Source organism: Pieris napi, chromosome 20, assembly GCF_905475465.1.
Source record: "Pieris napi chromosome 20, ilPieNapi1.2, whole genome shotgun sequence".
Lineage (NCBI taxonomy): Eukaryota > Metazoa > Arthropoda > Insecta > Lepidoptera > Pieridae > Pieris > Pieris napi.
Genome location: NC_062253.1, coordinates 3,724,474 through 3,796,562, shown reverse-complemented (window position 1 = coordinate 3,796,562; position 72,089 = coordinate 3,724,474). Strand labels below are relative to the sequence as shown.

The 72,089-nt window shown below is 33.2% G+C and overlaps 1 protein-coding gene across 2 annotated transcripts; it reads right to left on the bottom strand.

Moving 5' to 3' along the window:
• Positions 1-39,594: 39,594 nt before the first annotated feature.
• On the bottom strand, positions 39,595-69,698 carry LOC125059974 (protein limb expression 1 homolog). 2 transcript variants are annotated; one of them, XM_047664704.1, is made up of 5 exons: positions 69,546-69,697; positions 69,149-69,182; positions 42,730-42,923; positions 40,856-41,049; positions 39,595-40,009 (listed from the first exon to the last, which is right to left on the bottom strand). In XM_047664704.1, exons 1-5 carry the CDS (start codon positions 69,555-69,557, stop codon positions 39,631-39,633), a joined length of 813 nt encoding a protein of 270 aa, XP_047520660.1. In that variant the 5' UTR covers positions 69,558-69,697; the 3' UTR covers positions 39,595-39,630. The 2 variants fall into 2 exon arrangements, with proteins under 2 accessions (XP_047520660.1, XP_047520658.1); XM_047664702.1 differs by lacking the exon at positions 69,149-69,182 and having other exon boundaries at positions 69,546-69,698.
• Positions 69,699-72,089: the final 2,391 nt, after the last annotated feature.

Here is a 72,089-nt window from a genome sequence, read left to right as displayed (position 1 = left end):
CTTTCAAATAGTCTTGTTAACGAGCTGAATTTGCTAGACCAGTAATTAGGTGAGGTTTAAGAATCTACCACCGAATCTTGTCAATTCATTTCTATTTTAAGGACTTATTTTGTTGTTTGTATATTCGCGAAATAAGATATTTGATAGGCCCAGAGGCAATGCCAAAGGTTTTAAAGGTTCCGAGTTTAAATTACTTAAACAAAGTTTATCATTGGAGAAACACATCCCTCCTGCCTCTCCCTGGGTTCCTTCAGAAACGAAATATGCCCTAAGTAAATATTGTGTTTTGTCACGTTTCACCTGTAAAGTAACATGAGAATGATAAGAACGGAATTTAATGAAACCTATGATTAATCTGGCAAAATGGAGGGCAACAGACCTCAAGAACGATCCCCTACTCGTACAGGTATCGTCTTTGGCGCAGAGGCTTGCTGAAGGCAGGGGATAGTGAAGAGAATTGTGAGGCGCCACTAACATGACCGTCAGAAATGAAGAATGCGACTGAAGAAAAGATAATTAATCAAAGGTACTTAGCGATGATCCTATGATTCAAGAATTTCCATTGCTTAATTTTCTTTTGATTGTAATAATATATTGGATGTGTTTGACATTGAAAAGCGTTGTCGGTTCTTCTCAATAACCTTATTTTCGAACTTGTGCATTTTAAACAGTTTATTTATTTCGATTGGAATCACAAAACGGTTAGTTTTAACGGAATATGTATGTAATTAACCTCTGTAACCTCTCTTGTATATCTAGAAACTAGACACTTTTGAAGCTAGTCCTTCTTTTTCCAAGTCTTATTCCAACTCACGATATAGGTATATATATAAAAGAAAAGGGAGATTTCTCTGAGGATTACACTTCGCGCCCAGTTTTCACTATGACTCCTGTATCAATTCTATAACGTTTTCGACCTACAAAAGTTCAAGAACCTTTAAGTTTTACCCTAAGTGGCGTTCGCAAACTATCATGCAATGATTTCGATTGTTGTTAGTCTACAAACGGCCTTACAGTGGCCTGACCACACAACTGAACGGAAACACATGTCGGGAACCTATGACATGCGTTGACATTAGGAAACTCTATCAATCGTACGTTCATTTTAGGCTAATATAATGTAAATGATATTCGCATATTGTTAAATTAATCAATATTTTGAGCAATATTACTGTTTTTACTGACCTCTGGGTCATTATACCTTGAGACAGAGTTTTGATATAGAGACATTTAGTTCAATTCGTCCATCATATTTTGGCTATAAGTATAGGCTTAAAATCGGTCCAGGCTTTTGTTTGTTCCTTACACAAAAAATACAATTTTTTTATTAAAATAAAACCAGTGGCACTACAACCATTAAGTTTGGGGCTTCAGATTTTTGTATCTGTTTTGTAGTCATTTGTTTTTTATAGTACCTTCTGCGCCTGACATACAATATTGACTATTGGGTTTAAAGCAGGCCGGTCTCCTCACAATGTTTTCCTTCACTGTAAGAGCGAGTGAAGCGACAAGTCCATTAGTGCACAGACGGGAATCGAACCTACGACCTCAGGGATATAAGGCTACACGACCAACATTGCGTTTTATACGTAATATCAGTTTAAATTTATATATATATATATATGTATACTTAACGCCGTTTTTTAAAATGTCAAAATCCCGAATTAAATATAATATTTTGATTTGAGATTTAGGATCGTACAAAGTTATTTTTTATTATTAGTAGAAATAGCCTCCTCTACTCTTACTTGTATTATGAGATACCTTTTGAGTTATGAGCGAGATTCCAAATATTTAATTGGATTTGTAATGTCTGTGGTATTTTTGCTTGTCTAGACACGAAACCTGATCTAACTAATTAATAACACGCACTTTTAGTCATAACGGTACAACTTGATAATCATAAACTTGATTTATATAAAACTCTATTGCGTTTTGTGATCTAAGAAAAGTTATAAGAAATTAAAATAAATATTTTATTTACCGATAATGTTTGCGACGACGGTGTTTGGCTACAATGAAGAACTTTATAACATCCTTGACGATACCAACCAGTGGCGTAACTATACCATCTGGGGGCCAGGGCAAATTCTTTTAATGGGGCCCTATCAGTAAAAATCGTCACGTTGTACTCAGTTTAATTTTAATATCTAAACTTCGAGATTTTCAGCGTACTCAATTACACGTTGTATATGTCCTACTAATGGCCATAGGCCTCCTCTCTTAGGCGAGAGGTAATGGTCTGTAGTCCCCACGCTAGCCCGATGCGTATTGGAGACTTCACATTCATCCATAGAACATAATATCTCTTGGGCAGGGGCCCTCTTGGGTCGGGGGCCCTTGGCATTTTGCCAGCCCTGCCACCCTTTAGTTACGCCACTGACACCAACATCGTCCAATTCATAAACTGCAACAGACTCAAGGCTAAAGTCAAAATAAAGAAAACGCGTGGTTCCTGCTTACTAGACAACTGAAAACTAGCTTCACCCGCCAATACTTAGTGTATTAGCTTCATCCTATTAAAAACAGTCCCGGATTGTAAACTAGCTTACTAGCTCAGAAATCAAGCTAGTTTTGTCTACACGAAGCCAGAAGTACTAGCTTGCTAGCTTTCTGACACTAGCTTGCTATCCTATCTAGAAAAACTAGCCTCGTGTAACTCGGGCATAATTGACGTTTTATAATAAGAAGTGAGTATTTACGCCAACATTTTATTGTTTAATTAGTCAAGATAATATGGATACAAGCACGGCAAGTACTTAAATCTTTACAAAAGTATTATATTTTTAATAAGCCCTTTATTGTTAGAACTGATCCAATTTCAAAAAATAAATAACAATGCTTTTTACCGTTAGAAATCGGAATCATTGCAAATAAAAGTGGAGTGTAAATGAAAATGCCATTTCCGGTGGCTGATTCTAAAAGGTAGAGACGGTAAACCAGTTACCAGAGAAACTTACGACTAAAAGTACCTACTTGTATTGGTCTAGATTTTATTATGTTTTCGCAACACTTATATTGTAAAGATTATAAATGTAATGGTACTGTTATTAATTACATTTTTTACTAATGATTTGTAAAGCTAATCATCAAAATTATTTATCCTATGTCGCTTTTATAGCAAATAAAAATTAATTATATTAATTAATTAACTTATTTACGAATATACGAGTACATTTATATATTTTTCGTGTTTAATAATCTCAAAAAGTAGTAACCGATTTTACATATTTACAGAAACATAAAACGCATAGTTATTACAAAAATAAGAATATCTATAGCTCAAAATCACCTGCATCATGAGCATACCCCACATACACACCTTCACTTACTTACCCTCACTTTTACACTATCACAGAACACAGCCAAATTAGGTATCACTTAGTTAAATGTATTGAATAATTTTTATCGTTTCGTTTCCTTTTGTAAATGTTTGAACCTCTGGCTATTTATGTTTAGTGTAATTGTTTGTTATTATATATAATTTTTGTTAGCTGTAGGATTATAAAATAAATAAGACCAGCGTTACATTTCGCTCTTACGTACCGAACGATGTCTATCTATGAAGCAAATAGATCAATAAAACTGAGTCAGGTAATGATAGCTACTGTCCTATACGTATTTAGATTAAGAACAGCCGACAATTTATTGACTACAGTGTGTCATTAACATGTGTTGTCATGACAACGGTTATTTGTGATTGATTACAAAAGTTAAAATTTTGAGTTTGACCCTTTAGTTTCACTTGACTTCGACCCTTATTTACATTTAGAACTAAATTAGCCATTTTAGTTTTTGAGTAGGGCTTCGCTTGCAAAACTATTGGGCGTTTATCGCTTAATTTTTCAAATTGATTCAATAAATTGGCGTGCTTTATTACAATAAATAAAGTCTTAATATACTATATAGACATAAACACTTCTTAACCAAATCCTATCTTGCTCAATCGTGACTTTATTATTCATGTATTTTCGTATTATTTTGTATTACATTGTAATTTATGAAAGCAATTAGCTTTTAGTTTTCAGTTTTCTTTTCTTGTAAAAATTTTCAGTGTTACTTGTACTTTTATTTTTGTTGATTTCGTTATGCACTTCTGGCACTTCAAGCTTAGTATTCCTTCTTTTCAGTTTTTTCCTTCCTGGAAGAGATCGCTTTTTAGCGATAAGGTCGCTCGTTGCATCTCTAATAATTTATGTTATTTGTTTTTATTATGTAACGAAGTGTAAATAAATAAATCACTTACTTTACTTCTAATTATCATTCATTGTTGATTTCTTTGTATTATTTTTTGTATTACTGTTATTAGTTGGTGCCAACAAATGGATAAATGTTTATATGTAAAAAAAGATTCTATAAACTTTTTAGTTCAATGTCAATCTGTGATCAAATTTGCTACCTACCGAACGTTATGGTTGTTGAAAGCAGTCCTTACGATAGACCCAAAAAGTAATATAGGAAAAGACCGACCTATTCGCCAAAGTGTAGGCTTCTCTATCTTCCTAAATCTCTTCTGTACAAGCATTACCTGTCCACATTGTATCCCTAACTTTCATACTATCTGATCTAACTGTAATTATTAATACGCGATCCGAGTCCTTTTTTTATTAACCCTTTCACTGTCTATATATGTTTTAATTGCTTGCTTCATTGTTTATGTCTAACTAATTGTATATTCTACAGCATTTACCATGGAGAGTGTCCAGAGGAGTTGTTCAGATGAATACCTGCAGTTGAGTTTCATCATCGGATGTCGAGGCAGAGTACGAAATTCCACCCGTATCACCTCGACGTCCGTCGACAACTGAGCGTTTTTTAAAGCAGTTTTTCCGCGCACCACCACTATGGAACCAGCTGCCCACCGATATATTTCGGAACCTATTCGACTTAGGGTCCTTCCAGATAAGAGTGTAGTAATTTTTAAAAGTCCGGCAACGCACTCGCGAGCCCTCTGGCATTGAGTGTCCATGGGCGTCGGTATCACTTAACATCAGATGAGCGTCCTGCACATTTATCCCCTGTTCTATAAAAAAAATATATGTTATGTAGTTTTGCACTTCCTGCGCTAATTTACTTTATTTTTCTTCAACACATTTTAAAAGCGATAAGGCTGGCTGTTTAGTTCATATTTAATTATTTTGATTGTACTGTAAGTCTTACGTCGAAGTGTAAATAAATAAATAAAGTCAAAGTCAAAGTCAAATCATTTATTTCAATTAGACCATCTAAAATGGCACTTTTGAACGTCAAAAAAAAAAAAAAGATTAAATATATGATCAGATATGGGATTTCGCAACACTAATCAGTTCGGATGCGTTAGATATATCAGAATTTGAATGCCTATGATTTAGGAATTGATTAATCAGTTGTGTAAGGCTAATTAATATTACTAACAGCTATATTACTGTAGTTAATATGTATATGTTTTGCATTGCTGGTGATTTGATATTCAGAGATTGTGCGTTTCCTGGCTGGTAATGGATTTTCCTTTCCGTTCATTTTCGTCATTATTCAGTTAATTCAATATAGCAGTGTCCCTTTTTCCAATCCACATATTTCAAGGTTTTGTTCTAAGGGATATTTAAACGTTATCTAATTATCGTTCAGAAGTGTCCTAGATAAAACTGATTCAAATGAAAAGAAGATGATGATGCTGAGAATGATATAACAAGGGAATGAGATGATTCCAAAATTGATTTTATAACTAATTACATACGTTATATCAGGGCGTTTTTACCTTCTCCTAGTAGACTAAAAAACTTATTAATTGTTAGATTTACTTACTTGACCTATGTCCCCCAGGTGGAGCAGGGTTACCCCAGTGAAGGAAACCAGTCTGATCGTTGCTGGGCAGGTCTCTTAATTTCACTCCGTTGAATTAGTTTGATTATACGACAATAATTGTCACTGTTTTTCTTCTTTGATCATTTTTTTTCTGTTTTTGTAATGTATGTTTTATGTTTATTAAAGAAGTAATACTAATGTGCGTTTGTATATGTAGTGTGCCTTATAAATAAATGTAAGTTTCCATGTAACGAATCATTTTTTTCTGTTTTTGTAATGTATGTTTGTTGTTCATTAAAGACGTATTACTTCTGAGTGTTTGTATGTGTAGTGAGCCTTATGTTAAATTTAACTTTTAAATTAGGACTTAACAGCCATTGACTTCCCGATTTTATCGTTAATTTAGAAGTATCAAATACTACGCTAATATCAGTATCCAAATATTCGACAAAATAATTGTTTCGCGGCTTTTGTTTAATTAAAACCATTCTATTTCTCAATGCTTCCATTAAACCGCAAACAATTTCTAATTATTCAGCTGAAGCGAGCAATTATTTTGTAGTCCTCTCGACTTTTCTTTAGTTTTTAAAAATGTACTTTGAAGGATAGTAACCTTTTTTAATAGGTAAGTTATTGAAGTGAAACTTCTTTATCGGGGTTGGAAAAAAATTTAGTGTAACATTTTTTCGTTACGCGTCACATTTTTCCGTTACGCGCCATCTTTTGAAGTGAAACTTCTTTATCGACGTATGGGAGAAATTTTGTAGCAGGTTACGCGCCATGTTGCTTTTTGAAGTCAAACTTCTTTATCGGCGTTGGAAAAAAAATTACACACATTTGTCACATTTTTCGGTTACGCGCCATCTTTTTCTTGTCCCTACCACGGTTGATCCGAAGAGATTCGAAGCCATTAGTAACAAAAATATATAATAACGATAACAATGATAGTAATACTAATAATTCTATTACAATTAATGAAATTCTGTAATAATCTTAGTACTACATAGTACTACAGTAATAAGTTAAAATGAAATAATTGTATTTGTATTCATGTCTATGATAATAAAAGCCTTTTGTTAAACTTTATCTAATTTAACTTTATTTAACCAATTTCTGTAAAGTTGCATATATAGTAGATCATTTTTCGAAAAATAAGGTCATAAAGAAGTTTCACTTCTTACGTGTGTACACCTAGTACACGCACACATTTTTATTATTTTAATAGACATTTATATTAAAATTAATTTACGTAACTAAAAAATATTATTATTGTTTACATATAAAATAAATATTATATAACACTGATAAATAGAAAAGAAAACAATTTAAAAAGTTTGGTCCCTGTGGCAGTGTATCTTGAATCTTTAGGAAAGCAGCTCTGGGGTCACCGGAAAAAATATTTTAATAAATCGTACACGAGATACCTAGAATTGTATATAACTGGAAGCATCACGATTCTAAAGAGCCCATTTTGCAACAATCCTAGTACAGATAATATAATACCGTACGTGAATGGAAACACCACAAAAGCTCTCTATATTTACCTGTTTTATAAAACTGCAGCGAGTTACTCTCAATGTTTACACGTCTCATTATAGCCTGTCAAAAGTCTTACTAGTAGCGGGTATAGTAAGAACAAGCAAAAGCCTTTGGAGGTTAGTTATTATTTAGGCAAAAAATCGTATTACTTTGTTTATTCTTAAGATTTTTTACATTTTATTGGCTGAAGTCAATCGTTTACCAAAAACCATACGCTACTTGCGTATAGTTTTTGGTAAATTTCTACTGACTTTGACTGTAACCATAATAATTTTGAATACCAATATGCCAAAACTATTTTCCAAATATTTCACGAGGATTATAAGTAACAACATATACTTAGGGTCTGTTTCACAATGTACGGATAAGTTCTAACATAAGTTCCACATTAGCTATTTATTACTTATTGGTAGGATAAACACTATTTTTGCGTTTCACGACTGTCAGATAGCGCTATTCGTCACATAAAGTCCATCACAAGTTAGTCCGATGAAGTGTCAAATAGCACAATTTATCTTCCAAATAATTTATGTGTTGCATAGCTATTTGGTACTTTCTCCATACATTGAGAAACATACCCTAAATATGTCATTCTACATAAATATATAATGTTTAAAAAACTTTATTTCTCATTACAAAAAAGAATGTAGTTAATTTTCATGAGAAACTTAATATGTATATACGAACGAGATACACGCCATCAGATATCCCAATTTTAGTCTACTAGTTTCATTCTGATATGTATCTTTAATGCCCTTTTGAATTGGTTAAACACGCTAATATTACGAATTTTAGACGGTAATTGATTATAATATAATTGCACACCCTCATACTTAATAGACTTCTTTAAATAATTTGTACGCGGCTTCGGCAAGATACGCAAACTCGTATATAATAATTTAATGCAGATGTGATTGCAATCTGAGTCAAAGAACAATTTAATACAATTTGGCTTTAGAATTTACTCCCATTGAATCAGGAAAATCACCACAGTTTCTTTCATAACCTAAACGCAATCCTTTACTCTGCTGCCCACTAATGAACGCCTGACTCCATTACATAGCCAAGAAAAACATCTCCATAAACGACAACTCTTAAAACAAGCGCCGACATAAAGTTGAACTTTAATGGCTCTATCGCAATATAATCTCATCCGTTTAATATTGCTTAAATCGCTGAAGTTTTTTATGCAAACGAGTTTCTGTGAGGAAATTAGCTATTTCTAGTGTAATGAAATATATGTTGTAAAGTTTTATGGGTTCGGAGCGAGAGGCATCGACCTCTATGTCGAGTTTACGAGTGCATTTGCAGTGACACCCCCGCCCCTCCAACCCCCGCTTGGAGTCATGCGTGCACGCATCAAGCTTTCTGGAAATCGCAAAGCCAAACAGAGGCGTGTGTCAATATCACTTAGCACAAGTTAATGATTTAAGTACCTAGTTCTCATATAGAAACGTGTATTTTGTATGGAACATTAGTTTCCTCTGATGTAGTAAAATAACATTAATTTTCAATCATAAGTTATTTACTATTTATTTTATATTGCGTCGTATTCAAACGTATCTTAATAATAATAAAAGCCTTTTACTTCAAATACTTTACATTTAAATACATTTAAATGTATATCGTCTCATTCATTCCTAAATATCTGTCTTTTTTGGCAAAGGTCTCCTTTAAATCCCGCCATTTCTGTCTACACTGTGCCACTCTCTGCCATTTACCAGCTGCTGTTTCCCTAATCTGGTCTATCCACCTTCTATTGTCTTCATCTGCGTTTATTGTACCTTGGGCACCAGTTTAATACTTTAAAACTTTACTTACTTTTAAAGGAATGTTTATTACTGACTGTTAAATTGGAGGTTTTAGAGAGTGGCCAGTTGGCCTAAACAATTGTTTATGTATTTATCCTATATTTGATACTAGCCGTTTCGCGCCCGCTTCGCTGTGCGAATTAAAATAGGAAATAAATAAAAAATTATTATTATTTTTTCATATTTTTATTATTCTTCTTTTTAACTTCCAGCTAAGAAAATTGAAATATTTCGAAAATCGAGTTTTTAACAGATGTTGACGTTTGGAGGTTCTAGGAAGCCTCTTTTGTTTTTATTAGCGGGAATTAAAAAAATAAATAGCCATAAACCATCTAGGAAAAATTTCGCATCGAATAGTGGTAGTTTCATGTCGATACGATCAGTGGTTTAAGCGTGAAAGAGCCTCAAACGAACACCATTTTCATTTTATATATATAGATTATATTATCATTATCTAAACCTTGTATTAATACAACTATTAACGACTTAAAAAAACCTAATTATCCTAGCCAGTTGGTCACAAAACAAGAAATAATTTAATCTACATCATAAAACAGTTCACGTACACCCTTATACAGTGCATTAAGTACATCGTGCAGCCAATTATGATTGATACAGCCAGTTTTGGGTCGGAAAAAATTGGGCTTTCGCCGCCAAAATCGATTGTTGCATCCGAGACGCACTGTGCACGGATGTACGGCAAAAAGTCCTGATTTACGACGTATACTTACGCTTGTGTAGACCTGTTTCATCGAATATGTATGGGGTAATGCTTTTTTGATGCGTTTACATGAAATTGCTTGACGTATTTGGAGACGATCGCCACTTAATATTTCTTGATGAATATAGCGATAAAAATTGCTTTGGTTTGGTTAAAGAAAAGAAAACAGGTATTTGTTATATATGATGATTGATTGGAATAAGAAGTACGACTTTCTTAGTAGGTAACAATTTATTTATTTATTTCGTAATACAGCTAACAAATATTGTATATAATAACAAACAATTACACTAAAAATATTGCCAGAGATGGTATACAATATACATAATATTTACCTACAAAAGGGTTCAAAAATGTACAAAAGGGAACGAACAATAAAAATTATTCAATACATTTAACTAAGAGTAAGTAAGAGTAAACTAAACTAAGAGTAAGAGTAACACATTGTACACTTATGACTTGTCAGTAAAGAAATACATATTAATGCTTATAATTTTACATTTAAGTGTTAATAGTGCCAGTTCTCAAATCAAGAGCGTAGAACGGAAGAGTAGAACTGGCAATAAACTCTCCGCCACTCTCTTTAATCGCCATATTTTTTTACACAGCTGCAACCATTACACCATGTTCCGGAAACTTGACTTAACAACTAACTTGAACTATGACTCCCGTCAAGATCCATCATTTATGTTCATACTGAGAGACGTAATATGACATAATTTAAAGTAAAATTTAGGTTTAGTCAATGCCAAGTTCATCCCATGGTTTAAACGTTTAGCCCTGACTTCGACCTTTATACAATAGCGACTCTGTTCTCCCCAATCATATTTTATTTATTTTTATTTCATAGCTTTTGTATTTACAAAACCAAATACAAAGAAATGTCATGAACGGCCTACCCTAGTCAAATATAATATTTATAGACTGCGTACGTAAGTGTGTGACTATTTATTAATAAATTACTTTGTATATCATTTTTGTAAATGGCGGAGTGGAGAAGTTTGCGCTGGTACTTATATTTATTTTATTTAACATAATTACATGTAAAGGAAAGGCAATTACTTACATGTAACGGAAAGGCAACAAGGTAATGTTTGTACAGAAGAAATTTAAAGGAAGATAGAGAAGGAGCTAAGCGTATAGGGACTGGAAGTGAATTCCATAGCTTAACTGCAGAGACCTTAAAGGACTCGGCAAGAAAGGAGGAGTTATGACACGGGATTTCAAGGATATAGTTTTTGTATATATATATTCGTTCTTATAGTACATAAAAACAAATTTCTGCGCGCCTTATGACTTTGGCAAGCTTATATACAGTCTAAACGGAGCCATTATTTCACTAAGTCAAGTCATGAACGAAAAAGCCCCATTCATAGACTCACAACGCAATTGCTTTAATTGTGTCATAAGTGATACGTGAGTAATTCTTGGAAAGTAGGCTTTCATTCCAGAGATGTGTAAAAAGTATTTCTCGTTACTAGTTACACGTGTTCATTATATAAATTCCGAAGAAGAAATTAGCCAGGTGTATTATGAAGGTATTTTTTCTCAGCCCTCAGCTTGTTGTCTTAATTGAATGAGGATATAAAGTGATTTATTACAACTATTTTATGTTATAAAAAATGTCCGTGCGTACAAAGTACACCTGTCAGAAGTCAAACAAATTTTTAAGTCTTGTTCATATTTATACAAATCTAAAACTTTAGATTTCCGAGGCTTAGAGGGCGGGAAAAATGATGATATGTTAGGAATTTAATGAATTTAATTGTCATTAAAATATTAGGTGTCGAAAATTTATACAAATTATACATTTTTTTTAAATTTATTTCTTCGATAATAAAAAAACATGTGGAATTTTAATTTACAATTCGTCATTTGAGATTTCAATAAATTATTTTGCATAAGATCTTCGGATTCTTTACGACATTTTAATTTAAAAAATATAATTTCTATAAGGTAATTCGCTCTTTTCACTCTCTCTCAATTGCTCTCTCCCTTTTCTTCGACAAAAACGCTGCACATCTTCATGACGTTTTCGTAAAAAATTTCCCTCATGCGCCTAAGAAGTTTCACTTCAATATAAATACCCTAAATTTGAGTACAGTAGCCTATAAGGATTACATTAAGTTTATATTATTATATTTAATATTAGTACACGACATCCGACGGAGTGAAGGTCTCCGCTAAATTCTTCCATTTGTCTCTCATACATTGGAAATCTATCCCCGCTGTCTTGTATATCATATTTCTAGGTTTCTGGTGGGCGTCCTCTCTTTTTGCTTTCCACTGGACCATAAGTAAGGGTATTTTTGACCCGACCGACCACATACGAAATAATGACCCGACATAGAAAAATATACTTTTTTAATACAGTTGCTCAAAAAGTGGCGTATTGCAGGGACGTATAGCGTTCGGGATGTGGGCTATTACACACTCGTGCTTTTTCTTTACCTTTTCCGAACTAGTGCGTTTTCTTTCCCAACTGTCAAGATAATGTCTATTAAAAAGAAAAAAACAACCACGAAGTTTTTACTAAAAAAAATGATAGAAGTTTTTATAATTCATGCAAATATTTCAAAAAAGAAGCTACTCATTTGTTTTAATATCAGATATAATGATTTGATTCAATTAATTTTAGGTTAGGTTTCATTTCATTTCATCTCATTAAATTTCATATCAATAAAAAAATTCTACTGAAGATTTGGCTGTATGGGCATAGTTCCCTTTGCCTACCCAGAATGGGTGAAGAAAAAAAAAATCTCTGCTCATATTATTTTACAGTTGGCGCCATTTTCCAAAAATGTTCTTTGCTAGTTTAGTTGTTTGTTATATTATATATTAAATATACATGAACAATCATACGAAATTAATAATAGTTTGTCTCAAACAGTAAATATGCAACCTAAAACTTCCCCAGTTAGTAAAAAAACTGTAATTTCAATGAATATGTGAATTATACCTTTTATAAGAAATAACTGATTAGTTAGTTGAGGTTATTGTGTTTTAATATTTTATTAAATTGCTTAATTTTTTCGCAACTGTATTAAAAATAGTCGTTCAGTACACGTGCGGAACCATCATTGCAACTTGTTCCGACTGTCAACCCTCACCTTCGGCTGCGCCTCGGCTCGGGTAGACATTTGTCGGAACTCTTTGCAATGACAAGCTTTCCGCACTCGTAATGAAATATACTATTTCGTCACAGATTAAAAACAATTGGAAAAAGTAGGTTTAGTATTTGTTACCGAAGGGTCATTGTAATGCTCTATGACACGCAAAATATGAAAGCTTTCTTTGGTATAAGCTTCAGTCAGATAAGGTCATTAAGTAAAATTTAAAATTACCGGAATTTACGGAAATTACCCCTTTTTTATTTTGCTTGAGTTCTTATTCTATATTACATTTTTATTCCCATTACATTTACATCTCGTTCGTTCGAAGAATAATTATTAATTCCGAGAAATAATTATTCTAGGCGTGGAAAGCCGATACAATAGTTTCCTTAAAATAATCAGATTAAGAAGTCTGTGGTTTTAAACAATACTATAGACTTTTAGATGTTGACCGTAACAAGACGTAAAGCACATATCACCTTGTTTATTTCAAAAACGCATTTCTGTTTATTTTTCATTAATTACGGGAAATGTTTTGCCATATACTCTATAGGGCCAAGCGCGGCTACCCACAGTGTATACAAACGGAGGAGTCTGACCACCTACATCGGTCAACACACTCGGTAGCCACAGATAAGGGGAGTGTTTGAGGAGGGCGAGCAAACAGCGCGTGACGACCAGACAACCTCACAACGTTGGGGTCAAGGTAAAATTTTAATAGGTAGCGTATAATTAAAGACAGGATACATAGCTGTTTATTAATCATAATTTCAATACAACCCCTTGAACTTAATTAAAATGTTATTAAGTAATGAATAAAAAAAATAATATTTATTCAAATAATCAAACCAAACCTAAATTAACTTATACATAGTGATCTATATATAAATTAAACAAAAAGCTTTTTTATACACAATGATGACAAAATGGACACTTGATGTTAAGTGAAATGCGGCCTATCGGAGGGCCCAGGAGGCCTATTTAGTCGCCGCTTTAATGAACACATGTTATACTCTTTAGGAGTCTATTATACTCGCGGTATAAATAACTCACAAAATATAAAAAGTGCAGACAGCCTAGCAATATTTAAATTAAGACTAAAAGACTAAAAAACCATCTCTTGAGTGATCCCAGTTATCTACGTAAGTGAAAAATCCAAGTTCTACTTCGCTAAGTCATCCTTGAAGCTCTTCAATGACCCACGACGTGATAAATTGTATCTTTAGTATATAAGTTCTCATGTAAGTGACTATTGTCTGTTATGAGAGTAAATGTCTTTAAACCTAAAGATTGAAGTGGGCATGGAACTTCTTCGCTGTGGTCACAAGAAACGATTATCCAAATCGTGTCCACACTTGGCATCAACAACGGAGTAAAACTCCAGCAAGCTTCTATACAAGAATTAATTATAAAATATTAATAGGAACTTCATATATATTATATTTAAATACTCGTAGTAGTAAGACGCAAAATGTTTTTTCCGTCACGTTGTCGGCCTATAAAGGAGGAGTATGCTCGTTTGTTAAACAATTTTTATCTTTGTGTAATTTGTGTGCTTGAATAAATAAATTTCATATATCCGTTGGTTTTCCTCTAATTGCTTTATTTTGATCAAATTAACAAATGAACGTCGTATACCTGGTTGATTGGAGATGTCAAAGTGTTTTTTGAAACACAGCTTGAAAACGATGCATTAGGCAACTTCTAACCTGTTTCGTTTTGTTTGTATAGGACACCGAAATGTAATTCACGTTCGTTAGTTAAAAACAGTTTTACTTAATACTAGTTGACCCGGTAAACGTTGTTTTGACATATAAATTATAAAGACATAATATCGCTGATTTTAAAGGCATTAAAATCTCTACTTCTAGAACTTAATCATATATCTCTCATCGTTAAATAAGTAAACGTACATTCAGATGGATTAATTATGAAAACCGCACAATCATCCATATAAAAATAGGAATGCATTCTTTTTAATGTAAGAGAAGGCAAATGGGCAGGAGGCTACGTGATGTTAAGTGGTACCGTCGCCCATGGACGCTCACATTGCCAGAAGGCTCGCGAGTGCGTTGCGGCCTTTTGATAATTGGTACGCTCTTTTCTTAAAGGACCCTAAGTTGAATTGATTCGAAAGTATTTCAATGGGCAGCTCCACATAGTGGTGATGCGCGGCAAAAACTGCCTTAAGAAACGCTCAGTTGTGGAACGACGGACGTCGAGGTGATACGGATCAGGGATGGCAAATGTAATATTAAATATCATAATGTCATAATAATATGAAGGGTTAAGTTATAAGCGTACACAGCTGAGTTCTTCCGACCATCTTTTCACTGACGTTGCAAATCCGACTACCATGAAAAAGTCTTTTTATTTTCTGCTTAATATATCTCCTACTTTTAAATAACGCGTCTTTCTATTGGTAGAATAATTTTCAAAATACTTGAAGTAGGTCCAGAGATTATCCCATCAAACTTTACGTCTTTATAATCTATATATATAAAAATGAGACCCTTTTTCCGATGTCACGACATAACATGAAAACGGCTTGACCGATTTGTCTGATTTTTTTTTTATAATATTCCTTGAAGTACGAGGATGGTTCTTACGGAGAAAAATTTAAAAAAAAATTGAGTGAAAAAGTCTAAAAACAACACTTTTCTATATTCCCATACAAAATATTCGTAATAAACGTTCAAGTGTTAGTGGAGGGGTTCCAGGAAGGTAAATTTTTATTTTTTGACATAATGTATTTGTTGTCTTATCAATTTTCTTTTTTTTATCTTACTAGCTAGACCGGTGTCCCGAATAGCAGAATAAGTATTTTAAACAAATAAATAATCGATTGTTAGGCGGTACGATGTTCGCCAGGCCAGCTAGTATTAGTATAACTGTGTCACGATTAGTTAGTTAGTTAGACAACTTAATGCGTTTTATGGCATAATATCAGTTTACTAAAACAGATCGAATGCATGAGATATGTTTGTGCACGGAAACATGAGAGATATGTCGCTACGGCGACGGTAACAATAAGCAGTGCGCTGTGCTGGATACTTGTTTAAATGCTTGGTCTAATGTATAAGCGAAATACGATATAGTTAGGCTTAACTAAAATACAATCATTTATAATTATTGAATCAGTACTCGGTAGTAGTCAGTACTCAGTCAGTCGGTGTATGTAGAAATTTAATTAGTAAAGTCTAATGATACTATTACATACTCTAAAAACAAAAGAAAAAAGTCGAGTACACACAATTGTTTATATCTAACATACATGAACTAATTTTTGTTTTATTGTTAAAAGACGCTGGCGGTACAAAATTTTAGGTCTGGGCCTCAGATTTCTGTGTTATTAATTTGTCAATCTAATAGGCAAGCCGGTTTTCGCACGATATTTTCCTTCACCGTTGGAACGAATGTTAAATGCGCATATACACAGAATGTCTACAGATGCACATCCGGGGCTCAAACCTACGATCTCAGGAATGACATTCGCACGCTGAAGCCACTAGGACTACAATGCTCTCTATTTAAAATCATATTGTTAAAAATGTTGGTAATGTATTATAGTAAGTAGCACCAATAATTCTAATTCTTTAAGCTCTTTCTAAGAAACACTGTTCTGACAAAAACGCTTAAAATGCATTTGCTTATATCTTACCCCAAGCCTCAACATCCATTATGCTGCCTCTTCATACAGAGTGTTGGAAAAATTGAATATTCCGTGTGATAATATTGTAACAAGTGTAAGTTGTCAGTCTGTCGGGAGCTCGTACAACTAATGACGCATTTGTGCCATGCAATAATGTACTTACGCAAATCTAGGTTTCAATAATGAAATGTTGTAGTTTTTTCTAATAATTGAAAACTACTATCACAAATAAATTCATAATATATGTTAGCAATGAATACAAGTTAAACTATTTTTTAAGTTATGCTGTGAAATGAATAGTTCTCACACATACATGCACATTCACAAACTTGGTGGTGTACGCTAATGGCGTGCTGCGTGAAACAACGACTTTTCAAGGTAGACACAGCCCTGCGATTCTGTAACTCACTTTTCGAAGTCACACAGCGGTTTTCGCATCGGCGGTCGTTCTCAAATCAGTCGTGAAGCAGTCATTTTATGATTTGGCATTCTGAAAAGGTGGAAGCTTGTAGTTTATTGTTTATCAGAATGCCAAATCATAAAATGACTGCTTCGAAAAGTGAGTTACAGAATCGCAAGGCAGAAGGCGATTCTTTTGAATATATCGCGTAATAAGTTACAATAAACTAAATAACTAAATAAAATTTCATAGTAGATTCAGAATTACTTATACAAAACGAGAAATCACGATTGTTACGAAATTTATCAGCGTTAGGAATTTTTAAATGAGATCTTACATTTTTGTAAAAACTTGATCCTACTAAATGGAAGGTAATAATTTCACATTAATATTCTGTCTAAACAGTGAAAGAGGAAAGCCTGTAATGACATAAAAATTCCAAGAAAGGTAATTGAATTTAAAACCGCTATCAGGAAATTGGTCTCTGAAATTGTGTCATACTTTGCTGGAATTATCATTTTGTGGTGTTGGCTCGAAATATTGTATTTGATAAAATGTACTTTTATTGCTTTTTTGTAGCCTTTTTTGCGATTAACCTTTTTATTCTACTGATAAGTATAATTACTTGTATCTTTAAGAAAGAAATAAATCGTTCTTGTACGTTAAATATACGTTAAATTTTAAATAAGTTAAATTATGCACTTATTTGTTCCTTTTTATATATTTATTAAGTTATATATGACAGAGACTTATCACTACTGGCCTTATTATATCATTAAAATTTCAATTCAACTTAGGGTTCTTGAACAAAAGAGCATACCATTTCTTTAAAGGTCGGCAACTCACTCGCAAGCGCTCTGGCATTGATATTATCCATGGGCGATCAGATGAGCCTCCTGTCCATTTTCCCCCTGTTCTATAAAATGAAAGTACATGCATACATCTGAACACCAAATCCTTAAAGGACTTTAGCGCCGCTCAATAATCATATTTTTTAAATTCTAAAAACATATGATATGTTCGATACGCTTCGAGATAGCGGGTTCGTCTGGAATAACATTCCAACATCCATGAACATTTTGTATCGGAATACATTTTTATTTTTCGTCAATTTTCTAATGTTTTTAATAGTATTGCTATTCGGGTCGGAGACAAATACAACAAATCCATAATAAATCAGTCCACTCGTTTTGGAGTTATATGTATTCGGACAAACGTGACTTTATGTAATGTATAGCTTTTAGAGTAAAATAGTAGATAATTTCTCTTTGATATTGTTACGTTTATCAACTGTTCTGAATGATTTGTAAGATACTCTTGATTTTTTAGATACTATGTCTATATTGCTAATTAAGTTGTTAACTTACTCATTGTAAATAACACACAAAGCATTCCTCTCTATTTAAATATCGCCTTCCCTTGCTCGCAGAATTTTAAAACCTTAGTTAGTTTTTAAGTAAATTTGCAAATGTCCCCGTGCTCATCAAAGAGACTCCGATTCCCTGAGGGAATTTGCTAAAACATTCACGACCTTTTCGGTATTTTTAATGTACTGAAATTGATGACTAGGCATCGTTTTAGGAAGGAAATCTTTCTTGCGTATTTTACGTTTTTTGCGTAGATATAAACGGATGTACAGTTTAAGTCTATGAATATTTAATTTTATATATTTACTAGTGGACCCAACAGACGTTGTCCTGCATGATATTTCAAGCGATAATTAACAAAGCATGAAAGTACAGACTGCAGTGCCATCTGCCGGGCTGTTTTGTGAATCTAAACCATCCACGGCTCCACCCAAACGTATACAAAAAAAAATCATTCAAATCGGTCAAGCCGTTTAAGAGGAGTTCAGTGACATACACACTCACAGAAGAATTATATATATAAAGATAATTATTTATTATTTATTTTATTTTTATTTCTTTATTATATATTTATATTAATTATTATATTTTATTATTTATATATATTCTGCTATTGCAGAGGCTTCATTTTTGATTTTGGCTTTAAGATTAGCTAGCTATAGTTATGCTAAGGATTGCAACAATATAAACTAAAAATCACGAAGAATTGGATTGTCATTTAAAAAGCAATATATTGTATATTATAAGCCGTACTCAGGGACGTTATTAAAGAGTTATCCATCCAACAATTCAAGTAAATCCAGAACGAAACTATATATTGTATATTAAAAAAGTAACCCTATAAAAACCTTTCTTATTTGCTTTAATCAAATTTCAACAGAGTATTAATTTAGAAAGTAATTGGATACTCTGCAACTCCTAAGCAGACTGCATTGAAAGTCCATTTAAATTATCTGTATAAGGTAAATGGTATATCAATAAAAGTTTGTTAGTTTTTCATTAACCCAGGAACTTTCAAGGATAAGCACTGGATGAGATAAGACACTTTCGGTTAACCATAAATGTTGCGAGTTATTTTATTAGAAATTAAAAATAATGAATTACATTTATAATAGTTCTTTTTATTCGTTTTTGCCGCGCGCCACCACTATGTCGAACCAGCTGCTCACGTCACAATTCGACTAAGGGTCCTTTTAGAAAAGAGCGTACCAATTAAAAGGCCGGCAACGCACTCGCGAGCCTTCTGGCAATGTGGGTGTCCATGGACGGTGTCACTTATCTTCAGGAGCCTACTGCCCGTTTGCCTCCTATAAAAACTAATTATTCATTTACTAACAAACTACTGGATAAACAACAAAATTAAAGAGAAACCATGTTTTCTAATTTTAAGCTGGAGGCATTGGGTATGTACAAACGAAATCTCGTTTCAGAAGTTGACATCTGGCATTTGTCCGGCTCCAAAATAATATAATTACATTCTAAATGAGCAGCTTTAGTGTGAAACTAAAAACTTTTTAAATCGTTTTTTACTGAAATAACTAGATATTTAGTTAATACTTTAGTTCGTTAACATACCCTTATTTTCGTAGCTTAATGAAGTAATAAGAAACTAAACGAACACAAAGATACTATTTAAGTATCTTGATTCTGATCTCATCAATGTAGTGTTCAGAGGAGTTGTGATTGTTGTTGTTTCTGAATTTCATCATCCACAACTGAGCGTTAGTTTTTGCCGCGCACCACCACCACCGCGCGTTACACTGTTGCATTTTCGAACCAATTCGACTTAGGCACCTTCAAGAAAAGTGGACCATTTATTAAAAGGCCGTCAACGCACTCGCGAGCCTCCTAATGTGAGTGTCCATGGCCAGCGGTATTACTAAACATTAGATGCCTCCTGCCCGTGTTCCCTCTGTTCTATAAAAAAACAATATTTGGAAGATAGGGCCGTTCAAGTATTACGTAAGCACTAAGGGTGGGGGGAGGGGGGGGTCTTTGATTTTCTTATTTGGTGATTACGTCAACAGTAATTATTTACATTTCTACATATATTACCCACACATTGTCTCTGCTTGAAAACGAAATGAATTTTCGAGGATTCCTATAAAAAATTAATACGTTTATGTACTATTATTTTTGAGAGCTTTGCTTACTTTTCCTGACAAGAGGAAGGGGTAAATTGCAGTAAATCTGCATACGTAATACTTGAACTCCCCTATTACACAAATTGAAAGCATTTTGGATTTCTTAATATTTTATAAATTTAAAAAGGCAAAATGTGAACACGATGATATTAAAAAAAATACTTTAAAACTAGCTTATGCTTTAAACCAACCAACCTTTATGCCAAGGAAAGTGATATTAAAATAGTAGTTTTATCCTTTGTATCAATATTATTCACTTTTAATTAGTTAACACACAAATTAAACATCACAACATGATGTCCACATCGTATCCCTAACTTTAATAATAGGTACCTACCAACTGTCGTGAGACTGATCTTAATTTAGGAAATTAAAAATGATTCATGTGCACTTTTTATTATTATGTTTTTTTTTCATGTATACTTTATTAGTTTAGTTTGTTTTTTGTTCCTGATAAGTTTCTTTTTCTAAACAACTAAATGTAATACATGTATTTTTGCACTTCTTGCCTTTCTTATGTAATTTAATACTTTTTTTTTCTCACAGTGGTTGCCTGGAAGAGATCGCTCGAAAGCGATAAGGCCGCCAGTTGCTATCCTTTTTATTTAATTATGTCAATTGTACTATATTAATGTATATGCAACGAAGTGTTAATAAATAAATAAATAAAGTAATTAGCAATAAATAAATATGTAAAAATTCAGAGATTATCTTACAAATCATTCAAAACAGTTTATAAACGTAACAATGTCAAAAAGGCCTGCTAACTTTCGAAAGCACACATAACATTAATTAAAAAATAAAGTAAGCTATATATAACAAGAAGTATTTCTGTGTTCCTAATTAGGGCAGCATTCATTCGTAAACATAAACTTAAAAAGTTCATTAAATGCATTTTTCCCTAGAAATGAAACAAAAATAATTATACCATAAAGTATAAAACAGTAATTAGAACTTTTCAAAAAGAATTATTGTCTACAAAAAGTTAAACAATTAAATATAATGACGAAGCGTAGGCCTCAACATCAGACCATTAATTAAAACACATGAAAATTTTCTTAATTAAAAAGTTTTTCTGAATGTATTTTGCTTGTTTCTTTGTTTATTTCTGTTCTATTGACACAAGACATGCTCTTTTTAATTAGGCTCTAACCACTTTCATAACTTAATTGGTAGACGTATTATCTCGAGTTGATTCTAGGTAAAATGATTGGCAAAGAAGACCTAACGTTAAAAAAATATCAATAGGACCGACTTACATATCTGTGCCCCATTGGGGTTATCAAGTAGGTCATTAAACATGTTTTATTTCTGAAAAGCTTCTAGGATACAAAGCGACAAATCCTACTAATATTATAATCGCGAAAGTTTGTAAGTATGGATGGATGTTTGTTACTCTTTAACGTAAAAGCTAATGAATGGATTGTAATGAAACTTTACAATAATATAGCTTATACATCAGAATAACACATAGGCTGTAATTTATAAATATATTGTGTGAATTGCCCAAAATATGAGGTAGGAAAAAATCTACCACCGGCCAGCTATTCCGGCGTGTGCTGCCAAAACTGCTAGAGTATGCATATGTAATGTATGATGTAAATATTATTTATCTTAAATAGTCAATATTTTTATAAGATACTTGAAATACTAATCCTGCGCAGACAATTTCGTAGTATCCTATAATGGTGCTACTAATTATGAATTCGATGACAATTTACTTTGACTCTCGATGTATTTCCATACTGTTTTATGTGGTATATATAAACGTTTGTACGCTTTCTCTCTGTACACCATTTGAAGCATACTCTTATTATCGTTAGAAGCGTCTTGAACCTCCAACGACAGACTACAAGATCTGCTAGATCCTATCCTTGCACAGTCAACATGTATTCCAAGCACATTTTTTATTTCATGTTACCTTATAAATAACGCATCGTTTCATTCTGATTGGTTAACAGCATCGCTAGCCCAAGACGCGTTGGGCGACATGCGTCATGTCATTGCGTCCGTTTGACCAATCATAATCGAGCGTTTTGTCTTGCGTCTTTCGTTTTACATTTTTACCTTTCACTTAATTTTATACTGAATTATATATGAGACTGTACTAACATATGGAGCTCAAACTTGGGCCCACTAAAGCGTAGCATACAAAGCTACAGATCTGCCACAGGTCGCTGTATGGGAAAGGAATAGATAAAATAAAGAATACAGCATTAAGAAGAACAATTAAATTAGCAGATGGTATAATAAAAATGAATAAATTGCGTGGTGATGACAACAGAAACAGAACAGTAGAACAAGAATGCACTTAACTGGTGCCCAAAGTACAATAAATGCAAAAGAGGAACACAATTTAGATTGTGGATAGACCAAATTAAGGAAACAGCTGGTGGTACATGGCAGAGAGTGGGACATTGCAGACAGAAATGGCGGAATACCTTAATGAATGAAATGACAGAAATATAAATGTGTTTATGTGTAATAGTATCTAAAATAAAAGGGTATTATTATTATAATTATTATCATAATAAGACATGAGACCTGTGTTAACTAATCGATACTTATTTTCCTTTACTAAGATTATTTTTTCTTATAATAAACATACTAAATTATTTTGACTCGCCTGTTCGTTTGCAGTGTGTAGCAAAAAAGTGTATTGCATTATTTAATTAATGAAACAAAAAATCTTCAGGCGTCCAGTTTCTACTTAAATAATTTTTATCCAATTAGTTTTATGATAAGCAAATTGGCTCACTTTATTATATTTTTAATCAAAATGCAAACACTTTGATTATAAATGCCTTGATGCCGTTCCAAGCTTAATATAAGCAAAGTAAGATACATGATGGTGGCACTCAGCCAGGACATTACACTGTATCTATCTGTAACAAAGGCATATAATTTGTATTATAGAAAACTATGCTTTCCGCTGACACAGATTTAAAAAAAAACAATGGGGATACAACCTTTTTAGTTTTCAGCTTTCTGTATCTGTTTCATGATATTTTTTTACTCTACTAGGCAAGTAGGTTATCAGCTTTCTGTGCCTGCCTTCTAAGGCAAGCCGGTTTGATGATGTTTTCCTTCACCGTTCGAGCGATGTTAAATGCGCACATAGAAAGAAAGTCTATTGGTGCACAGCCGGGGATCGAACCGATAACCTCAGTGATGAGAGTCGCACACTGAAGCCACTAGGCCAACACCGTTGACCCAGAATAATCAAATGTTTAATTTTAATCCCTACACAAAGCAACTGACAATAACTATGGCTCCCCAATGTCAAAACCGTAATCTACTTACGAAAGTCATACTTAGCTCCTTACTTTACCTTTAAGCTGTTATCGAAAACCTTCGGCAAGGTTTTATATATAAAAACAATTTAACAATCGATTGTTTCATTAAAAATGATATAACTAATTTCATGTATTGCTTAAATGTACAATAGTCATTAATATGTGATTTTTGAAGTTATACTTCTTTAGGCGCGTTATGAAAAGTTGATGAGAGTGAAATTTTACGATGCGTGCGCACCGTGACACAAAATTAACAGAATGAAGTTGCCCACGGAAGATACGGCATTGGACATAATTTAAAAACAACATTCGAATAATAATAGAATTTATGTTACACTTAATGTAAGAGAATAATAATGAATATTTATTTATTTAATTTTTCAAATGTAAACTGAACTTGATTGACTATAATGACTCCTTTTCCAGTCCTTGATTATTTAATTGTAATTTATTATTTGCATGCAATCAAAAACTATTTTTAATAATGCCAAAGAAGTATAACTTCTTACGCGCGTACATAAGTACCTACACGCACCTTTTTTTTTTAAATTGACAAATATTTAAGCCGTTGGTGACAATAAATTGCGCTTTTGATATTACACGGTTAATGTTTAGGCACATAGAATTTGGTACATTAAAAGTCTTATAACCGAAATGAAAATGTTGTCCTATAATTAGATCAATTACGTATTATATATGTTTAAATAAATTTAAGACCATAGGTCGTGTTCACACAGATGTCCTTTTTATACATAATGTTTAATAGTAGTGTTAGACTAATGGTTACTCTTGTGATTATCAATCTTGAGGTCGTGGGTTTAACCCCAGCTGTACAACAATGGATTATTGTGTAGGCAATTAACATTTGCCTGTATTTAAGGGAAACGTGAGAAAACCGGTGAAATTCATAGTTAAAACTTATAACGAAACTACGAAATCAATTTTTAAATAAAACAGATGTTGTTGTCAATAAAATCGGTATCTTCGATATAATTATAACAAAGTAATGCTTGTATGAATAAATTATATAAAAGTATTTTACATATATGTATAATTACTGTCCTTGGTATATAAAATTACGACTAATATTAGGACACTTCATAAATGTGTCTGAATAGGGTTGATACTTGGCTGAAAATATTTAAAATGATACTAATTTGTATGGTAACAAAAAATAGTTATGATTATGTATCATCATAATATCATCAAAAAGCTTTAAATATTGAAGTACACTATCTATCTCCAAGATGGCGGATTCCATAAAATAATTTAGAAGATAGTTTAGGAGGTCAGAAGACCGGACTCCGAATCGAAGGTAACATTAAAAAACGATACTTACCTCGATATAATTTTAACTACAAAAATTACCAACGAATTTGGCGCACTTTAACCCTGGGACTGTTCGCCTGGATTATTTTAAGGCTGAAAACATATTAATTATTCTATGCAATCTTTATACGATGATAGAAATTACGTATGGGACGCGGGTATAAGATTTATCGAGTGGACGAATACTATTGGGTCTGTAGTAAAGGTACATTTCGTAGAAATGAGGTAGTTTTAAAGCGTTGAACGATGCGTATATACACGAAAACGCGATAATTTCGATTTTGTTATGTAGAAGGTTTACACTTTAAAAACTTTCTATGTATACAACTACGATACTGGCGTATAACAAAAAAAAAAACACAACTATCTTAACAGTTAAACACTAATACAGTATAATAACATACAATATATAAAGTCTGATTCCGTCTTGTCTATTTCTTGTTTAAAAGATCGTCGAAATTAAATAAAACGTACGAACCCTACTGATTAAAACCTATAATAAACACTCAATGTGAACTCGTCCTCACATGCTACCTGCCGGCGGACGCGGCACTTGCAAAAAGTCTGCGCCCGCGTCGCTCCCACGCCGAACGCGGTCACCGACCCCGCTGCATTAATGTTCAATTGACGAATATTGAAGACGTGATAACGTCTACCGAACAAATCGCTAACAAGTTTTTTACGAGCTTATCTTCGCGATCTATTTGGCTTCTATTGACTTTTGACCGTGAGTTTTAGTTCAACACTTGTTCACTGATAGTGAATCATTGTAGTAACTATGTATGTATGAATGTAGAGTGGACTCAGTTTTCACACTTAGACGCCCATTGGGTCCGTTGTGTGTGTGTAAAGACCAGCCTAGTTCTTTCCAGAAGCTCAGAAGTTTCCTGGGCATTTCGCAGGCTTCACGAAGCGACCTAACTGCTCCGAGAATTTCAGTTCTCTGGGAAAACACACATTCCAGGACTGCGTGGGTGGCTAATTCCTTTGCGCTAAAACATCCTCTGCACAAGGAATTCTCTGTCAGTCTCTGTCTGGAGACGGGCTCGTAATTGAATTTACTAATTATGCACACATTTACTTAAAGGCTGATTTGTGGACACACCTTTTTTATTATCTTATTTTTTTATTAGAATCCAAAGGTTAAATAACTTATTTTTATCTAAATACCTAAAAAAATAAATAAAAAATACGTTTATTATGGAACATAAGATACAGGTATCACTTATTCCACGTCATTAAATTTGAATTTGTAGGCATCCCTACTCATCGGCAAAGAAGACAGAGGGTGTAGGCCGAGAGAAAAAGCCGGCTACTCTACCGTAATCTTTTAAAATAGCAAATCCTGTCCCAGGCCCTTTTATCACCTAGATAATCGTTAACTTTATAGTAAGCCTTTTTACACAGATTTTCTTTGATACATTTCCTAAATTTATTATAAGGCAGAGATAAAAGAGCCTCTGGGATTTTATTAAAGAAGAGTATCCCTTTTCCCAAAAAATAATTACATACTAACTTTAGATAGTCTAGTACGGGGAAATTGCAGCCTGCGTTTGTTCCGAGTAATTAACATTATGCGTATGTTCTATTCTAGTAAACTTATCACTATTTTTGTATACATACATAATATTTTCATAAATATATTGCTAGGGAAAGGTAACTACTCTCGTAACTATTGATATACGTCATATACATACATATTAAATAAGAAAACAAATGACGATGAAAATATTGGTATCTTATACAAAGGTTTAATAACCCGAAGGTCCTGGATTAAACAATAATTCCGTCGGGTTGGCAAGCCCCAAAGGCTTACCTAGAAGATTAATGAAAGACATGAATAAATCACACTAAATACCATCTTTTATGAAGTATTAATATGTCAGAAATTGTTACTATAAAAATATTACTAAAACTAAATTGAAGCCAAATTTATGTGCATAAAATATTTTGAACAACGTCACTTTAGGTTAACGTTTGATTGACAAATACAATTTACGGGTCGCGCCCCACAATTCCGAAATTTTTACGTGTTCGTTGGGTGATTTTTATTTGATATTTGAAAGTAAGTATTATATATACACTATGAACATTATAACATCCGAATAGACACTTCAAACCATTTAATTATAAATTATAAGTCTCATTTATTTGAGGCTGTTGTATTATACAAATGTTTTAATAGGTGTTTAATCTGTAGGTTCCAATTATCAACTATGTAATGTATCGCCCATACTTTATAAGCTTCATGTTAACTTCCAAAGTTGTTAACGTGATAAGATGTTTAACTAGTCTTGGGCTTTTTTTTGCTACCTTTATAGACTTCTTCACTGTAATGTGGGAAAGGCGTAAATCAGATGAAGCAAAGCCGTGCTCTCCTGCGATACGGGTTCCATCATTGAGCAGTTAATAAGTTAATACTTGCCAATACAATATACGTATAGGATACGTATGACTCCCGCACTATTTCCCTTATGTTACTCACAATTCGTTTCATCAGAGAACGTTTCAGCCGCTGCTTCCCAGTGCCTCTGCCACTCGTCTTGTGGTAGCTAAACAAGGTTTATCACTGAAATCCCAGGGGTGTAGAATTCCTATGTGTCTATGCACAAACATATATTTATATATATACAGTCAAAACTGTTTACTACGACATCGTTTAGAACAACATACCGGTTTTATTGACCAAAATCAAAGGTCCCGGCTGAATTCTATTGTACATATTAGGAAGTTAATAACAATGTCGTCGGCTGTTACGACTATCGTTTTGTACGACCAAATATGAGTAGTCCCTTCGATGTCGTTATAACAGATTTTGACTATATACACACTTGATATACTAAAGGATAGGATAAACTCGTATTCTAGTCGCAATATATTAGCCGCTGTGGCCGAGTTAGAAAAATATTATTCATGCATTATATTTTAAAAACCAACATAAATCAGAATCCATTATAAAAGAATGTTAAGAGCCTGATCAAAATCACGCTTCGCATAAACCTTTGAATAATTACCTCAGTAAATATGCAAATGGTTGCTGTTATGGACCAAAATGGACTTTTTAAATAGAGCCTTCTATATTCAGTTAAATTCATTTAAATAATACTTATGACGCAAGCTTATATATATTAAAGGATCCCAATACAGTACTACAATATCATATTAATGTTTATTAGTTTTATATATCATTACAAGCATTTAGTTTTGGTTATTATTAGTTTATAATTTTTAGTTTTAATTTTGTAATTGTTTGTTTAGTTTGCTTTGACAGATGGCTAATGATCTAATATAATTGATGTGTATGTGTGTTAAATTTGTTAAGTCATATTTTTTGTATTTTTTAGGCATACACATTGTATAAAAAAATATACAGTACATATTTACAATTTTCTTAACCTACATCGTAATAATAATAATAATAAAAGAAAATGAAACAAATTTAAAAAGTTTGGTTTTCCCTGTGGCAGTGTACCTTCAGCAGTTCCTCGCTGTATTGCGATACTTATTCGTTGAGCGAGGAAAGCACCAACCCTGGGGTCACCGTTATCATATTTGTAATTATTTTATACTGTGTTGTAAAAAATAATTACAAATATCAAATCAGCTAAATAAATCGCTATTCAGTACAAATAAAAAAAATAAACTATTGGCACAACAACCTTTTTTGGTCTGGGCCTCATATTTCTGTACGTGTTTCATGATCAATTGTCAATCTATTAGGCAAGTAGGTGATAAACCTCCTGTGCCTGACACACACCGTCCACTTTTTGGCAAGCCGGTTTAATGTTAAATGGTGATTAGCCTGGGATCGAACTTACGACCTCAGGGAGTCACACGCTGAAGCCACTTGGCCAACACTGCTCTGCTATGTGGACATAACGTTAATACTAATAAATCGCTATTCCGTATATATCTTAAACAAATACCTTCCGTTGACTCCCTTATGTCAACGAATAATGACTGACGTGAGCTATTCAATACTCGACTCTGAATACCACCTTTTACGTGTTGAATGCATGCTAATTAATGCAACTTGTAGGTGCGCGAACAATTTTAAAAATCTAGTGAAATCCCACTTTACATACAAATGCGACGTTCTAGGTTAAAACTGTGCGGCAAATTTGCAGTACATTTACAAGGTAGGACTAATGACTCTGGTAATGACGGCTTCGTCCTTTGCCGTGGACGTAAGTCACCGTTGAGCTTTTCGTAACCAAAATGAACAATAATCAATGGGTATTATGGGTACTTCCTGGCAATTTTGAATTTGGAACTGTTCTATATTAGAATGGTTAAATTTTGAATCTGGTTGGCACGGGTAACTGCAAAGCCTTTTCTCGTGTCCTCCTAGATCATAGACAATAAACATTGTGTAGACAAGTTTTACCTTTCATAGTTATCTTTATGAGACTGTAGCTGGCTAACCGTAAAGTACTCCAAACGTTGAATTATATTAATAATAAATTCGCGACAGAAATAAGGTTTATTTAAATGTACCTGAATCAAAGACAAGTTCACTCTCCCAATTCTCGCTGGCGTATTCGTGAGCCCAATTATGGCGACATCACGGCCCGGTCACTCCTTACATGACGCAAAAAACTGCATCAACCAGACGACGAAAATTGCATCTCAAATTGTTTTTCAAATGCAATTTTGCCGTGTGGTGAGTTATAAATGTTTAGCTTTTTTATTATAATAGGTATGAATATATACAAGATATTAGACTTTAAGACTCATCTATTTGTCAAAATTTGTTATAGTCTAGTCGACAAGTTGAAAATGGAACAAAATAGAGATACTACTCTTAAAATTATGTGCGATAGCTCATTGGATCCGGAATGACGTCTAGAAAAATGTGCTAAAAGCGTGTATTAGCACATAAAAAATTGCAAAAGTTATAGACCATTAAAGATGAAAAAATAATGGCATTTAGTTTTTTGCCAATATTTAATAAACTATTAATATTTAAGAAATTTCAAATAAAGATTCTGAAAGAGGAGGAAATTTCTAATAAAAAACTCCTGACTCCCAGAACTCTATCTCCATTATTTATAATGTTAATTTAACGCTGAAAATAGGTCTGCGGTTGACATTTTTAGGATTCGCGCGTGGCGTCAAAAGCGACTACGGCACATTAATTAATTTATTTAAGGTATTGAATATTTTTTTTTAAATTTGAAAAAAATATGGTGTGTTCTGAACACTATAATCAATTTATTCCCGTTGAAAATTTTACTTAAAGTTAATTTTTCAACAAGTTAAATAATTGTTAACTAACGAAATTTTCTCGAACGACCGTCTTAATTGTAAGTGAAAAAAAATGTTTAAATAATGGTCGTAAAAATATTTCGCTTCGTAGAGCCTTTCTTACATACATACTTAACAAGATCGTGCCATAAAAGTTAAAAAAATATTTATACTTTGTTTATAACAATTTTTTTACTTAAACAAAAACTTAAAAATCCATGTAATGATGTTAAAAAAAAATTTTTTTTTCTAAATCATCATATAATCGTTTTTTTATTAATACAAGATATTTATTGATTTGCAAAAAAAAAAATTCCCGCCATTTGTTGATAAATTTTTTTTAAACAAATTGATTAAATCAATATTTAAAAAAAAAAATTTAACACAACTTTATTACATTAAAAATTTTATGATTTTTAAAAAAAATTTTTCCTTAATAACAATTTTTAATTGTTTATAATTGTTTTTTTTAATTTTCTATTGTTTAAATAATTAGTTAAGAAATTTTTTTTTTCCTAAAAATCATAATTGACAGTCTTCTATAAAGTAACAGAAATTTTTTTTTTTTAATCAACAATTCTATTGTTTATTAACTTACCAATTTGTTATAAACAAATATTCAACTTTTGTTTATTTTTTTTCTACAATTTCTAAAAGTTAATAAACAACAGAATTGTTGATTAAAAAAAAATTTTTTCTGTTACTTTATAGAAGACTGTCAATTATGATTTTTAGGAAAAAAAAATTTCTTAACTAATTATTTAAACTAATTATTTTTTTAACTTTTATGGCACGATCTTGTTAAGTATGTATGTAAGAAAGGCTCTACGAAGCGAAATATTTTTACGACCATTATTTAAACATTTTTTTTCACTTACAATTAAGACGGTCGTTCGAGAAAATTTCGTTAGTTAACAATTATTTAACTTGTTGAAAAATTAACTTTAAGTAAAATTTTCAACGGGAATAAATTGATTATAGTGTTCAGAACACACCATATTTTTTTCAAATTTAAAAAAAAATATTCAATACCTTAAATAAATTAATTAATGTGCCGTAGTCGCTTTTGACGCCACGCGCGAATCCTAAAAATGTCAACCGCAGACCTATTTTCAGCGTTAAATTAACATTATAAATAATGGAGATAGAGTTCTGGGAGTCAGGAGTTTTTTATTAGAAATTTCCTCCTCTTTCAGAATCTTTATTTGAAATTTCTTAAATATTAATAGTTTATTAAATATTGGCAAAAAACTAAATGCCATTATTTTTTCATCTTTAATGGTCTATAACTTTTGCAATTTTTTATGTGCTAATACACGCTTTTAGCACATTTTTCTAGACGTCATTCCGGATCCAATGAGCTATCGCACATAATTTTAAGAGTAGTATCTCTATTTTGTTCCATTTTCAACTTGTCGACTAGACTATTAGACCCACAACACATACTGACCCAACTCCACATACAGACTCACCTGTCTACTATATGTCGACAACGAATTATATCATATTTCGGCCTTACAATGCGCAGAGGCGATGAGAACGGATTCTCAAAGTTCGTGGTTGGTAACACAAAAGGCAACTAATCACGTGGCCGGTCACCAACCATGTGGTGTAGACCGATCAAGTGAAAGACTCATCAAAACTATACACTGTTATAAGAAAGGCGCTGGACAGAAACCGGTGGAAACAGATTGTTCACTCATAAGATAAGAGCTACCGACTGAAGAGAGAGAGAAAGACACACAGTCATCAGACAGTACAATTTTATATATAATAATATATATTAATATATATTAATAATATATATTAATATTATTATATATTAAATTTGACGACTCATTGGTCTAGTGGTTAGTACCCCTGACTGCGAATCCATGGGTCCCGGGTTCGATCCCCGGCTGAGACGAACATCGATGTGATGAGCATTTGGTGTTGTGCTTAGGTCTTGGGTGTTTAAATATGAATTTATATGTCTATCTATCTATAATATGTATGTATATCAGTTGCCTAGTACCCATAACACAAGCTTCACCAGCTTAGCATGGGACTAGGTCAATTGTCTTAAAAAAAAAATACAATTTAATTGCATAATAATATATTTTATCATTCGTTTATTTTTATTTAAATACGAAAGTGAAACTTTTTTACTTTTACAACTCATTGTTTTTTTTACCATAGACAATATTAAAAACTGTGGCAAATTAAACCACAGAATACAGTGAAATAAAGAAGAAGAATAAAGATGAACTAAAACGATACAGGTTTTATTTCCACCCATGTCATACGAAAGTGTCAGTGAGATTGCGTAATTTCCCCAAGGAGATACAATATTAGAATTTTCAGTTACTTGAGAAATCTATTCAAATATAGACATTGTTAACACACTTTTCTTACTAACTAAAATATCCTAATTGTAATAACTACAAAAAACAATTTTAAGTCAAGAAATTTCATCAGTTTTGAGGCTAATCTACGAGCTAGAAAAATGACATAAAATTAATATCGATTACATGTGCAACCCAAAACCCCAAACCCAAAAACCCTTCTATTTGTGAAACCCCTGTTTTACTGAATTCTGACCACTTATATCCCACTCCAATTCCACACTTTTTAAAGGTCATTATAATGTATTTCCATGTTATGTGAAATACATTATAATGTAGACAAGCTATGAGCTTGTCGTGGAATTAATCAAAAATTAAAACCTATTTCAGCTATATAAAGTATCGCTTTAGTATTCTATATTTTTTTTAATTTCACTTAAAATTTGATAAATTGATATGATCCATCCAATCGTTATATCTGAAATTAATTGAAAGTGTCACAGATTGTGAGGCGAATTTTTTTACTATAAATGATTTATTAGACAAGTGCGAGTCTCATTCATTAATTTAAAAAAAACTTTTAGGTCTGCGCTTTCTGTATCCGTTTCGTGAAAGATAGAAAGTCCATTGGTGCAGCTGGGATCGACCCTAAGACCTCAGGTATGAGAGTCGCACGCTGAAGCCACTAGACCTACACTGCTCTAACGTAGAACAATAATTAGTAGTAATTAAACAAGGGCATAAAACTTGTTTGATTAACACATTTTAAGAAATTACAGTAATTCGTATTTGATGAACATTTTTTTTAATTAATTTAATTCGTAACTATTAATCGATAACACAATCTCAGTTTCCGACAAATCATAACGTAAAAAAACATACATTTTATTTAACAAAAATATATTACTATTTTGTTTGGATGTTTTTGGGTCTAATGTTTTGTAAATATCGTCTAAGATGAATTATTATTTAATGTTAACCATTCACAATCTCAATCAAACAGTAATAATTATTTTGTAACGAGACATTTCACCATCCAATCCTTCATCAGCTTATTTATTTGGGAGTAGCGTGAAAATAAGTAAATAAGAATCAAGAAAGATCTATTCTACGTTGTGTTAGGTCGATAACAGATTGAATTGTTGGTTAGGTGTGTGATCAGGTGCAGTAAACATGTTAATATTGACACGAGCCCAACCACATTACTTCCGGGCGGCTTTTAACTACGCACACCTTGGAGTTATGGAATACATAATGACTTCCACTAAACACCTAGTCGACGCTCCGTAAAATCTACATTGAGATTTCAACACTGGTAGTACAAACTTTGCGCCCCTTCATTACAATATTATTAAAGAAAAATAAATTTAAAATAAATGATCATTAATTTAAATGTTACTTAAGATATTTAAACTTTAATTATTATTATAGTCCGTATCGTGCCTTCACAAAGACTTATAGAAAAGTCCACGTTATCTTTTCCATTTTCCTTTACTCAATCCCAATCCAATTAATACTACTAGAGATTGATATTTCAACCCATTTCTCATAATATACTTTTCAATAATCGATCGCTTTTGTAAAATATTTTTGAATTCGACAGTTCGAATTTTCACATTTATCAATCTAAATTTGCCAATTTTCTAAAATTGATCTACTTGATCTATAATCTATTATAGAAAAAATGGGATATACTCGTATTTGTGAAGGAATTTCTCGGTGGACTTAATTTGATCTACAACTATCACTATTAGCAAGATTTATTTGCAGTATTTGAAAAATCTTAAGGCTTTGTGTTAAGTAAATAACATAGTTGCTTCCTTCGAAGGTCAAGAAAAAGGCCTTGGACGACGCTTATAAAATAAGCCAGTTACTTGGTATTTTATTATTAGAATAAATTTTACCTGAAAATAAATGGAAAATTGCTTCGAATACGACGTTTACGTTCTTGGCTCAAGTACAGAAGTGAAGTAGAATTATGGTTAGAAGTGTAAGTGCTGGGTTCGTTCCACAATAGCCCTTATCGCCGTAGTTATCTACACTGAACTCAACCTGGTACAGTCGCGTCATTCAGTTTTTTGGCAGAATTTTATAGATTTTTAATATTAAAATCGCGGAACTGCAAATTAATAAATCTTCAATCTCCACAAATAATGTTTGTAAAAGAGCTTTTGACCAACATTTAACAAAAACCTGAAAGTTTTGCCGTAATGCAACAATACAATGTTTTATAAACTAAATATTTACAATTTGGTCAAATTCCCCAAGGTTGTTGGCAACACTGCCATACATTTCAACAGTGATATTGGAACTATAGATATTAATAACTATGTCCACTGTTGAGGTGTCAAATGCTTACCAAAAAGGTTTTATAGAAAGGTTAAAGGGGCTTTATAGGGTTTGTTAATGACAGATGGATGTTTCTACCTGCGTCCACTCGTAACTCTTTCTTTGTAATTAGATTAACTAAGTATGTATTTAGTTTAAGTTCTATAAACAATTTGAACAATTTATAGATTGAAAAATGCTTTTCATAGAACAGGGACAAACGCCCACATGGTGATGGACACGGTTATCGACCTTTTAAGAATTGGTATGCTCTTTTCTTGAAGGACCCTCAGTCGAATTGGTTCAGCAATACTTCAGTGGGCAACTGGTTCCACATAGTGGTGGTGCACGGCAAAACTGCCTTAAAAACGCTCAGTTGTGGAACGACGGATGTAGATGTGATACGGGTGGAATTTCGTATCCTGCCCCGACGTCCGATGATGAAACTCAGCTGCAGGTCAGCTAATGTATAAATTAGATAATAGATAGTAAAAGATCGAGGACTGTATAAGAACTATGAAAGTTGATGAAAGAGTAAACAAGCAAACAGATGAACTTAATAAAATAATATTTGCGATAAATTGTGATACGGCTATGCAACGGGTAATGCACCATAGTGTTAAGTACTAAACAGTGGTAAGTGGAAACAATAGAACATAAGAACAGGGTGTCTTCTCCCTAGAGACTATATGTAGTGTTATTGGACACTTATATTAAATGACTATAAGTAAATTAAGTTACATTTAAATTACTTGTTAGTCTTTAGTAGTGATGTAAAAAGTATTAATTATTAAATGTTCATTTCTACAGACTCAACTGTTCGCTATTTTAGTATTAACAAAGTCCTACGCGATTGTACCAACTCCCAGCAACAATGTAAGGATGTGATGAACATTTTAATGTGCCTTAAAAGCTGTAAATCCCAACAACAGACATAATTAACACCCGGGTTTAATGCGGAGGACAAATTTTTAAATCACCTCAAGTTATGGTCCAATATAAGTATTCCTTTATAATAAGTACATCGTAAATCCTACAGCTTGTATTGGACAATTGATTGCGATACTTTTATGGCGATAAAAATTTGCAGAATTATACTGAGACATTGAAGAATGGATTAAATTCAATTAATAGGTTGGTGTCGATACAAAAATATTTGTATAATGAATACTTTACGAATACAATATCATATATTATAATGAATGCTTCTTAGTAGTCTGATTTAAATAACAGTTATTTTATTTTATAAGAGCAGTGTTGGCCTAGTGGCTTCAGCGTGCGACTCTCGTACGTGAGGTCGTTGGTTCGATCCCTGGTTGTGCACCAATGAACTTTCTTTCTATGTGCGCATTTAACATTTAATCGGTGAAGGAAAATATCGTGAGGAAACCGACATGTCTTAGACCCAAATAGTCGACGGCGTGTGTCAGACACTGGAGGCTGATCACATACTAGCCTATTAGATTTAAAAATTATCATGAAACAGATTCAGAATTTTGAGGGCAAGACATAAAGTGGTTGTAGCGCTACTGTTTTATTATTTTATTTATAAAATCGCTCAAAAGAGTATTTCCATAACTGCCCTGCGATTCTGTAACTCACTTCACGAACTCACACAGCGGTTTTCGCATCGGCGGTCTCTCTCAAATCAGTCGTGAAGCAGTCATTTTATGATTTGGCATTCTGATAAACAATAAAGTACAAGCTCCCACCTTTTCAGAATGCCAAATCATAAAGTGACTGCTTCCGCAAGTGAAAACCGCTGTGTGAGTTCGTGAAGTGAGTTACAGAATCGCAGGGCAGTTTATGCGATATACCAGAAATATTATTATAAAAAGATCATTTAATAATTTATCTATGCAAAAAACTAAATAGACAGTGACAGCGGCTTAATGTCAAGCGCTGAGATTTAGGTAATTTAGTATCCATTGTCTTTGAAAAAAAATTTAATTAACACAGTTTTACTTCGACAAATATTTTTAGTACATTACCACAAACATTTCAATGTAACTATACGTTTTAGTGCAGTGTTGGCCTAGTGGTTTCAACGTGCGTCTCTCAGTCCTGAGGTCGTAGGTTGGATCCCCGGCTATGCACCAATGGACTTTATGTCTACGTGCACATTTAACATTCGCTCGAACGGTTATGAAAAACATCGTTAGGATATAGGAACCGGCTTGTCTGAGACCCGAAGTCGACGGCGTCTGTCAGGCACAAGAGGGTGATCTACTTGCCTATTAGATTGAAAATGATCATGAAACAGATACAGAAATCAGAGGCCCAGCATTAAAAAGGTTGTAGCGCCTCAGAATTCTTTGACTATACGTATAAACTATAAATGTAAAACAGGACAATTTATTTTAAATACTTTATATAATGGTTAAATTTTAATATAGTGTATAGTTAACCTTTGTTCAAACCTCATCCCAAGTTGTGTACAATAATGTTGGTAATTTATCATGATTAATCGATTAATTTCCATGTTCTATAACGAAGGAGATTACTTTAACATGACAGTTATGTCCAGAGTAGTTAGTCCTAATTGATTGCCAATGTTTTGCAGAAGTTCAACCTTTCATACAATAAAGGTCACAAAAGAGAGTTTTCGTCTAGAGCTTTCGTTTACCTCTAGCCAATACAATAATTATGGTTAATAACTAATATTATTTTATTTATTTATTAAATTTTAAAAAATCTTACAGCCATACATGTTCAAAATAAAACACTTAGACAATACAAAAAGCCAAAACACATTATATAGATACACAATATATACGAAACAGAAAACAAATAAGTACATTAATACACAAAAATATATAAAGAAAACTGGAATTTAACATTTAAAACAACAAATAATACTTAATATTTCTTCAAATACTTTCTCATCTTCTTTGGTGAGGTGGAAAATATCAATATCCTCATAATTGGTGTCATAGTTAAATAAAACCCAAACATTGGCGAATTATGCAGGTAATTCGAGTTCGTACGAGGTACGTGGAACAATTTTGTGTGTCTTGTAGCATAAGGAGGAGGAATTTTAAGAGATATTAACGACAGTAAATAGGGGCTATCTATCCGCCCATTAAGAATAGCGTGAAAAAAAAGCAAATCTTGCAGACTTCGCCGACATTCTAATGAGTCTAAATTAAAATAAAACACTTAGACAATACAAAAAGCCAAAACACATTACATAGATACACAATATATACGAAACAGAAAACAAATAAGTACATTAATACACAAAAATATATAAAGAAAACTGGAATTTAACATTTAAAACAACAAATAATACTTAATATTTCTTCAAATACTTTCTCATCTTCTTTGGTGAGGTGGAAAATATAAATATCCTCATAATTGGTGTCATAGTTAAATAAAACCCAAACATTGGCGAATTATGCAGGTAATTCGAGTTCGTACGAGGTACATGGAACAATTTTGTGTGTCTTGTAGCATAAGGAGGAGGAATTTTAAGAGATATTAACAACAGTAAATAGGGGCTTTCGATCCGCCCATTAAGAATAGCGTGTAGAAAAAGCAAGTCTTGCAGACTTCACCGACATTCTAATGAGTCTAAATTAAAATATTTGCAAGAACCTGCTTAACTATCGAAACATTAAATTTTTTTAAACTCAGGAATTTCACAAACGGGTAGGTTCGATCCTGTGCACCAATGGACTATCTGCCTTAGACCCGAAAAATCAATATAACTATACTTGCCTATTAGAAATGATCCCGAAACAGATACAGAAATCTGAGGCCCAGACCTAAAAGGTTTTAGTGCCATTGGTGTATATTGCATACTTAGGTAGGGTACCGCCTTCGCTGTTATTATTACTTACCAAGTTATAATCTGGCGGTTGACTTATATTGTTTAACAAAATGTATGAGATATAGCGGTGTTATATTAACTTAATTTTGTAGAGAAATTATGTTACGCTCGTAAAGAGGGATGTAAATTGCTTCTAGGTACTAAAGGAAAACTTTGAAATTTTGTTGAAGTGAAGTTTAATCGTGCATAACTTGTTAGTGCGGGATTTATTTTCTAAAATTTGTTTTAGAATGCTCTACAAACTATACGTGTATAACGTAGATTAAAATATGCATTTAAAACTACGTTATGAGACCAGAGAGCATTGTTAGCTTAGTGGTTTTACGAACGATTCATCCCTGCGGTCGTAGGTTCTATCCCCGGCTGTGCACCAATGGACTTTCTGTCTAGGACGCACTTAACATTCGCTTGAACGGTGAAGGAAAACATCTCGAGGAAACCAGCTTGCCTTAGACCCAAAATTCGACGGCGTGTTGCACTCACAGGAGGCTTATAGCATACTTGCCTTTTAGCAAATCGTCATAAAACAGATACAGAAATCTGAGGCCCAGACCTAAAAAAATTGAAGTTCCATTCCTTGGAAGACCATATGCTATTTAAGTATTTCAACTATATTAAATAAACCCATGAAAACTGAACTTAATATCATTGTTAACTTGATGTCAGGACTAATGTAGAAAGGACAATGAATAAAATAAAACAAAAAATATTCTTACACTAACTATAATTAAAATAAAACAAATTTACTTCCGCGCGGTGAGATCACTACTAGGGGCGAGGCGAGCAGCTTGTAGGAGTATGTCCCGTTTTTCTTTAGGGAACCGGAGTTCCCTGGCAGCCACCCTGGCAGCACGGAGCTCCCTTTCCGCACGGGCGAGCTCATTCCTTATGACACCACCTCCAGCGGCTGCCTCGCGTTCCCTAGATGCCCATTCCCTGGCCATTTGCTCGCGCATGGCATCGTCGAGTGCCCGCGCTGAATAGTGCGCGACCACCTCTTGTCTTGAGCACTGTCGTTCGCGCATTGCGCGGAGCGATCCGTTCCAATGTAGTAGCTGGAATACTGTCATCAATTCCTGGAACTCCAGCATTGTACGCCCTTTGTTCGCTTCCAGCATAAATCTGTTGAAAAAAACCAGTTCAGTACAAGTCAAGTTATGCCTCATAATTGAAGGTTTTTACTAATCACCTAGAAAATAAAGAATCAAAATCATTATTATAGTAGTATATGATTAGCTGGTGGTTCAAGAATGGGATCTCGGTCGGGGGGGATGTCGGATAAAAGCCTGCCAATGCCTGAAGGTGCCCATAGACGGACCGCATGTTGCAGTCAAGACCGACTGCTGTAGAGAGGTCGCCCCAAGGCGATCTGCAGTTTCCATACTAAATTCATATTCGCAACACACGGACCGCTCGAGCAGTTCCTGAGCAAACCGCATGTTGCAGTCGGTCTTGACTGCAACATGCGGTCCATCTATGGCCCGCTTAAGCGAACACTGAGGGTCTATCTTAAGGGCGTGTAGAGGGCTGCGGTGCTTTAGTGGGTAGGGTTTCGCTACCCCTCTGAATAGCTGAGGGCTTTGAGTGTAGACCCAGCCCCACAGTCCCCATGTCAAGTTCGACATTCATGGCGCGGCTACATGCAGCGCAGCGCATTTTCACCTCATCAGAAATAAGGTAAAGGTAATTTTACGTTACCTAACTCAATAATTTTTAAACTTATATTCATAGATTACAGTTATTTACCTTGTACTCGTATACAAGTTTTTAATAGTTCTTGAAATGCATTTGTGATAATTAAGGGTAATAAGGGGTAAAGTTCAAAAAATTTCATAAGAACCATTTGAAATTGACGAATGGGATCACTGGTATTTGTTAAAGACCGATAGATAAAAACATTACACGCTGAACCGAGAAGATCCTTTAGTTGTGAAAAGTGATGTCTCTGTGTCTGTGAAAAGCATTTACCTGAAAGCGGCAATCCCAGCATTCGGATCCTGGTGATGGGAGCCAGCATCCCCCGCGAAGGAGGCGCGTGCTTCCGCCACGGCCTTCTCAATGAAGTTATCGGATATCCGCCTGGACTCATGGTCATTGAACACACTATTCATAAGTGCTATCTTCGCAGCACTGCGGCGAGCCTCCGCTTTTGTTGGACAGTTCTGTGGAACATATTTTATTAACGGTTTTAGAACACCTGCTAATATATTGATTTACACTTTGTTGCAGTAATACAGTACATTTAAATAATTAAATAAAAAAGGGCAACTGGCGGCCTTATCACTTTCAAACGAATTTATGAGTAAACCACAGTGAGAAAAAATATATTAAATTAGATAAGATGAGCGCAAGAAGTACAAAAAAAGTACATAAGGCAATTACTTCGGCAAAAATAATGGAACAAAACAAAGTAATTAGGACATATGTAAACAGTGAAATGGACAGTAAAAAAGGACACATGAAAAATAAAAGGGCACATGACAAAAAAAGGGCACATGAAAAATAAAAAGGCACTTAAAAGAGAAAAGGGCACATGAATAAGAAAAGGGCACATGAATAAGAAAAGGGCACATGAATCACGTCACTTCGGTTACTTGTTGCTTGAAAAACTAAGTAAATTACAACGAAAAAACGGTTTTTCGTTGTAATTTACTTAGTAGGTCTCTGTCAAGATCCCCGGTACCGAATCCTACTTAGAATATCAGTTATAATCTCTTACAATAAGAGCCCTTACAACATATTGGCGGTAATAGCGTGAAGGCTGGATTGCCCTTACAAAGTCAAAGTCAAAATCATTTATTCATATATACGGAGGTAACAGGTCTTGGCCTATTTAATTTTATAACTTAATATACTCTAAGCTAACCTACTAATATAATATTTAGGCCTATGTAGCTAATACAAAAATAACCATAGGGCTGATTGAATAGATAGGTTATTATTATTAATGTGAGTATAACGATAACATTATTAGTTCACCCGCGAGGTGCGAACAGCGGACTTCCAGCGAACAGCTGACATAAATATGACGTCATCGTCAATTAGCGGTGACTCATCAATAATAATCGGCTTCGTCTCAGACACTCGGTGAATGAACCACTAATAATAATTTATTGGGTAACTGGATATGGTAAATATCAAAGCATAAATCTACTGATATTATACAAGATTTGATTTGATTTGAAGTTAAAACTCACTAATGTACAGCAATCTGATAAACTAGTGGACCCAACAGACGTCTTATATACAAAAATAATTAATTGTAAATTTTAAAACATTCTTAAATACTTATTTTTTTTAAATGATATACAAAATAAAATTGCAAATTGGTCAGAATTTATAATTTATAATAATTATAGGTTATAATTGAAAACTGAAATTTCATCAAAATCGGTCCACACAGAAGATTTATACATATATAATCACGTTACTATCATAAAACTAAATCAATATTCGTGTGAAATCAGTCTATTACACTGTTTAAAACTGATATGTTTTTCATAATAGCGTAAATACGTAAAAAATAATAACATATAGATTATAGGAGGAAAAAATCATAGAGTATATGGAATTGTACTTATTATTCTGTGCCAAGACTAACTTTTTGCTTCCACATATGTCAACCGGAATTCAGATTTTTTTTAACAACTGTGCGTTTCTTAAGGACGTTTTTGCAGCGCACCACCACTATGTGGAACCAGCTGCCCACTAAAGTATTTCCGAACCAATTCCACTAAGGGTCCTTAAAGAAGAGCATACCAGTGTTTTAAAGGCCGGCAACGCACTTGCGAACCTTCTGGTGTAATAGAAAAAAACTCAATTCGTTGTCTGATGTTCGTTACCTGAAAACTGCCAAAGCAAGCTCCTCCAGGCAGAGTCACATAGCAGACATATGGCGGGTGCGCAGCCGGTACTGATTCGTAGATGACTAGCGCGCTACTACCACCGCTCGCTGTGTTGCCATTTCTCGATGCCTTGAGTTGCCAGAACTCTTGTAATGCTTCAACTACGTTCACTGTTGAGAGTACGCCATCCGCTGTAAAGACAAAACTTATTAATTAAAAATAGTAAAGTCTTGTAAAAATATATAGTCACTTTAATTTATGGGTGAGGTTGGCAAGAGATAGGACGAAAGGTGACGTTTATTTAACTGTAACAAAGAATATAATATCCAAATCTTACACTAACCTAAACTTACTCAGTTTTATACTGTTTTACAGTAATGTGTCTTTTTATCGATATTCTTTGTCAGGATAGATACACAGATAGTTAAACCTCCTCTGTAGGTAAATGGAAGGTTCAAAAGTCAACTAAAAAATAATTGTTGTGAATTGTTTGGCATAAAAGCCCGAAGACTTAAATATTATTAAAAATAATAAAACAATACAGCTGTTTTTACTACATATGGGGAAAGAGATGTACTCTTATTATTTATTTATTAAGGAAAGGAAACTAAACAGATACATCTATAGAAATAAAATAAAAGTAAAACATAAAATAAACACATTGGACATATCCACAAAAAGTTTCACTAATAAAAAATACAATACAAAGTAAAACAAGACAAAACATGACAGCACAAAATGTATAAATTAGGAGAACGACAAACAAACTAGCAGCTATAAAAAAAACAAAGCTTAACACATTAAGAGTTTTAACTTATTCTTAAATGAAGCAGTAGAGGAATGCGAAAAAGGGTCGATGTTAGTGACAGAATCCAAGGTGGAACACATCCTGTGAAGAGGCTCGCGGAACCCAATGTTGGTTCTGGGAGTCGGAAGGTTAAAAGTTCTGTGCGAGCGCAGAGATCTGGCAGGAACATTAAATGGTATCAGTTCGAGAAAATGGGAACAAGTAATTTCATTTACGCATATTTTTCTAATAGTGACACAGTCTGTCAAATTACGCCTAGTAATTTATACTCATAGTTAGGAGTCTTATACGTTCTTCATAGAATCAATTTTCTTCTAAAGAAATAGATTAAGTTACGTCAAAAGAAATCTCGGAGACTGTTATTATAAAACATCAGAAATTTAATTATTAGAACTAAACAGTAACTAAATATTTAACAAAATTACAGGTTATTTTATCATAATATTTTTCAATTTCATTTCGTTATAAACACGAAGATCTCGCTGAAATTTAAGAAGTGAACTCAAAACACAAGCATAATTCATGTTGACGGAAACATTTACAAAAGGTGTCCAAGTTAACCCATAAATTGCCGGCTTTAATTAAATCGAGGGGTGATCAAGGAAAATAGTATTAAGAGGGTCTTGACTTGTTGTTCCAGAGTGAGACATTTCATTTAAAATATATAGATTCATGGTTACTTTAATTTATGGGTGAGATTGGCAAGAGTAGTGCATGATTCAAATCTTAAGTTAATTATGTTTATAGAATTAACGTTATTGAAAACAAATGCTAGTTATTTTATTTGTGCAGCAACATATTTTTATTTAATTAAAATATTAAAGGTGAAAATCCTATCACAACACCGAGGATATATTCTATCAATTAAACTGGTGAAGATATTTTACATCATATTGTACCAATACTTTCGCAATTAACCGTTTAAATTAACTTTCAAATTGTTGTAAAGCTGGTGAATTTGTAAAATGAAGAACGAAACTGTGGATTTGATTGTCATTTGACAATTGACATCATATTATAACGTTTCATGACATTTATTTGGACTTGACTAATCACAATTAAACGGAACGCGCCTTAGTATTCTCGATCGTTTTCTCAGCCCCAGGTGCTTCTAATTTCAACATATGATTCTGGCTTGAGGCATTGATCTTTAATCTTTAATTCAACAATATTTTATTCATACGTAAATGTTAATGCTACTGACAAATTGCACCAAATTAAACTAAGTCAAGTTTTATAATAACTTTCCCTATGCAAGACTAGCTTGAAATATTTAAGTTTAAACTATTTCATTCCCAAGCGATCTATAACATTAACAAGTCTTCACAATTTTTTTTAGTTTTATTCTTTAATAAACAATCTATTACTAAGACGTATATATTACTTTTATATAGTTATTTTGAATACGTAACATATTAAATATACTCGTGCAAACTAAAGGCAATAATATGTTAAATACAATTGATATTTATTGATTCCGTACAATATTAGCAAATGCTATTGAATTCTATCACAATTGTGGAATATATCTAAAGTAACATTTCAGAATTACGAACAGGATTAGAATGAAGTGCGGTTTAACTCGGGCATAGATAGTAGACACTAATCTCATAATACTCGCCTCTATTATCTATGCTATTATTGTAAGATTTCGCACGATTTTCACAAATATCTTGGGAACTGAAAGCCAGTATATTGAATGTTATCTCTTAATATCGTGTATCGAGACAGTTATGAGAGAACAATGTTCTATCATTTGGTTATATGAATCGTTTGAAAGCTACAAAGGCGGAAAATAACCGAGTAAATGTGTTTGCAGAAAGTGTGATAATTTTGAAAAATATTATTTTGCCTTTGGTGAGAGCAGTGTGGCTTCATCGTGCGACCCTAAGGTCTGAACCCCAGCTGAGCACCAATGGACTTTATATGTGCACATTTAAAACTTGCTCGTACGGCGAAGGAAAACATTGTGAGGAAACTGGCGTGTGTCAGGCTGATCACCTCATCATCATCAAATAAATGATGACGAAACTTACAGAAATGTGAGGTCTAGACTTAAAGGTTGTTGTGGCCATTGCTTTTAAAGATTAACTACTATAGTACTATATATAATTATACTTATATAATATATATACTTACTATAATGTAACGATTACTATATCAAACATATATATATATATATATATATATATATATAATGTATAGTTTATACTATATATAAATTTAGTGTTGAGATACAGTCAAACTGTTATGATAGTTTTGTGGGTATTTCACTATTATAGATTGGAGAGTAACATGTATGAATAATATAAAATAAAGTTAGCTTTACTACAGACTAAAGCTAACATTATACACTACACTAGAGACATTAAACGTGATACTGGCAATGTGTTGTAAAAGATTCAAATTCGGAAATCTTTTATACAGACTATCTCACATTGAAAACAAAAAGAGTCTTTAATCCGGGACATAGAGTTCCGAAATCGAAGCGATTGTCGATTGTTTGCACTGTAACCCGGAAGGGTTTCCTTTTATTTCAATTTTAAATTTCGAACCGGAATATTTTATAGGTCTATTACAAAAATAATGGCAACCTCTTAAAAAATATCGATAATATTCACAAATAACTCTGCGCTCTGGCTTTCTTTTTAGGAAAAGATACAGAATGCTAATCACGTAATTCAAACTCGTGGGAGCCGTCTGCAACGTAAGTGCAGTACAACCTTAAAAATTGTCGCCTACACTTATTTTTAGTTCAGCGTCATGAAAGAGTCCTTTGAAGCTCATGAAATAGATAGATACGTATTCATTCGAAAAGGAACGTGTTAGTTCGTTGAAACGTGAGAAAGATTGATTTTCTATACTCTTGTTGCATTTCGAGCGCTTATTTTATTATTTATTTTCTTGAACGCTTTTACTATTTAACTAGTTATTACTTAACTATATATACATAGTTTTATATAAATAATTCCTATCCTATTTTGATTATTTCTTGATAATTTATATATTTTACCTAAAAATCTTCAATTACCATTCCTCAAACAAACAATTGTTCTTTCACAACAGAGAAAATAATATAGATTAAAAATATAATGTTTAATTTATTCAATATGGCAACCTCCTCCGACATTTTGATCTTATGGATTGTGGCGTGGAAGAATTATGTTATTACACCCAAGACGACACCTTACTCACGTATGAAGAGCTTTACTTATATTTTATAAGGGTGTAAATAACGCTTATATTTTACGCCGTTAAAAGGTTGAGTAGGCTGTAATATGCTCAAGTTACACCTATTTGGGGGTCACCATTGACCGACAGCTATCCTTACGGCACCACGTCTCTTGGGTAGTAGGGAGAGGGTTATACCACAAACACCAGGCAGCACCAACAGCAGGGTGCGAACCAGCACACCACCTGAAGGGGGCATACGCCCCGAATGGGTCTTAATACTCGCGAGGAAGGGCATAACAAGGTCACCGGATCGAATATGTATATGTCAAGTTGGTAATTAGTGTGTTTGTGATGTCATGAACAAGCAGCGGATTATTTAAACAAATAACATACAATCAATTATATTACAATTATCTAATGGCTTTTGATACTATTTTATGTGTACATAAATAGCAATTAGACTTACTGTATTATATATTAAATGTTCTAATCAGAAATATGGGTCTCACTAGGCAGTAGTAGTAAGGAAATACTTCAGTGGGCACAGTTCCACATAGTGGTGGTGCGCGGCAAATACTGTCATAAAGAACGCTCAGTTGTGGTCGACGGACGTCGAGGTGATACGGGTGGAATTTCGTATTCTGCCTCGACGTCCGATGACGATACTCATCTGCAGGTATTAACAACTCTAACCACTCTCCTGTCTACTATATGCTAGATTTAAACCCTGTAAGACGTCTTATAAAATAGGAAATGTTTAAAAAGTTTTCAGTAAGAAATTAGTTTATTAAATTATTATTGAATAAGCTGAATGCTCTAGGGTGTAGCTAGCAAAAGACTTAAGATCTTAATGAAAAGTTTCTAAACCACTTAAGATTTTATCTCAAGAATAAAACCTTAAGTTTCGATCAAGCTGTTTTCGATTTCAACTTTCCTTAATATCCTTTTAATTGAGCATATTTAAATCGTAGAATAAGAATACAATATTATTAAAAATAATATTTGATTTATATTTTAATTTGTTTTCCAACCCCTAATGTCAAAGTTAAAGATACATGACATCAATATTTCTGACTAAAACCTACTCGTATGAGCGTAATGTGAACCTTGTAATCTAGCATAACATAATCAATGTAATAACGCGTCAGGAATAAAAAAGCACAACCAAATTATTACACTATGAATAAAAACATCAGAAGGAAAACTTGTTACTTTTCGTCATCCCCCGAGATATTTAAATATGAATAGTGAGGGAAAAGTGAAAAAACAACATTTGCCTTTGATGTTAACAGTGGAATAGCTTAGCTTTAAAACATTTTCCCCTTTTGATCATAGTGAACCGTACATGTTTGATAAAAATATAGCTTTACCATTATTTAAGATATATAACAATAATTTAATAATAAATAAACGCACTGAATTGACTAATTACTCTTAATTAATAAAACTTGAATTGTTATTAAAATTTTCGTAATCACCACGTATTGGAAAACGTGACGTAGATTTTAATTTTAAACTAAAAATCGTTTTGCTAATAAACTTTCCCGTGTCTGATATTAAAATGTGAATGGGTACTTAATTAACAAAAAAAGTGTGTGTGTGTCAGCTACGACGCACGATTGGAGTTTACTCCTTACGAACGACAAAATGGCGATAATGTTCTGTGGCTGTCGACCATATTTTCATACTAAAGGTGGTAAGAATATATGTTTTTATAATATAAATGTTTGTAGTAGTAATAAAACGTACCTACATCATCTATGCCCAAATAGTATTTTCTTTCTGTGACCAAAGTTACCTTTATAGTAAGAGAAGAATAAGAATGAACAATCATTTGACGTGATAACGTCTTTAAAATCGTTTTAGTCGGGTGACATGTTCAGAAACTTGTGTCACACCAAAACCTCACGAGCGCGATCGCAGGTATAACGAGAGAGAGACGGACCGATCTCCCGTCTCATCTCGAGCGCTGCCAGTCATTCTGTGAATGTATGAAGAAAAATGTATATCATAGTCGAATAAGTAAACTTGTCATTTTACACCCGAAATTTATCATCAAAAGTGTGAATAAAACGATAGATGTAATTTAAAATTTGAAAAAATTGTTATCTTCATTAATTCCTTACTTCCCAAAAACTTATATCACCAATAAGACGTTATCACGTAAACATCTCGATCGTAAACCTACTTTACAAACAACCAATATTTTTTTAGTTTTAATTTCACTGACCATTACTATTGACAAAACTCTATGGCACGCTAGACAATCTACTTTTATTTTTTACACCTGTCAACACTGACAATGTCTTTCTACATAACGCCTCAACTTTTCGTGTTACACATAACGCCTCAACTTTTCGTGTTACACTTGATTTTACTCCCCATAAAATTTCCGTACCGAGCCTTATAACTCAAATCGTCTCTTAAGGAGTAAACTCCAATAAACTCCAAAAATCTATTTAGACTTTTCTTTTCATTTGAATAAATACGTATAATAAAAGATCGCAATCGTATAAAAGTTCGAGCCAAACTTGACAAAATACTCGATTAATCGTAATGTTAACTAATTTAATGACTCTATAGTCTATACTCAATGATTTTAAAAGAATCGTCTATCACATTCAAATTATTATATCATTTAAAATTAGACGCCAGACTCCATTGTGGAATTGTATTGCGTCGAATCGTAAAGTTTTCTTCGAATTTTGTATAAAAAAATCTGATATAACGTTGTGTTTACGTTATTCACAACAATACGTTGTATACAAGAACAAAGGGTTTACTTCTTAATAGAGACTGTAATTAGTGTTATTGGACACTTACTAATGATAAAAATATGCTTTTTAGTAAGGTTAGTTTTACGTTATACACAAAAAGGCTGAAGATATAAGCAAACCCAAAAGTTGAAATAAAAACATGAAAATGTATAGGAAACACAATAAGATATTTAACTTGCAACAGGGCTCCATTGGGTTACATTAGTATCGGTCGCACGAAGGCTTTACGTGTCTAACCAATAAATGCTTCAGTGAATCGATCCCGTCTCGACACTCTAAGCTTTTCTCCGATCTATGAGCGTCATTCTTTACTTCCTGGTGGTTTCATATAAAGGCTAAATTGTTAACATAAAGAAAATTAGAGTACCACGTTTCCCACGGCTTTTTTGTGGTACACTAAATCTAATCTATTACTAATCTTTTTTCTGCCTCGTGATTAGCTACTACTTATATATTAATTGTGAGTCAATTAACCTTAGGCTGAGCAAAAACATGTCTGTTTATACATACTATTATTATTTATACCTTTTCTTTAGATTTTATTTTAGTTATAGTTGCATGTTATTTTTAGTATCTTTTTGTTAATTAATTATCCATCTCTTGTACTTTACCCTCTGTAGGTGTTTCTTTTTTTCTATTGTTCCAATTTAGGGTTGCCTGGAAGAAATCGCTTGTAATATAAAATAAGGCCGTTGCCTAATAACTCATGTTACCTAGTTACTTTTTTGTTTTTTTTTCTATATGTATAATTATGTGTATTATGGCAATGAAGTATAAATAAATAAATCTACTCCGTGGCAAAATTTTCTTTCGCATTACAAATCGCTATATTTACCTATAATCGTAAAGTAATCCGTTCGGTCGTTTTATTCACGCGTTCATACAGAGAGACGTGGCCTGAGTACTAGATTTTATATGTATACTGTATAGATTGTACTATAATGAAAGTGAACTCGAACATTTGATATATAATTTACTGATTACTAAACTATTTGTAGTTCATACACTTTTGGGTTGTATTTATTGATTTAAGATGCTATTTATTTTAGGTTTCGCAAAATAAAAACCATTATTATAAACAGTAATTGTAAGTATAATGTTTTATAATACTCTCTCTCTCGTTCTCTCAAATTGTGTTTGTGGTGAAGAGAGACAGGTAAACAGGTTTGACTGATTTAGCTTTTATGAATTATTTTATACTAAATGTCCTTCAGATATTACGAGAGATTTTTGTATGCCCCAATACTTGTCAATAATAGATTTGGGAATAAGGCAATTTTATTACCCGAACACCTTTATTCAGCTCACATCTCGACGCTAAAACCATTTAATCGAACCCTCCTACCTCTATAAGTATCTCAATACTGGTATAGGATATAGTATATTTGAAGTACTGATTCAGCAAAAAAATATTATTAGATGTAGATTTAAAAAAAGTACCTTTGTACAGATGGTGAAATCGGAGTTGTTAGCCTACTGCTGATTGAGGTATAAGTTTGTGTTTTATATTATTATAATTCATATTTCAATGACATTCATGTATAGGAAGGTGTTTGCAGGAACTTACAAGTATCTAAAATGATTGGAAAATAAAAAGAGTAGCGAAGTGTGTCTTGTCAGTTCTTTCGTCTGTTCTACGAGAGTAAGACTTTAAAATTGTAATTTTAGGGAGTGGCTTTTAATTTAAATTGAGAGTAATTTAATTTAATGATTTTTAACGTTCATAAGGGAGCTTTCGTAAAAAGTTCTGATGAAAAAGAAAACATGTGTGTACTTATGTACTTAGAAGTTATACTTCTTTGGCGTAACCAGATAAAAATCTTTTTCAAAAATTCTAGCCTACACTAACAATAGAAAAAAAAATTACTCTCATCATTTTTACCTAAAGTGCCAAAAGAAGTATAACTTCAAAAATTTAATTGCAAGAATTAAAAGCTTTTTAAACCGTGAAAAACGTGTGCTATTCGCGTACACACAATAAAATCTAACTTTTCCTTCCGTTATATCACATCATTATAAAAATACTTTTCAAACATAAAACAAATTTCTATATCTAATACATGTTAACCTAAAATAAGTAATGATCATGATATGGCAAAAACCTCTCAATATTTAACTTTCGCAAATGTTAAAGCAATTACCGGAGGCTCTACTCCCACAACATAATTATCATAATGATCGAAGGGAAAGCGGATAGGAAAGTGTTTCTATAAATACAATATTATTTTCCCGTTAAATTTATTAAGAGATTACGTTTATCAAAGTAGTGTTGGCCTAGTAGCTTCAGCTTGAGGTCTTAGGTGCGATCCTCGGCTTAGTGCTTATTCTTAAATGGCCGGCACTCACGAGCTTTCCGGCGTTGAGAGTGCCCACGGGCATATCGCTTAACATCGGGTGATCGTCTTGCCCTATTGCGTTTGTTTCTATATTAATCAATAACCAATGGACATTATTTCTGTCCGCATATTACACTAGCTCGTACGGTTAAGCGAAACGGTGAGGAAACCGGCAAACCTCAAATCCAATAATCAACGACATGTGTCAGACAGAAAGCAGAATTTTTCTATGAAATAAAAATGATCAAAGAAATGCAATCTGATTCTAAGACCTACTAAAGCTTGTAGCGCCGCTGGATTATTCTTATGTTTTTTACGAGATTCTTATTAAGACCTAAAAATTGATCGATTCCCAACTGACCGCCGGATCCAAAAAAGCGCTAATTTGGTTGTTTTCACATATCCCACTTTTCACACCCAAAATTCAAACCAAAGCAAGCGCTTTATTTATGCGTTTCATAAGAGCCAGATGCTAAATTCTGCTAAATGTGGCGTGAAAACGCTAAGTTAGCTAGTGTATACAAAAATACTCAGCATCATAATATTCTAGCAGACAAAAACAGATAAAAATGTTGATAATTTAAATGGAATTAGGGCAAGGTTGTCATATTCTATGTTGCTTCTATTGAATGAATGGGAAGCTTCAAAAGAATTCGCTTTTTTATGTTAAGCTTTTAAACTTTAATTATTAAAAGCTTCAAACAAACGATAAAATATAAATTTAAAGGTTCCAATCTTGTCGACAAATATAGTAGAAATTCGGCGTTTGGATTTTTACTCAACAAGGGTTAACGGGTAACGTTATATCTGTTAAGGAAGTTATGAAAACTCTTACTACTGCGTGTAACCAAACCCGCTGAAAGATTTTTCATATAATCATTTGACACCCGTGTTTTACGCTATCGTTTAATACTTATCAAACTACCTAAAATATACTATAATAGGTGGGAAAATGAACAACTGTTACCATTATAACTAAAATTTCTAATTAATAGCGAGTGAAGTTATCTGCAGATTGCTCTGAAAGATTTTTCATAGAAACATTTGACACACGTATTTTACGCTAGCGTTTATTACTTATGAAACTACTAAAAAGTTACAATAACCGGTGTGAAGATGAATAACTGTTACCATTATAACTGAAATTGCTAATTTATAGTGAATGATGTTATCTGCAGATTGCACTGAACGATTTTTTATAAACCATTTGACACATGCAATTTACGCTAGCGTTTAATACTTATTAAACTACTAAAAAGTTTATATAACCGGTGTGAAGTTTGACAATTGTTTCCTGTATAACTAAAATTTCTAATTTATAGCGAGTGAAGTTATCTGCAGATTGCACTGAAAGATTTTTCATACAATCATTTGACATACGTAGTTTACGCTAGCGTTTAATACTTATCAATCTACTAAAAAGATACTATAACCGGTGTGAAGTTGAACAACTGTTACTAGTATAACTAAAATTTCTAATTTATAGCGAGTGAAGTTATCTACAGACTGCACTCCCATTGGTACATCCCTGCGCTCTTAGCAATAACTCAAGACTATAAATAGCACATTCACACATCCTCGTTACCGTAATTCCCGTACGAATTATGTTTAAGCGAACTCTAATAGCGACGTATTTGTTAACAGTCAAGTCTGAACATGTAGAGTTATTTTTAGAAAGCTCGAATGTGACTCAGCGGTGTGTACCACACCTGCGGAGTTTAATAGAGCGTTCCTTGTTTATCGATTTTTTCCTTATAATATTACAAATTTTTTAGCAATACTACATAAATACTTTCTTTTGATTATATATTGTGACTTGAAGTAGACTATACAGTTTTGCGTCGGTACCATTAATATTTTAAGGCGTATAAGCCTGTGGAACTTTATGGGAATCAAACTCGCGGATCCATTAATCTATTGCGAAAATAGTTTTTTATTCCCTATGAATTTAAAGTGATTTGAATTTTGAATCTGGATATTGTTAGTAAATGCTTCAATCACCAAAGATTACAAATATTGTATGAAAACAATACTGGCCGTTTACAAATGATCTGTGTAAAATTAAAAAAAGTTTATGTAAAAATAACGCGCGAACCGCATACTTTTGTTATTGTTTTTACTTATTCTTAATTTGAATTTCTTTTATTGTATTGTTACGTATTTATGTATGTATTAGCGTGCTTAAAGTTAAAGGTATTCTTATTGTACGCAACACACACATACTAAGGTGTAAGTTGTTTAAGTGTTTCAGTTTGTCATATAAAATAAAGGTAACGTAAAACTTAAATAATGTAAGCTTTTAATTTGTAATATTGGTACAATTAATTTCTGTAAAATTCTCCTTAAGATATTTAAGTATCCAATCCCCTGTGAATAATACATACTAAAATCTCTCAACTCGTCTTTGTGTTTCTAACCTCGCTATATTTTTTTGTAAAAGGGTAAAGTGCCCGAAACCAGACCGCTAGGCTAATCTCCTGGACCGAATGAGATGCCAAAGACAGAGGATGGAAAAACTTGCACCAACAGGATATTTAACAATGAACCCATTTTAAGATGAGCATTCAAAATTTGTTTTCTCAACTTCCAACTCTGGCTGGCACTAAATTTCTTTTAAGTCAGCGTTTCTAATCAAGATGAGACTATAAGAAAAAATACTAAGGCAGTTCGGTATCATCATCCGCCGCGGACATACTTTATTGTTATTTATATGTGAATCGTAATTTATGAAGTTCAGTTGTTACCTAAACATATTTTTTGAAGTGAAACTTCTTTAGGGGCATGAGGGTAAATTTTTTACGGATGAAACGCAATAATAATAATATTGGCGTCACGAAGATGTGCAGCGTTTTTGTGGAGAAGGGAGAGAGCGATTGAGAGAGAGTGAGAATGGCGAATTAACTTATAGAAATTCTATTTTTAAAATTAAAATTTCGTTAAGAGAGTTTATTAAATATTAGTATTTATATTTTATGCAAAATAATTTATTGAAAACTCAAATGACGAATTGTAAATTAAAATGCCACGTCATTTTATTACCGAAACAATAAATTAAATTAATAATTTGTATTAATATGAATGAAATGCCTAACACTTTTTTTTTAACTTAATCATTAATTTTTACCAATTCTTGAAAGGCCGGCAACGCACTTGCGAGCCTTCTGGCATTGTGAGTGCCCATGGGCGGCGGTATCACTTAACATCAGGTGAGCCTCCTGCCCGTTTGCCTCCTATTACATAAAAAAAAATCGTTCTTAACAGACACACGGCCTTACGAAAGCGCCAGCCTGCAGCACTGCTCTCACGTAAAACGAAATAGCAATATATTAAGAGACCAAATGTCTTTGTTTGAAGAGCCCTGTGTTATCGTATAATAGGATTCGTCTCGTCCATTCACCGATTCAATGTGACAAAAAGTAAAATTGAAATCTTTTGTGTATTTTTAACATCGTAATTTGGTTTTGAATTAAACCAGCATCGTATAAAAACGTAGTAATGCGGTTCCATTACTGTTTTTTATAGTATAGGGGGCCAACGAGCCTACGGAGTACCAAAAAAGGACAGTCATCATCATGTGGACACCCATATTAGTGGGTGCATTTCCGGCCTTTGAGGGAGGAGTATTCTCTTTGTTTAAACAATTGGAGATCGTTCCACCCAGGGAAGATCCACTCTAGGAGTGTCTCCAGTTCGCTTGTCCGCAAAAGAAAGCGTCTTGAGAAATGGACCGTGGAAGACTTCCACCAAGGTGATGCAGATAAAACTTTGAATTAGTACTGCTCGTACGGTGGTGAAACGAGGCAGGAGGGATCAACCCAAACAACTCCTTAGAACACTCTCCGTGGTAGAGTTTGTAGAAATGCATAAAGACGCAATGTCTCTGCGTAGAAAGAGAGAATCAAGCCGATCAGTAATACTAATATAGTAGTTGGAGATTGACAATTCGACAAGCCCTTCTGAATTTAATTTTTTTGTGAAAACTTTAGCAGAATACTTCTATAGAAATATGGTAATTAAAACATAGGTCAAATCTACAGGAGTGGCCGCAGTTGTAAACCTTGTATATCAGTTAAATAAGTAAAAAAGTTTTTATAGGAACTAGTTGACCCGGCGAACCTCGTACTGCCTAATAATCAATGAATGTCGTGTTATAGTTTAGCTGAACTGAATTTATGATTTTATGAAAGTAATATAATAGAAAATAAATATTAAGTTTACTACTTTATTAAGCAAAATATAACAACGATTTGATTTGTTTTAAGTAGCTCGATATAGTTTCCACAAAATAAATTTCTGAATATATATTTGACAACCAAATCCAAAATATGCCATTATCATGATATTTATATCATGTCGGTTCAAAACCTTTATTTAAATACATTCTTTAATTTGAAGGAAGAGTTTACCGTATCGATGAAATGAACATTCAATGTTTAACAGTTACGAAACTTATGAACAGTTTGTATTAGATTTTTTCATAAATTTTCCAATGTTTTTTTTACAACAAATGTTCCTTTTTTAAATATTAGGGTTATCGTAAATTATAAGCTACAACGGATTAATAAAACAAAAACAAAGATTTATTTCCTTACTTTAACCGGAAAATATGCAGAGCATGATAATTTTCTCTCCAATATTCTCTTTATATTGTTGAGTAGGTTAACAAGATCATTGATGGATCGCTCCGCAGCCGATGCAAATGAAAAAACTTGCTAGAGCTCTCGTGCAGAGATTAATTCCGAGATCTTGTGAGTTATGTAAAATAAATTGAATTCATTGTTTATTGGAACAAAAGTAAAGACAAATTTTTTAAACCCTTGAACGACAGTGTAGGTTATTTTAATTACGTTTTATCAATACATCTTTAATTATAAATAATTAATAAGCGTATATGTATTGTAGGTCCCATAATCATAGTTTAAATATAGTTTTCGTTTGTTTTTGTCCTTGCCCAAAGTTGGCTTGGACGGTGAAGATAATCATGTCTAAGACCCACTAATCGAAGGGGATTAGAAACAAAATGCTGTTCATGAAATAAGATAAAATAAATGTATTATTCTGTCGTCACAAGTCCCTTTAGCCATGGAGACTTCATACATATAAATTTAAAACTTTTGTCATACATTACGTCTTCATTATAAACGTAATAGCTATGGGGAAAAAACCAGTGGCGCTAGAAGCTAAATTTCATCAACGGATGTTGAAGCAGAATACAGAATTCAAGCCGTAACACCACGACGTCCGTCGTTCCTCAACTGGGCGGTTTTTTGATGCATTTTTTTCCGCCTTTCACTACCACCATGTGAAACCAGCTGCCCACTAACGTATTTCCGAACCAACTCGACTTCGGGTCTTTCAAGAAAAGAGCGTACACATTTATAAAAAGCCGGCAGCGCATTTGCGAGCCTTCTGTAAATGTGAGTATCCATGGGCAGGCTCAAAATATTATAGAATATTTATCACGCTTTCCCTACGAGTAAAAATAAATGATCAAGCAACATGTACAGAAATCTGAGGTTTTTTTTATAGAACAGCAAACGGTCTAGAGGCTAAGTGATAACACCGCCCATGGACACTCTCTATGGCAGAGGGCTCGCGAGTGTGTTGTCGGCCTTTTATTGTCCCTTTGCAAAGTATAATTAACATTCAGATACATCGAATCTCCTTTTTATTATTCTATACACGAGTACACTGTGAAGGCTGGAGGCAGTAACAGCAATAACATGAGGATTTTTCGTTTAAAATCTTTGCATTGAATTTTACAGTGCAATAACAAACTGCAACTCCAATCACATGCTCAAACATCGGCATCGTATCTATTTACACAGATTTATTTACTACCGAAATGTTATTTATTGAGGATTTTATACGAAATCTGTAAAGCTCGGCGCAGACATGGTATGAATAACTGCAGCGCATCATTCGTCACTATACTTAGTTCAAATAACGGTAAAGAAATTTTGACTTAAAATGCGTTAGATTGATAGGACCTACTCGAAAATTCTATAAAATAGATACTATACATTCATTGAAATTCATTGCCTCTATTTATTTGTCATTCCTTTCGTAATAGCTACTTACGGACATAGATCTTGCTAATTCAATTTAAATGTTAGGTACGACCAGTGTGTCAAAAGAAACCGAGCATAAATATTCTATTTATGTAAATTTTCTGGGGACACTTTGTATTCTGTGCCCACTGAAATAGGCTACTCAGCAAGATTTTAAAAACGATTTCAAATTATTTATTAGTGACTATAAGACAAAGATAAATGGACGAAAGTAATGAGAGCAGCTGGCCCTATGTTCTATAAAGCTAGACACTGAGAAGAGTGGAGTGAAGCTCTTAGAGGAGGCCATGTCCAAGGACAAGCTGTAAAATAGAAATCGCCGATTAATACCGGTTTGCCGAATAATTATTGGTGTTTATAGTACTTCAAATTTGTATGTACTAGGATAAGAATTTTAGAACAATAAAGGCTATTATTTTTATTATATGACTCTACAAATTGTTATTATTGATTCAAGAACCCGCCAAAAAGCTTCTCAAGACAAGATGGCGTCGCACCCTATGACGTACCATTCCTTTAAACATGTAAAAATCAATGTTTATTAAACGCCAAGACAGTATTAAAATTAGACAGACATATTACTTACAACCATGCTAAGTTAAAGCCGATTCGACTAATCTGTGACCGCTTTGTGTCATGTCACTAACAATTCAAAATCAATATTTTAACCATGGGTTTCTTGATAAATTAATGATCATTTGTAAGTTTATACTCCATAACGCTACTATGTATACAGATTATTCCAAGTAATAGTTAGTTTAATACTGTCAAATTGCGCATTCGACAATTACTTATACTGTGTGTGCGGAAATCTCAAAGCTTACATTCGTGAGTACGGAATAGGAATATGCACGATAAATATCGCGCGCATCACGACCACAGATTTAATATATTTGCTTAGTTTCGAGATAGATAATGTAGTTTTAGCCTCGATACATGTGCTATGACCTCCTTAAGTGATACCACCATAGATAATAAATGTTATATGCAGTCGTGAACAGGCGCATTAGCACAGATAATATTGATTTTTATATACTTGTAGTGTGTAAATTAGATAGCCCTCTTTGGTCTCAAGTATAGCATTGCGTCGAATTTTCTACAAATCATTATTGATTAATTGGTCTGTATTGCCTTATACACGAAGTCAAATTTTTGGTTCTTAGAAATGATACTTTCTTTGCTATCAGTGTATCATTTGTGTATTGGTGCAAAAGCGGGGGCGACCCAATATGAAAGTCGACTACTAAGCTTAACCACTGAAGAATTTCCGAACCAACTCGACTTAGGTACCAATTCTTAAAAGCCCGGCAACGCGAGCCCTCTAGCATTGAGAGTGTCCATAGGCTATCACTTAACATCCGTTTGCTAAAAAAAAAACAAAGCTAACATAAATCGTAGTTTATTATTTTTACATATTTTATTAATCGGGTACTATTTTACGCATTTAATTCATTCTACATTTGACTCGCTTGAATATGATTATGCATAAAGTGGAAAGCAAACTCAATTAGCAATCCCAACTGGAAATCCTAATAGATGTGATTATAACTTTCCTTTACTGTACTCGGTGCCAGCTTTGAAATATAAATACTGGATGTTTATTAATAATTACTGTATAAACCGTAATATGCCGTGCATCTCTAAGTAATTTGTATGCAATCTCAATTTCCGTAGCGCTATGTCGCCACCTTGGGAACAGTACAAAAACTCAACATTTAATTGGTATTATAATATACTTCTACTTTTCTTTAGCTCTAGAAAAGAGTTGCCAACATACGAAACCAGGTTAGACCACTTTAAGATATTGTCATTGGAAAATCGAAGACAATAATTTGATAATATCGAAGGTTTAAGATGTGGCGTTAAAAATATATGTATCAGATTAAAACATTTGATAAAAATATCAGAAACGACATCCGAATGGATTTATTTTTATATTTATATTAAATACACGCATTACACTATTTGTAGAACCGTCAGCTCAACTCAAAATCTGTGCAGTAGTTATGATTTCATAAAGACTGACTCTAAACTTCAAAATGTGGCGCTGTTCAAAAACGTGACTGTACGAACATAATTTTAAAGTTCTAACATATTTTATTTAAACAATATTCTTGCAAAGTAACAATAATAATAAAACGTAGATAAATACAAAATTAAAAACATTTTAAATGTCTGTTAAAATTATTGTGTTTTTATACCCTTACAAAATAAACACATACATGTACGCACAGATACAGGCCGTTCATGGTAATTCTTTGTTAATTGCAACATTTGGTTTTGTAATTTTTTCAAGCTGTTACCTAAATAAAAAAAATAAAAGTTTGGCCCTGTGGCAGTCTATAAAGTAAATTTAAATATCAATGTTAACTTAAATATTAAAAATTTTTATCAATCACATTAGATCTATTGATTATTTTTAAGTTCATAAAAGCGGATCGAAGAAGCTTTAAGTCTGAGTAGGACGTATGAAAGGAAAATACAATAAAAGGCTTTAGTTTGTTACGTTAACAATACCAGGTTTAAAGTGTACTTTGCGATATATTAACCTTCTTTGAGGTATCTTTTGCAGCATATTCCTCCATTCGCTTTGTGGAATTTTCACCAAATTACCTATTTCCTGGTATTGCTTTTTGTAATTACAAGTTTTGATATGGGTTAATTTATATATTGCCTTCCGTGATACTCAATACGAAATCTTTGTCTTTAATTGAAAATCAAATGTAAAAGTCTTCAAAAGACAGCTTAGTCTATGTAATAGGGGGCAAACGGGTAGGGGGCTCATCTACTGTAAAGTGACACCCATGGACACTCATATTGACAGAAGGCTCGCAAGTGCGTTGCCGTCCTTTTAAGAACTGGTACGTTCTTTTCTTGGAGGACCCTAAGTCGAAGTCTTTATTTCCGTAGCAATTGGAAATGGGGGGCGGGGGATCTGCATGGTGATGACGTCGCAGTACTTACTTTTTAACACATATGGCAACCAACATTGTCTTTGAAAATAATATTTTCAAGGATTTCTTTAAATAGAGAATACGTTTAAGTACTTAGAACTGAGTAGGAGAATTACCGCGCGTTATTCACTTGTCTAACATTTTAAAAGAGCTTTGCTTACTTTTTCCCACAAGGGGGAGGGGAGGGGGAGATAAATATATGTAGTAAATATTCTTAAGTAATACTTAAACGGCACTATATAGGCCTATTAATAAGTTTTGAAAGCCGGTGCCAAGCAATAATAGTAGTTAGTATCATTTTTGTTAAACAATCGACGATTTTTGGCATTGGAACCCAAGACTTCATGTTTTGCAGTCGACAAGTTAGCCACTACACCTTAAGGGCAGTTAATTTAGAGGTTAGCGTGACCGTAATAGCAATTTTAATCACGGATATAATAAAAATGTTCCATTTAGTTAAAACAGTTAAATTGATTTAATTGAGCTCTAAACCGAAGATCGCATTTATCAATTATCTATAAAATAACAGTTCTTGCTCATACACCCGGAAAATAGTCGCAACTTATACTCTAGGAGCTGCTGATATGTTTTTAATATGATTATTATGTAACGAGCTTTGAAAATCGAAATTAAAAAATTGATCATCTATAATTGTTATTATTAATTTGTGTATGGATTTATTATTATGAAGTTTATTTAGGAATACATTAAATTCTTTTTGATATATAATATGTTAAAATACCTAAAACTACTTTAGTACGGTTAATATAGCTTTATTAACATAAGTAGTTTTACAATAAGTTTTGGAACTTTTCTTACCATTACAGTGTTAACACAATTTGATAGGAATAAACTAAAGAGTACTTTAGTTAATATAAGAGACTTTTTTAAAATACATAACAAGTGGGCAGGAGGCTCATCTGATATTAAGTGGTACGACCGCCTATGGACACTCACATTGCTAGAAGTTTCGCGTTGCCGGCCTTTATATATACCTATAATACTAATTTACTTTTTATGATTTGTAGATAATTCTTAAACATTATTTTTGCCCTTTACTTAAGTGTATTCTCGCTCTTGGGCTATATTGTATGGCAGTACGGAGATGTAGTAACAGTAAACGCTTGAAAGACATATTGGTAATAAATTGCGCGTTCACGTTAAATCTGACAGGTTTCCCTATTGTACAGATAACTGTTATTTTATATTTCATATTATCTGTGAACCTAAGTCTGTGGATAGACTAACCAGTTTGTGACTAGAAATTTTAATTTTCTGATGTTGTTGCTATTGAAGTATATTCGACTACATTACTTACACTAGTTACACTGCTAACTTTTACTCATATTATTTTTTTCTACTATTTATTATTATTATTACATTATTTTTCTTTTTTTGTGACTGAGGCGCAAACTTGCTGCTGTGGTCGCTGGCAGAATGACCAGCGCTGAAGTTTGCTCCTCAGCAAAATGCTGAGCCCTGCATTACAACCACAACACACGCATTACACACTAAAAACGTACCTGTTTCTTTAAAAGAAAAAAAATGTTATCTTTTTTTTTATTTTTTTTATTATTGTTATTTTGTGTTTTTTGTTAATAATTATTTTTTGTCTATGTCTACTGGAAATCGAATCCAGGGTTTTCGCGAAAAGTAACTGCGGCTTTTAGACTAGCTTTTTTTTTACAAGACAGGCAGCATACAAACTGGAGGCTCACCTGATGTTAAGTGATACCATTGGAAACTCAATGCCAGAGGGTCGCGTGAACCTTTTATGAATTGATACGCTCTTAAAGGATCCTAAATCGAATTGGCTCGGAAATACTTCAGCCTGCCTATGCAATCACGAATTTTTGTAATTAACAGATTCAATATACAAAACATGATCTTTGATGACCGCCATATAAATTAAACACGACAAAAATACTCAACAGATACAGTGTATAGATACACTCTATATAACGACGAACTCGCTTAAGCGTCGAAATCACTCGGCTTCGGTTGGTTTAGCTTGTCTTCCATACAATGATACATCTACATAGCATAACACCCATCACTATTTAGTATTGTCAATAACCATAATTAAGTTTTTAAGTTGCCGAAATTAGTTAAAACTGCGTACGTTCTTCTGTCCCTTTATTGTCATAACCCGTAAGAATCTAAATTGTCGGCATCATACGTACTGCACTTTCTAAGAAATCCGTTATTATGTTTACAAATTGGGATTGCTTACACGTGTAGACAGAATGTTGTTAGTACGAGTCATGGATATCTATACGTTATCATATTCGTAGTCACAAACTTTAAGGTGCAGCAAAAGACGTCACACGAAAATAACAGACTAAGGGCCTGTTTCACAATGTATGTATAAAGTACCAAATAGCTATGTAACACATAAATTATTTGGAAGATAAATTGTGCTATTTGACATTCATCGGACTCATAACTTATGATGGACTTTATGTGACGAATAGCGCTATCTGACAGTCGTGAAACGCAACAATAGTGTTTATCCTACCAATAAGTAATGAATAGCTAATTTAGAACTTATGTAGAACTTATCTTTACATTGTGAAACAGATCCTAATTGCAATAGCGTTGTAATAAGAATTGTTTTTATGTAATTACAAACACTAGTCTAAAAATAATTTTCAATAATTTTCTTTTTCTAATACAGATTTTTCTTCTTTTCATTTAGCGACCACTCTGAGTAACGACAAATTATGCTCAGTCCCTTGAGTGTCGTTATATAGAGTATTTTAAAATTCATTAACATTTGTTGGCAATTGGTTATCCTAAACGATTTTAAATGTTTTGAACAAAGGCAAATTTATGAATGGATAATTTAAAATATTTACAGTACATAATTTCGTATCGCACTAACATTATCTCAATTCTGTTTACCAAGCAGTCCCGCATACATTATCAATGTTATTGCAATCTTAGAACATTATTAGTTTCGCAAATATTAATTGAACGATGTGGAAACTCATTTAATTAATCGCTTCGATTCCCTGCTATACACCAATGGCCATTCTGTATGCATTTCATAGGAATACAGCCTAATAATAACATAAAGCCTGTTCATAATATCAGGCTGTTTTTTATCTCTTTTCTATCTCCTTTTAATATATTTCAGAAATGTATTAAAAAAAGCTGTGTAAAAAGGCTTACTATAAAGTTAACGATTATCTAGTTGATAAAAGGGCCTAAATAATTTGCGATACTTATTTTAAAATAAGTGTTGTTTGATGATTTGCTATTTTAAAAGAGTACCGAGAGTTTTTTACGCCGGCTTTTTCTCTCGGCCTACACGCTCTGTCTTCTTTGCCGATGAGTAGGGATGCCTACAAATTCTAATTTAATGACGTAGAATAAGTGATACATGTATCTTATGTTCCATAATAAACATTTTTTTTTTAATTTTTTTTTTACAGGGACACGATCAGGCAGTGTGAAGCTAGGCAGCAGTGTCAAATCTCCCCTTTACTTTCCCCTTCCTACCTTTGTCTTTAAAAAGGTACTTTCTTTGCTTTAGGTCTGGTGAGCTTGGCGTCTCCCGCCGTCTTTATGCATTTAACACTCACCCATACCTAAAAAAATATAACGTGAGGGAACCGGCCTTAGACCAAAAACTTCGGCGGCGTGTGTCAGGCACAAAAGACTGATCTTGCCTATTATAAAAAACAGATCACGAAATAGATACACAAATGCCCATTTCATGAGGCTGGTGGTTGAGCAAATTTTATTGGATATTATAATTGAATATTTATCTAATATTATCATTTTCATTCATTTCAAGTAAATAACTCTTAGATTACCGTATTTATCTTGCATTTTTAAGTAAGGGGCAGAAGTCTCGTCTGATGTTAAGTGCTATCTTATTACAGAAAGATCGCAAGTGCATTACCGGCCTTGAAATACTTTATCTTATAAAATTTAATTATAGTCAGTGTTAATTAATTAAGTTAATTAATTATGTCACCTCACCTCTATTAAAAATAATTTAATAAACCTTAACAAACAATATATCATAATATTTAATACTAACACAATTATAAAAACAATAACTAACCTTAAACTAAAATATATTTTTAAAAGGAGTCCCTTTAGGCAAGGTGCCGAAGATACTGGCAGCGTTCCCCCTTTGAATAGCTAGACTAATTCTTTGTCCGAGGTAGCTGCCAGCTCTTCGGTCTCCTGTGATGTCGACAAACCTTTTTATGTTTCCTTAAAAAGCCTTATGGCGCTAGGACCCCACGTACCAAGGGTCTCGACACCGAATGGGACAAAATCATATTCGGAGCCTAGACCCCTGTACAAAAATTATAATAATAAAAATAATAATTAATGTAATATAAAAAAGTAAAAATTCCTTTACAGCCTTTTCACTGTACAGCAAGCATGGTCACGGGCTGACTCTGCTATAAATACAAAGCTAATAGTTATTTCAGTTTTCATAAATCCTAAAGGAAAATAACTTTTTTAAACGGTACAAAATTGCGGGCTATTGCAAAAAGATTTAAAGAAATTCCCTCATTTTTTGAAACAATGAAGGAATTTCATTGAAATATTAAATATTTATAAAAGCAAGCTGGTGCACGCGATCACGTCTGCGTTTCCACGGTTTTTCTACTTTTGTTCTTACGTTTTAATGTTTTTGCAACTCGGCCGTACACCAATGGACATTTCTAAGTGCGCATTTAACACTCGCTCGAACGAAGGATCGCGAGAAAACCTTAGAGACTTAGACTCTAACCGAAGTAGGTAAGGCACAGGAGGAGTTGCCTATTAAGAAGGCAATATACGATTTTTTAACAAGTCATATGCTTCAAAAATATCGGTATCAGTAAATAAATATTCAGAAATTTTAGGTTCAGACCTAAAAAAGTTATAGCTCCACTGGTTCTTTAATAAAATTTTTTTTAAGAATAATATATATTCGTTTAATCTACATATGTCATCATTAAAGATGACTGAAAATGGCACATTTCCTTTTTTATTATTTCTTTATAATAGAATTATTTGTTAGTAGTTAGTAATTTTTTTAATTTTTATTATGTGATTAGGTATTTCCGAATTCATATTTGATTTTTGTTTCGTGTGTAAATTTTATACCGTTGTTGTGTATTCTTTTCAATTCAGGGTCCCCTGTTAGGACAGGATTTTAGTAGCCGACTACAAAAGTTCGCAAAAATATCAAAAGAAATTTTTTTTATAAGGACAAAATTTAAAATCTCGCTTTCAACAAAAATATATAGACATAAAATGCTACTCATTTAATATAAAAGATTCCGGTCGATGAGTGCAGTATAACAAAGAGGTTCTAAAATTTCCAGCACATTTTCACTTTGAGATTATTTTAATATGGCACCGGAGGGAAAGAGCGGAAATTTTAAACGTAAAATCACAATGCATAAATTAAGGCCCCTTTGTATGTGACCTATTAAAAAAACATGACTTTTAAGTACGATTTTTATTTTGAATAGGTATTTTAATATTCTTTATGAGATATATTTATAAATCTACTAGCTGACCAGGCAAACGTCGTTTTGCCATGTATATCATTTATAATAAAAAAATAGGGGTTGATTGTAGAGGGGTGAAAGTTAGGGGTTGTATGTATTTTTTAATTTTAATGCTGTATCATAAAAACAGAAAAAAATATCTAAAAATAAAAAAAAATATTTAGGGGTGGACTACCCTTAACATTTAGTCTAAAATATATATATAAATATAACATTTAGTAAAACTAAACGCCATTTTTTTTTCATCTTTAATTGTCTATAACTTTTGCAATTTTTTATGTGCTAATACACGCTTTTAGCACATTTTTCTAGACGTCATTCCGGATCCAATGAGCTATAGCACATAATTTTAAGAGCAGTCTCTCTATTTTGTTCCATTTTCAACTTGTCGACTAAACTAATTTAGGGGGACGAAAAATAGATGTTGTCCGACTCTCAGATATGATTCTCAGAATATACACACAAAATTTCATGAGAATCGGTGGAGCCGTTTCGGAGGAGTTTAACCACAAACACCGCGACCCGAGAATTTTATATATTAGATATGTATAGAAATCACGTGTCACGGTATCTGTAATCGTACCTCACAAATGGCTCAACCGATTTTTATGTTATATATTTGGTATATATGTAAATTGACAGTTAAAGTTTCTTACGTCTTTAGAATAACTTATATTTATTATATTATATTTAACCTTAAGTTAGCGTAAACTATATTCAAAGCCTGTCATCATACGACAGACTATTAGAAATGTCTAGCAGAAGATGGACTACACGAGTTACCCAATGGAAAGGACCACCAGGCAAGAGGCGGAAGGGGAGACCCTTAGACCGCAGGGAAGATGATCTGAAAAGTTCCGCTGGCATAAACTGGTACTCCATAGCACAAGACCGACAAAAATGGGCATCTTTGGATGAGGCCTTTACCCAACCGGGGTTCCTGTTAATTCATAAATAAATAATATATATATTACTAACATAATCTAAGCTAACCTACTAACAAAAAACATTTTTTTTCGTTACTGTAATATACTCGTAGCAAGTACCAAATATTGTAAAACAGGAAATAAAAAGGATTTTTTTTATCCAAAGACTAGTTAAATTACTCACAAAGTTCTATATTGTAAGCTTATATATTAAAACAACAAAAAAATATTAAACATTGAAATTAAATTACAAGTACAAAAGAAGAATATGGTCACCAACAAAGTACTCAAAAACGAAAAGTGTTAATAATTGTGTAATTGTAAGTGTTTCTCCGTCTATGTTTATTTATTTAATGACTTTGCTTTGTACCTTAACGACAATGCACTTTTAAAACTGCATGTTGGTAAGTTCAGTGCAATTAGTCCAATTTCAACTTCAGTTCTACGTAAAGAAGATATACAAAATCCAATTAGCTTTCATCGAAAAAGTCGATAATTATTTACAACCTCAAAGGAGAATTGAACAAGAAAGTTCGAAGCTCCCGAATATATTATCATTCTAACAAAAGAAATTGGGAAAAGTTTTGTGGCAAGTTAGAGTACAATGTAAACAATCGGAAAGTTTCTCTAATCTCGAATCTTTTGAAATTCTTATTTACATCCCGGGTACGTGACGAGGCCTCTGTACCGAATTATATTAGTAGATCGTACTCCAAGGCAGAAAACTTTACGTATTTAATGCACCCGTGTGTGTGACCAGGATTACGTACAGAATAACGTTAGTAAAATGGACCGTCAAGGCAGAAAATTTTCGCAATTAATGCATCTGGGTGCGTGACCAGACCTACGTACAAAATTACGTTAGTAAAATGGACCGTCAAGGCAGAAAATTTTCGCAATTAATGCATCTGTGTGCGTGACCAGGATTAAGTCCAGAATAACGGTAGTAAAACGTACTGTCGAGGCAGAAAACTTTAGGCAATTAATGCACCCGGGTGTGTGACCAGGCTTACGTACAAAATTACGTTAGTAAAATGAACCGTCAAGGCAGAAAATTTTCGCAATTAATGCATGTGTGTGCGTGACCAGGCTTACGAACAGAATAACGTTAGTAAAACACAGTGTCGAGGCAGAAAACTTTAGGCAATTAATGCACCCGGGTGTGTGACCAGGCTTACGTACAAAATTACGTTAGTAAAATGGACCGTCAAGGCAGAAAATTTTCGCAATTAATGCATCTGTGTGCGTGACCAAGCTTACGAACAGACTTACGTTAACTTATAATCAATATGCAAAACTTTATGTAATTAATTAGTAAAACTTATGTCTTTAATATGAGGGCACAAAATGGTATATAAATCCTTCTTTGCTCTTAAATGCCTCCTTTTTTATATGATAAGGGGGCAAACAAGCCTACCGAGCGCCCAAATAGGGCATCATCGCAGCCCATGGCCATTTAAGTGGGTGTGTTGCTGGCCTTTGAGGGAGGATGCTCTTTTTTTAAACAAGAACTGTCTAGCAATGAATAGACATAGAATATAGATGATAATTATAAGTTATGGTTTAAATAAACCTAATACCTATTTTTTAAATTCACTTCATTAATCACAAATATCTAATAATATAATTAAATATGATAGTTACTTGAAAAGTCTAAAATATATAGATATCTTTCAATGATATCAGTGTTAAATAATAAGAGCCAATGAAAACCTGTATATTAACTAAAAAAATCACTCCGAAATTGTTTTTATTTGCTAAAAATAGTTAATGGTGCGACAGCCTTGTTACGGAAAAACATAAGTAAAAATATGTTAATAGACAAAAATAATAAATATGTACCTTTATAAGCGTTCCTTTTCTGCCACATTTCAAACTAAAATGAATGAAACCTCTAATTAGGAACTTTGCACGCGAAATAATCTAATAATGTTGCAAATTATGCGAAAGCTTTATTCAAAGAACTTTTCTGCATCGCAGCTTTAATTAGCATTTTGTTTACGGCGTGAAAGCTTGGGAGTCAGCTGATTCACGCCTCACTGTACCGCAAAAACCTTTTATGTCACGAGAGTTATTGATGAATCAACGAAATGCTTGAATCAGGATCCAATTAGAATAAATAACGGTTTATTGTGGATTAAATCGCGAATTATAGTTTCGAACACGGGTAATAAAAGCTTGCAAAATTGGAAAGGTACACTAAGGTATGAGTCATAAAACAAAGGATGCGTTAGCTGACCTCTGTAAACATCGTCGTAGAGCGGCGCGAGAGTGTCGGGCGCGCCCCAGCGGGACGCTTCGGGGTAGACCATGGGTACACTAAGTCATCGCGTGGCACGTGCCTCTGTGCCGACGGCTACGCGCGGACTGAGTAAGGAGTTGCGTTTGCGCATAGGCAGTGTTGCTTGCCGCGCAAACGGTGCCTTTATCCTTGAGAGTTTGATAAACTCGGAGATTTGCGAAATGCGGCTGATTATTATCGTAACTTGATAATACTTATAGTTTATATAAAGTCCGCATTTCGAAACATTTCTTCGATAACGCCGTAAAACTAGGATTAGTAAATTACTCAAAGTTTAATGATTCAAAAAATATCTTACTAATTTTAACACGATTATATCAAATAATTAATGCTACTGCTTTTAAGCGAACTTAAATGTAAATAAATCGGTTGTAATATGGTAAATTTGAAGACTATTTTCCGTCGTAGTTCTAAACAGCTTAATTCACGGGTAAAGACGGCAGGTGGCAACCCACTATCTTGGCCCCCTCCCGCCCTCCAAAGCCCCCTTCCCTCCCTCTCGCTTCACTTTCGCACGGTCGCGAACCCGCCGCGACACTAGTTTAATTGCAAGCGCTGCAGAACCGGATTTATTGTCTCGAATCTCGATACAGCCTCCGCTGTCATGGCACTCAGTGTATAAATTAACTCGACTGTGAATTTAAGTAAAATTTGAGAGTGATTGCAGATCACGTCTAAAAATGCATTGTAGTCGCTTGAATCATGATAAAGTCACTGATTTTAGACCTGGATGTAATAATTTATACATTTTCTTTAATAGCCTGTTATAAATTATTATTTTTTATCAATCGTAAAGCTAAGTAAATTTATAAAGATGCTATTCGTTTGTATATAAAATGATATCGCTAAGTAAGCAGTCAACGTATCGTAACTGTCCCAATCAAGTCGAATGCGCAAGAGTGCAATTACTGTGATATGCGTAGAAGAGACATCAACGCGCGCACCGCGTGACTGGCATCGTGGGAGGCTTTGTTTATTGATTTAACTTTTTATGTAATCTATGTTAAATGATATTTTAAAAACTTGTTGCTTTAAACACAACATTAAAGTATTTCCGAACCAATTCAACTTAGGGTTCTTCAAGAAAAGAGCGTACCAATTCTTAAAAGGCTGGCAACGCACTCGCTTGCCATCTGGCATTGAGAGTGTCCATGGGCAATCACTTAACATCAGGTGAGCCTCCTGCCCGTTTGCCCCCCGTTCTATAAAAAAAAACACAAAATTACCAAGTAACCAAACTTTCTTAGTAAAATGTGGTAAAAAACCCATTAATATATAAAATCAAATCAAAATATCATTTATGTAGTACGTAATTTATGAATGCCAGTAAAACATGGTTCTAAATTTACACTTACAGCCAGTTCTTAAAACAAGTACATAGATTGAGAAGAACTGGCAAAAAGCTCCGACACGTTTTAAATCGCCAAGCCATTTTTTATATTTAATTTACATCATGCCCCTCATGACAGTATTAAAGGTTGTTAAACGTCTTTAAAAACTTCCCAAAAGCAGCATAGCAAATTCCCAAAAGCAGCACTTCATAAAATCCCACAATAATAATTAAACACCAAGAAAACCAATTAGTATTCTATAGCTTACATAGCATCATGCGTTAAGACATCTACAATTTTTAAGAAAAACATGCCATACAGCGTTCAAGAGCATTCCTAGCAATAAAGGCTAGGCTTTGAGTGTAATGTGTCTCTAATTGAAAAATTTACACTCCTTACATTAAAGGAATGCTTCTTTTTACAGCGTAATAATCTGTAATTAATTGTGAGTACGTAACAAGTTATATTGTAAATCATATTTACAAGATAATACGGGTCAAATGTCTAACTTAATTAACATCAAAGGGTCAACTTGGTAGGTAGCGTTTATTAGTGTTATATTACGCTGATAAATAAACTAAATTGATTAATTTCGATGTTTTGCTCAAATTGGTGAAAACAAAACTTTTTTTTATATATAATAGGGGGGCAAACGAGCTTGCGGGACGACCAAAAAGGGCAGTCTTCGCAGCCCATAGACATCCATTTTTAGTGGGTGCGTTGCCGGCCTTTAAGGGAGGAGTACACTCGTTTTTTAAACATTTGGAGGTCGTATCTCTGAGGGAAGACCACCATCGGGAGTCGATTCCACAGTTCGCTAGTTCGCAAAACATTTATATATTCTTGTACGTGATCATGGGGTGTAATTGTGAGAGTTGTGAATTGTAGATATGTGAAAATAAAAAAAATAATATGAATCGTAACTCGTTATACATTATTATGTAGTAATAGAATACACTGCATGATATTGTTAATGCATATGTGCGGATATTTGTACTTGTTATTATATTTTTCTATTTAAGTCCAGCTGAGTTTAAGTGTAAATTTATAACTTTTAATGTATTGGTTAACGCAACAGAATTTGGTGGCGAAAATGCTTAATCACAACAGCTGTAAACATATATTTTAGTAAAGTGTTGGCGCCCACTTA

Coding starts and splice junctions, on each gene's coding strand:
- LOC125059974 (XM_047664702.1), bottom strand. CDS start 69,618: ATGGTCTACCCCGAAGCGTCCCGCTGGGGCGCGCCCGACACTCTCGCG. Junction 42,924..69,545: donor CTACGACGATGTTTACAGAG/GTCAGCTAACGC, acceptor TTGTCTTTACAG/CGGATGGCGTACTCTCAACA. Junction 40,010..40,855: donor GCTGGGATTGCCGCTTTCAG/GTAAATGCTTTT, acceptor TTTTTTCAACAG/ATTTATGCTGGAAGCGAACA.